We start from the raw sequence: 71,623 nt of genomic DNA, 5'->3' as shown, positions 1-71,623 counted from the left end.
CATCACCTACCAGCCTTGAATAATTCTGGATATTTCTTGCACAATCGAGGCTCAAGCTCGCAAGTCGCCTCAAGCTTGGTTTGCTGTGACAAAAAAAAAACATTCTCATTCTCCAGCATATGCCTCATCACTCTCTAAGACTTTTCCTATATCCTCGCAGGGAAAATCTCGAAGGTTAAATCTTGTTCAATCGTAATCAGCTCCATGGTTATCAATCGTTTTGGGTCACGAAATGCTTCCGCGACATAGAGAAATGAAACACCTTATGCACACATATTCATGGACTTGGGCAACCAAAGACGGTGGGTTAGCTTCTTCACCCGTACTTCTATTATGAATGGTCCAAAGTATTACCAACTAAGATTCCCTTTGATTTAAATTGATATTAAATCTTATAACATATTTTGTCGGTGACACCCTTAAGAACACCCTTAAGAGTACCTCGTCACCAACTTGAAATTCCATATCCAACTTTAGGATCAGCAAACCCCTTTTGAATGCTCTGTGCATAAACATGTGTTATATATCTAAATCTCTTATGTAGTTTGCTAAACCCAAATTGATCCCACTACTACGTTCTTGTCCATGAAACTACCTTTTAGCCCAGGGCATTCCAACAAAGTGGAGGTCTAGAAGTTTTTCAATACAAAGCCCCGTAAGGTCTCATATGTATACTAGCTGGGTATGTAAGTGTTAATATAAGAGAAGTCAACAAGTGACATCTGATACTCCTAGCAACCTTGCCAAGATAGGATGTAACACCTGAGCATCTCTTCCGGTGTTTCGATTGTACACTCTAACTAACCATTAGTTTGTGAGAGAACGCTCTACTAAGTCATAGCTGCGTTCCCAAGGACTTTTCAAGCTCTCCCCAAACTTAGACACAAACTTAGCACACGTATCAAATTTATGGTTTTAGGATCCCCAAGCAGCCTCACGGTGAAAAGTCACTTTCATAGTATATGGTGCATTATAGGAATAAAATGAGCAACTTTACTATGTCAGCCCAAGACCACCCAAATTGCATCCTTCCCTCTCCACGTACTAGATAGGTTAACAACAAAAACTGTGACAATATCATCTCAAGGCCATTCTAAAACCTATGAGGATTGCAGCTGTTCCGCTTTCCTCTTATGCTCATCCTTTACTCTCTTACAAACCTCACAACAGGACACATACTTAGCCACATCTACTTTCATTCTTGTCCACAAATAAGTTTTTTCTTTTCAGGTCCTAATATCTTGGTGTGCAACTCTCTCATTCTATCTACGTTAACGAAGTGAAGATGGATTGTGTCTCCACGGGTGTTGCACCACCAAAACAACTTAGGTTATATTTGATAGCAAGGTCATAGTCTTTTGTCAATTCTATCAATTGTATTTGTCTCCGATTCAGCTCCTATGCGAAGAGGTACCTGAAACCCTTATGGTTAGCGAACACATCAGAAGATTATCTATAAAGATAATGCCCAAAAAAAATTAAGTGCAAAGACCACAACCGCAAGTTCCAGATCTAGATAGTTTTGCAGATTTTTTTTTTTCAATTGCCTAGAAGCATAAGCAATAACCTTTGCTTGATAATCCACCCAAGTACAACTAGAGGAATACAAGATCAGACCTGGAAGCTCTCACATGGCTCAGAATGGGTGAGAACAGAAGCACTCACCCAACTATTCTTGGGTGCGGAGAATCTTTTCTAGCATTTATCACTCCACTGGAATTAACATCCTTTCGGGTTAGTTTGGTCATTGGCTTGGCGATAAAACAAAATTCCTTCAAAATCTTCCCCTAGTAACCGCATAGGTCTAAGAAACTTCATACTTCCTTACATTAGATGGTTTGTGTCGGTCTAAAAGTAGAAACCTTACTATGGTCAACCCAGATGCCATGTTGGTAAAAAAAATGACCTACAAAAGCCACTTCCGAAAAGCAAAACTAATCGCATAAAATTCATTCTTTCTTTAAGCCTCAAGCACAAACCTCAAATGACCATCATGATCTTCTTATGTTGTCAATAAGATAATAGGGTGTCTTCAAAGAACACTAACACAAAATTATCAAGGAACCTATGTAGCATCTTATCCATTGTATCCACCAAAAAGGCATAGGCTAGTCCAATAGACATAGCTCTATATTTATACTTCCCATAATTAGCGGAGAAAGCACTCCTTTCAATATTTTGTTAGCCAAACTAGAGATCGATCTTGTAGAGCACAAGTCCATTGAGGTGATCAAACAAGTCCTCTATGCAGGGCAATGAATGCGTGTTACCACATAAGAGCTCGGTGATCCAAACACTTTCCCCAAATATCATCTCTCTTGGGTGTAAACATAATCGGCACTTCACAGGGGGGAACACTACGTCAAATTCAAACCTACAGATAATATATTGTTCAGATGTTTCTTCATATTTTCTTGAATTGGTCGTGACAAACAATAAGGAGACATAGAGATAGGTCGAGTGCCAGGAGTAAGATCAAGATGGAATTCCACGTACCACTCTCAAAGCTCTTGGACCTAGACATGGTATCTTGGTGAAAAACGATTATCTTTGTCCTTGGTAAATCATGAAATGCTTATGAAGAATGTAGATGTCGCATGACCATTGAGTACTCAAAGTTATACAAATTCGGAACTAACAAACACCACTAAACCTATCTGATAATCTCATGGTGGTCTAGAAGGGCGTACTTTTGGTAAGGTACCATAAATTCAACGAATGATCATCGTCACCACCTCTCCTACGCTTGGCAGTGCCTAAGTTACAAGAGGAACATCGTGCCATTCCATGATTCAGGCTGCACAACATCCTCTCTCAACTAATTAACGGAAAAGTCACATAGTGATTCATCACTTCAATGTAGCAGGAGCGAATAATAAGGGTAACGGTATGGGGGCCAATCCATCCCGAATCCAAACTATTAACTCAGTAACTGAAATAATGAATCACGCAACACTATCACTCGGGCATCCTCACTCACATTGCAAACAGATTTCATGGGCATGAATCAAGGTTCAAGGTCGACTCCCATCGATTGTTTGCAAAGCCGCTACAAAAAAATAGAAACTATCGTAAACTCAAGCTTGCGTGTACAAAACACACTTTAGAATATCAAAATTCGCTTTATGGAAGGCTAGGAGCTTGACCTATAAAACTAAGCCTTATGGAGGATAAAGAAAGGACAAGCTTCTCCCCTACAACTCCTACTAAGGAAAAGACTTTGACAAACAAAATGATTTTCTTTTGGAAAGAATAACTAATGCCTCTAAGGAAAATAACGTTCTCACAATTATTTATACCCAGGAGTGGGAGAAGGGACACAAACTATGTCAAAGAGGAATATATGAGACAAAGATTGGTAAAAACATGAGGCGTTAACTCTGGAACAATAATAGTTTGAGATAAGGACATTTGAAGTACACGGTTGAAAATATTTCATCTGTCTTGGAGACAAAGCCTACAAGAGTGATTCCACTACTAGATGACGATCATTGAACTAAGCGAGATGCACCTCAAAGAATAGGTGAATGAGAATAAGAAAGTCAAGTGGAAATTACGGTTTACTGACCATGGATAGAGGAAAGAGCTTCTCATATTGAAATGAATCCAAATAAGTCGTCATAAAAATATTTTATCAACAGCGCTACTACTACACCAGTCAGGTTATCTAATCTAGTTTTATTCTTTTGAAAACCAATCGCCTAATCCAACTCATCTTAAAGATTACCAAACTATCCTCTCAAATTCTGTTGGCATAACCTGACACTTATATCCAAAACTTCAAGTAGCTCTAGGCAAACCAATCTTTAATATTCAATACTGGCATTACCTTGACACCAAAACCAAATTCTTCTTCAATCTCCTCATAAGTCCAACGAAGCAACAAAAATATCTAAATCTATCAATCCTATACTTTCATCACGTTATTCGCACAATTATAGAACTAGCATAAAAAAACGAACATTTCCCATCCAAGGCTGAATTTTTCAACCATGAAGGGTCTCTCTCCCCTTCTCTAGTCAACTACAAATAACAAAGGGATAATGGTAACTCAAACAAGGCATGTAAGCCTATCATGGCAAAGGTCTGCCCACAAGTCAAACAACAATCATGCATAAAAGAAGTCAACAGTAAAATCCAGGAGAAGCGCAAATGCAATGCATGACCCCAAACCCATCCTATTGTGCACCAGTGTGTCAAGTTTTATGTTGTTACATTTTAAATCAAGTTTTTAGTTTGTTTTAAAAAAATTAAAGAAAATTTTAGTTGTTAGAAAATTATCCTATTTACTATTAATCTACTCCAGAGACCTAAAGCCTAGGCTCTGATACCAACTGTAACACCCCAGATATCTACCCTATCTGGCAATGCTACACATATTTTATCAATCTTTAAAAATAAGGACAAAACTATAAAACTCAGCATAGACTCCTTTGTTTACGGTGATAACCACGATAGCATAATAAACATAAACCTCCAATATTATACATACACACTACTACGCAGATTCTGCGAGGCAAAGCTAAATCTCAATAACCAGGTTGTCTCAAAAACAACTAGCTTGGTAGGTACAACACATATGGCAGCTCATATATAAATATAAGAGAACTCGTAGGATTGAGCGTGTTAAACTAATTTATGTATAAAGTGGTGTATTGTGTGAAAGTTATGTGCCGAAACATGTGGATGTGCTACCCCCGAGGTCCCATGCATGTCGTCCTCCATGGTACCTAAAACATAGAAGCCACAAGGGTGAGTACAACGTACTCAGCAAGCACATAAAGAAATAATAAGCATTGCACAAAACACGACACCAACAATCATCCTTTAACGTTTGTCATAGCGCAATGATGCTTCTGTATGCCTACATGCTCTTTGCTTTCACTTTTCTTTGCGTATACCGGTATCGCTTGAGTGAACACCCGTCGGCATTCACTCGCTCCAACTTGTGGAGGTTGCCGACAATGTGGGACTCGTCCCAACATCGACGGTCTCAGGGTGCCTACCTCAGCAGGACACAACACTATGCACTGTCTTTAACATGCTATGCAAAATGCACGCGGAACTATACTCTTTGTTGTAATCACTTTGTCTCCACACATATAAACAATAACCAGCCACTTGAATATATAAAAGGTGCTATAAAATAAAAGTCAAGTGAGGGAATCATGCAAAGTATTATCCCATTATGAACTTGCCTCAACCGCGGGGCACCAACTGTGAATTGAAGGATTCCAAACCTTTAGTACTAGTACCTGTTATTCAAACATATATAACCCTCAATAAAAAGCATGACTCTATAACACAGCCATTCACAGAAAAACAACAACATCGTTTCTAGGTGTGAGACCCCGTTACGTAACATATGTCTAGCCCTCTCAACTAAAGTGACAGCACAAGGTACTAGAATTAAAACTCAACCAGAGAGATAAATTATATATCAGCAACAACATGATATTTATCACACATCTACTATTGACATAGCCTAGATATTAACACCTTAACTCACTCGATCTTAAGCATTCTTGTAATTCTATCCAACACAGGACAGATAACTAAACCGACCGTTGTTTGCAACTCTGTCCAATCAAAATACGCAAGTATGTTCTCAATGGAAAATCTGAAACCTAATCTATAATTTGTATTTGGACACTACCTCGAAATTATGGACCAATCAGTCCAGGTTTCAAGTCAAAGATCGAGAATATACAAGCGCTAGCTAGACCACTTCCACTCACCTGTACCCACTAACCAAAAATTCAGAAACGTGACTACGATCACGGAATCTAACAAGCCAAAACTGTAGATCAAAAACGGTAGGACATCTTGCTCCTTTTCAAGTCCAGCCACGCACGCTACTTCATATATTGCTACGAATCAAGAGGTTGTAAACAAATGGGGACTAACCATAACAGAGGTGCGGTGGTGGTGACGAACGGCTTGACGAGAGGCGTCGTCAAGAGCAGCGACACAGCCTGCAGAGGTAGCAACAACCTGACAGCAGCGACGTCGCAAGCTGAGGACGCGGCGGCGACGGCCCGAGGGCGCTAGCGCTGGTAAACTTTAGGGAAGAACTGTGACGGCGGCGCCAGACCCAACCCTAGTTTACTGGGTAGCTCAACCGCAAAACAAGTCCGGCCTCAGTTCTAAAAGCCCAGCCCAACGCACTTATTTCTTCACGTTAAATAGGGGTAAAGGATGTTTGACTAGCTTTGCAACAACAACAATACAAGGAATTGGCTAAAACTACAAACTCTCAAACAACAGGTCGTGAGCTCATGTGCTAGTACATACTATTTTCCTTTCTTTTTGTCTACTCATTTATTTTCTTCAACTTCCTATTCCCAAATCAGATTTTAAATATTCTCATGGTCCTATTTATTTTATATAAGGTTAAGTAGGCACACCAAGTTAGGTTTGGATTTTGGGGTATTACAAAGGCATAATAGAAAACAACAAAAATATGAGAGATCTTTATGAACTTTATCTTGAATTAGGACATGATGTGTTTGAAGAGAGAATTAAGAAACCCATGGAACTTTATATGCATGCTAATGGGAATGTTATTACTATGAATGCTTTGAACACCATTGTTGCTAATGCTATGGAAAATTCTAAGCTTGGGGAAGCTGGTTTTGATGAGCATGATATTTTTAGTCCCCCAAGCATTGAGGAGAAAATTTTCTTTGATGATACTTTGCCTCCTATTTATGATGATTATAATGATAGTGGTCTTTTGGTGCCACCTACTATGGAGAGTAAATTTTTTTATGATTATACTATGCCTCCTACACTTGATGAGAATAATAATGATAGCTACTTTGTTGAATTTGCTCCCACTACAATTAATAAGAATGACTATGCTTATGTGGAGAGTAATGATACTTTTATGCATGTGAATAAGAATGCTTTATGTGATAGTTACATTGTTGAATTTGTTCATGATGCCACTGAAAGTTATTATGAGAGAGGAAAATATGGTTGTAGAAGTTTTCATGTTACTAAAACACCTCTCTATATGCTGAAAATCTTGAAGTTGCGCTTGTCTAGTTTTCCTATGCTTGTTGCATTATGCATACATGACTTGTTTATTTACAAGATTCCTTTCCATAGGAGGTGGGCTAGGCTTAAATTTGTTTTGAATTTGCTTCTTGATGCTCTCTTTTGCTTCAACTCTTATTTTTTGCGAGTGCACCATTAAAACTGCTGAGCCCATCTTAATGGCTATAAAGAAAGCACTTCTTGGGAGATAACCCATGTGTTTATTTTACTTCTGCACTTTTGTTTTATATTTGAGTCTTGGAAGTTGTTACTACTGTAGCAACCTCTCCTTATCTTTATTTTATTGCATTGTTGTGCCAAGTAAAGTCTTTGATAGTAAAGTCAATACTAGATTTGGATTACTGCGCAGAAACAGATTTCTTGCTGTCACGAATTTCAATATGCCTCTCTATAGGTAACTCAGAAAAATCTGCCAATTTACGTGTGTGATCCTCAGATATGTACGCAACTTTCATTCAATTTGAGATTTTTCATATGAGCAAGTTAAGTGCCTCAAAAAAATTCGTCTTTACGGACTGTTCTGTTTTGACAGATTCTGCCTTTTATTTCACATTGCCTCTTTTGCTGTGTTGGATGGATTTCTTTGTTCCATTAACTTCCAGTAGCTTTGTGCAATGTCCAGAAGTGTTAAAAATGATTGTGTCACCTCTGAATATGTGAATTTTTGATTATGCACTAACCCTCTAATGAGTTTGTTTTGAGTTTGGTGTGGAGGAAGTTTTCAAGGGTCAAGAGAGGAGGATGATATACTATGATCAAGAAGAGTGAAGAGTCTAAGCTTGGGGATGCCCCCGTGGTTCATCCCTGCATATTTTAAGAAGACTCAAGCATCTAAGCTTGGGGATGCCCAAGGCATCCCCTTCTTCATCGACAACTTATCAGGTCACCTCTAGTGAAACTATATTTTTATTCCGTCACATCTTATGTGCTTTACTTGGAGCGTCTGTGTGTTTTTATTTTCGTTTTGTTATTTTCATTCTCTGAATAAATACATGCTTGTGTGGGAGAGAGACACGCTCCGCTGTTTCGTATGAACACATGTGTTCTTAGCTATACTTTTAATGTTCATGGCGAAGGTTGAAACTGCTTCGTTCATTGTTATATGGTTGGAAACAGAAAATGTTGCATGTGGTAAATGGTATAATGTCTTGAATAATTTGATACTTGGCAATTGTTGTGCTCATATAGATCATGTTTAAGCTCTTGCATCATGTACCTTGTACCCATTAATGAAGAACTACATAGAGCTTGTTAAAATCTGGTTTGCATGATTAGTTTCTCTAGAGTCTAGATATTTTCTGGTTAAGGTGTTTGAACAACAAGGAGACAATGTAAAGTCTTATAATACTTACAATATGTTCATATGTGAGCTTTGCTGCACCTTTTATACTTGAGTTTGCTTCAAACAACCTTGCTAGCCTAGCCTTGTATTGAGAGGAATTCTTCTCGTGCATCCAAATCTTTGAGCCAAAAACTATGCCATTTGTGTCCACCATACCTACCTACTACATGGTATTTTCTGCCATTCCAAGTAAATACTTCATGTGCTACCTTTAAATAATTCAAAAGCTATTATCTCTTATTTGTGTCAATGTTTTATAGCTCATGAGGAAGTATGTGGTGTTTATCTTTCAACCTTGTCATTTACTTCTGACGAGACTTTCACCAATGGACTAGTGGCATATCCGTTTATCCAATAATTTTGCAAAAAGAGCTGGCAATGGGGTGCCTGACCCCAATTAATTAACTTGCATTAATAATTCTCTTCACATGCTTTGCCTCGATCTATCAGTAAGCAACTTAATTTTGCAAATAAGACACTCCTCCATGGTATGTGAATGTTGGAAGGCACCCGAGGATTCGGTTAGCCATGGCTTGTGTAAGCAAAAGGTTGGGAGGAGTGTCATCAATAATGAAACTAAAATACATGTGTAAACAAAAGAGAAGAGGGATGATCTACCTTGCTTGGTAGAGATAACGTCCTTCATGGGAGCCGCTCTTGAAAGTCCGGTTGATAAGGTAGTTAGAGTACCCATTACCATTCGTTGACAACAACAAACACCTCTCAAAACTTTACTTTTATGCTCTCTATATGATTTCAAAACTTAAAAAGCTCTAGCACATGATTTAATCCCTGCTTCCCTCTGCGAAGGGCCATTCTTTTACTTTATTGTTGAGTCGGTTTACCTACTTCTTTCTATCTTAGAAGCAAACACTTGTGTCAAGCTGTGTGCATTGATTCTTACATGTTTACTTATTGCACTTGTTATATTGCTTTATGTTGACAACTATCCATGAGATATACATGTTACAAGTTGAAAGCAATTGTTGAAACTTAATCATCCTTTGTGTTGCTTCAATGCCTTTACTAAGAATCTATTGCTTTATGAGTAACTCTTATGCAAGTATTATTGATGCCTGTCTTGAAAGTACTATTCATGAAAAGTCTTTGTTATATGGTTCAGTTGTTTACTCATTGTCTTTACTATTGCTTCGAATCACTGCATTCATCTCATATGCTTTACAATAGTATTGATCAAGATTATGATAGCATGTCACTTCAGAAATTATCCTTGTTATCGTTTACCTACTCGAGGGCGAGCAGGAACTAAGCTTGGGGATGCTTGATACGTCTCAAACGTATCTATAATTTCTTATGTTCCATGCTACTTTTATGATGATACTCACATGTTTTATACACATTATATGTCATTATTATGCGTTTTCCGGAACTAACCTATTGACGAGATGCCGAAGTGTCAGTTCTCGTTTTCTGCTGTTTTTGGTTTCAGAAATCCTAGTAAGGAAATATTCTCGGAATTGGACGAAATCAACGCCCAGCATCTTATAATTCCACGAAGCTTCCAGAACACCCGAGAGGGACCAGAGGAGAGCCACAGGAGGCCCACACATGGGGCTGGCGCGGCCCAGGGGGGGCGCACCCCCCTATTGTGTGGCGGCTCCGTACCCCCTCCGACTCCGCCTCTTCACCTATTTAAAGGTCCCTGACCTAAATCTTCGAGACGAAAAAGCCACGGTACGAGAAACCTTCCAGAGCCGCCGCCATCGCGAAGCCAAGATCTGGGGGACAGAGTCTCGTTCCGGCACGCCGCCGGGACGGGGAAGTGCCCCGGAAGGCATCTCCATCGACACCACCGCCATCTTCATCACCGCTGCTTGTCTCCCATGAGGAGGGAGTAGTTCTCCATCGAGGCTAAGGGCTGTACCGGTAGCTATGTGGTTCATCTCTCTCTCCTATGTACTTTAATACAATGATCTCATGAGCTGCCTTACATGATTGAGATCCATATGATGAGCTTGTAATCTAGATGTCGTTATGCTATTCAAGTGGATTTTACTTATGTGATCTCCGGAGACTCCTTGTCCCACGTGTGTAAAGGTGACAAGTGTGTGCACCGTGTGGGTCTCTTAGGCTATATTTCACGGAATACTTATTCACCGAGTTATGATTTGAGTTGGATGTCTCTATGAAATTGTGGTGTGTTAGTACCTCCTATGAATGCTCACAAGTGACGGCGTGGGGTGTTTATTAGTACTTGGGAATACATCTTTAAGGTTTGCCTACATGATGAATTAGTGTTCGTTATCTTGCCGAGAGTAATTCGGAATAGCATAGTGAAGTGCTTATTTATATTCCTTTATGATTGCAATGTTGAGAGTGTCCACTAGTGAAAGTATGATCCCTAGGCCTTGTTTCCAAATACCGCAATCATCGCTTATTTATTGTTTTACTCGCATCTTTACTTCCCGCAATATTACTACCATCAATCGCACGTCGGCAAGCTATTTTCTCGGCGCCGTTACTACTACTCATATTCATTCATACCACTTGTATTTCACTATCTCTTCGCCGAACTAGTGCACCTATACATCCGACAAGTGTATTGGGTGTGTTGGGGACACAAGAGACTTCTTGTATCGTGATTGCAGGGTTGCTTGAGAGGGATATCTTTGACCTCTTTCTCCCTGAGTTCGATAAACCTTGGGTGATTCACTTAAGGGAAACTTGCTGCTGTTCTACAAACCTCTGCTCTTGGAGGCCCAACACTATCTACAGGAATAGAAGCGTGCGTAGACATCAGCCCCCCATGTCAGGACTAGGAAGGTGGGCCACATAGTGGGGCCCACTCCCCTCTTGCCCGTCTAGCTTTCCATCTCTTGCTTTTGACGAAAATCTTTCGTTGTATTTTACCGTGAATTGTTTGAGCTCCTTAAGGTCCCTGAAATAGAAACATAAGAAAAAAGATGTTTTTTCTGCCTCCAAAAAGTAAATACCAAAACACTAGGACTTTGGAAGAAAACCCCGTAAATCATCTAAAACTTGATAAATAGCTTCATAATCATGCACATATATATAAGCGTAAACATGATCGTATGTCATATAAATGGTGATGCAAAATGCATATATCAACTAACCATCGTCGTCTATTCAGAGGGATGGAGTTCTCTCCCCTTTTTTTTTGGCATTATCCACCTTTAAGGGCACATTTGGATGCCCGTCGCACCAACCCCTACCAAGCATGCTCTATGCAAATTTTGGTTGTTTGGCTGCCTATGCTAGGGGTCAGCCATGCCTGCGCAAAACGTGAATGGCCTTGGTCGCCCACGAGGAGTGACCTTGGTTCAGGGAAGCTCTCCTCTCCTTCTGTCCTCTATTGCTGAGGATGGAGAAGGAGGGCGGGTGCCTCTTAAATAAGCTCGGCAGAGCTCAAATTCGAGGGGATCTAAAGGTTTGTCTACTTCAAACCTGTTGTCACGGTAACTGGAGCAACGGGGTAGATGGGCTTGCCTTGGTGAAGCCTGGATCTGTCCATCAACTGAAGTGCTCTGCCGAAGTTATCCATGGTGATTGCAGCCACTCCGCGCTCGGGGTGCGTTGGCGACTCGAGCTTTTTCCTCCGGGTCCGGAGGATCTTCTATCTCGATGCTGGGCTCATTGATAGCTCTACCCTGAGTGGCCATGTCCCCTGTGGTATTGCCGTTGCCGACGGTTTTAGGTATGTGGCGAAGAAGAACTAGATTGTAAGTGTATTTTTCGGTTGGGGTCATGTTTTCCAAGAGTGGGGACTTGTCTGTAATTGTAGCTTTTTCTAGGGTCCTTCATAAATTGTGTACACACCGCTGTTTGAGCAATGTAGTTTCCAAAACCTTTGGGGTCTTTTCTGTAAGAAAGAAAGAAAAGAGTGTTTTGTTACGGTAAATCACTGGGATGGATGGATGGACCTCCACATGTTTTTGCAAGTCAATACGGTAGATGTACATGTACTGTACCGACCCAGCCCGGGCGTTGATCCATCGGCATCGCGCGTTCCTCGTGCGGGGAAAATAAATAAACGAAGAGACCGTGCCACCCACACGACACGCCGCCGTGCGATCAAGCAAAGGGTCAAACGTAGAGCGGCGCACGAGCACGGCACCGGCTGCAAAGGAGGCCGCGTGGGCGGGGCGCGCCATCCGACGGCCCTCCGGCCGCTGGCTGGGCGGCGAGGATCGGCACGGCGGCACGGCACGGGCAAGCTGCCAGGCAGGCAGGAAGGAAAGATCGAGGTGGACGACTCCGCCCGCGCGCGCGGACAAAATCTGCCGGAGAGGACGGGAGTCCAGAGAGCGCGCGACGCACGCGGGAGAACCGGGCTCCGCACGAGAAGAAACCTCTCGCGCTCTCTGTCTCTCCCCGACCCCGGCCTCGGAGCTCCCCCCCGTCGGGCGGGATGGACGCGGGGAACGGCCTGAGCAACGGCGGGGCGGCCGAGGCGGCGCCCGATGGGACGACGGTGTTCCGGGCCACTGCCCACTCGCGGCTGCGCACCACGGTCGCGCTGGCGCTCTGGCTGGGGGCCATCCACTTCAACGTCCTCCTCCTCCTCGCCGCCCTCTTCCTCCTCCCACGCCGCATCGCCGCCATGTCAGTCCACTGATCCGCTTCCCCTTCTCCTCCCCCTTGGCTCTTTGCTTCTGCTGCTGTTGTTGCCGGCTAATAGCCAGACCCATCCGCTCATCCTGGTGTTCGGTGGTGCAGGGTGCTCGCCACGCAGCTCTTCTTCATGCTCGTGCCCGTCAGCGACAAGAGCAGGATTGGCCGCAAGATCGCCAGGTTCGCTTCCCCCTGTTTCGATTCTTTCCTCGACCCCCTGCATTGATGGCTGGATCTCACATCCGGAGGACGCATCTGCTGCAGGTTCGTAAGCCAAAACGTCATCGGCCACTTCCCAGTCACTCTACATGTGGAGGACTACCAAGCCTTCGACCCCAAAAGAGCCTACGGTGAGCTTTCCGTCTCCGGATGCTTGAATCATCACAACTACTTACCCTTTTTCTGCTAAAAGAAGTCAAGTAAAAGATGCGCAGAGAGATGGTAGGCAGCCTCCCCCGGATGGATTTCTGAATCCAGCGTTCTGTTTCTTGCAGTGTTCGGCTATGAACCCCACTCTGTTCTGCCCATCGGCTTGGGCGCCCTTATTGACCTTGTTGGATTCATGCCATTGCCGAAAATAAAGGTTCTCGCAAGCAGCGCGGTGAGGACCATACCCCTGATTTCCTTCCTACTCCACAAGCACATTGTCCGCGTCAAATTGAATTCGGTCTTCAAGTAAGCTGTTAGTAGCTGTGCTCTTAACTGGTGAGCGTCTGGTTGGTGTTAGGTGTTCTACACCCCGTTCTTGAGGCAGATATGGACGTGGTTGGGTCTGGTTCCTGCGTCGAGGAAGAGCTTTTACTCCTACCTTGGTGCTGGTTACACTTGCATCATTGTGCCTGGAGGTGTGCAGGAGATACTTCACATGGATCATGATTCTGAGGTTTGCAGGGCTTTTTTTCTTGCGTGGTCAATGAGAATATTGCATTTTATCAAGTGTCACGCTAGGTGAAACCAATATATTGTTTTTACGGAATGTGATAATGATGAACACTTTTTTGCAATTGACAGGTTGTTTTTCTCAAATCAAGGAAAGGTTTTGTTAAGATAGCTATGGAGACAGGTTCTCCTTTAGTCCCCGTTTTCTGCTTCGGACAGGTAACGCCACTTCTTGCCACATGATACTACGCGATATTGTTGCTTTCATTCATGGGTGCCTAATAAATACTGATGGAAGTGGATGGTTGCAAACTTGAAGAGGCTACCTAACTTTGGAAAGAATACGCCCTAAATTCAGTGAAATTGTTTAACAGATCTTATGCTCTGAAGTTCATCTACTTTTGAATCTTTGTTTGCACCGTCAGTAAATTATTTCATGGTATTCAATCTGCTTATTTTTCGTCCTACTGTCTATTAGGGCTCTGTGTATAAGTGGTGGAGGCCAGGTGGCAAGTTAATTGTCAAGATTGCTAGAGCAATTAAGTTTACTCCGATTATCTTCTGGGGTAAATTCGGGTATGGCAGTTCATCTACATGTCATCTTTTTTCTGTACATTACCACTGATTTGAATTTTGTATATATGGAAACTAATTTGTGTTCAGCATTCTTATTGGCATTCAAGAGTTTGCATGGCCTAACTTGCACATTGTAACACAGGACCCCCATCCCTTTTGCCACACCGTTGCATCTGGTTGTTGGAAAACCAATTGAGGTTAAGAAAAATCCTCAGCCTACCTATGATGAGGTGAGAATCATTCTGGGTATTCTATCAATGATTGTTATTTTTCTAACTTCCGACCAATTTTTATTTTTTGAGCAATGTGAATGTGCCTTGCCATCAAACATAACTGGAAAATGAGAGGATATGCACCAGTCATAACCCATACGGTCATTTGTGCATTCTATGGGTTAAATCCCCTGTTAATAAACAATAAAATAATGACACTGTTGGACCCCCTCATTGGTACGCATTTTTGTTTCTCATTTTGGACTCTATCTGAACCAAAGTATTATCTGTTAATCGCTGGGGACAGTGTTTTATAAGTTTATATTGCTTCACCACTGTGAAAAAAAGTTTTGGAATAATGTATTGTTTAAGATTCTAAAGTGGAGTATGCCTTGGTTTACAGATAAATGAGGTTCATGAACAGTTTGTTGTTGCGATGCAAGAACTATTCGAAAAGTACAAGACGAAAGCCGGATATGACAAACTCAAATTAAGAGTACTATGACGGCTGTTCCATCATCCGAACATAAGCTCTTGCAAGATGTGTTCACTGAAGCTGGAGTGTGTTTCATTTCAAGAGCCATCACAATGATACAGTTGCTCCTAATATGTGAAGTTCAAGCAGCTGGATGTAAAAAATGTATATTTGTTTGCCCATAAAGCGCTCAGGAGTTTCTGTACTTTCAATTACCATATGTTGGTTTCGGTGGGGAGTAGCAGAAAGGATCAAACTTGATAACATGTAGTATATCATCTTAGCACCCCATCCCTGAGCTTAATTCAGAGTTGCCTCAGCGTGCTCTGAGTAATAACTGGGAAAATCAAGGCTGTGCCAACTTCAGGAAGAAATGCAAGTGAAAGAGAATGCTCTCGAGGGTGCAGGAGTCATTTTCTGACCTTAGGGTTTTATTTGAAATCTAAATTGAAATGCCTCACCTTCAACTTGATAAATTGACTTAGAGCATCTCTAGCAGAGCCCGTAAAAATGCGAACTAAAAAAGTGAAGTTCAGTTCACCGAACTCGTGTATTCGGATCGTAAAATGGCCGGCGCAGATCAGAACTCGTAAACTAAAATTGTAAAAAATGTCTCGTGGCATGGGAACAGGTCTGCCGGCCAAAAGAGGAGGGCGGCCTCGGTGTGCGCTCCATCGCCACCCAAAACGCGTGCCTCCTCGTCAAGCTCCTCCATCGTCTCCACTGCGCCACCGCTGAGACTTGGCCTAGGTAGGTTTGGGACTCGCAGGATGGCGCGCCCCTCAACATGTCCGGCGCGGCGACGACGCTCGGCGGAGCTCACTTATCCTTGCTGCAGCAACTGCTACCCCTCTACCGCAGCATCTCGCGTGTGTCTCTGAGAGACGGACGGAGGGTGGCCTTCTGGCTTGACTGGTGGCTTCCGGCCGGCCCCCTCGCGGTGGCTTACCCTGAGCTGTTCTCCCACTGCACCCTCCGTGGTGCCTATGTCCGTCAGGTGGTCGTGGGTGGGCTCGCCCCCATCCTGGCTCCACGGCTCTCAATTGTCGCCGCCTGTCAGAAGGAGGAGTTGGAGCGTGTCTGCGCCACTACCCACCTGTCCGACGACGTGGACATGCGCTCGCTCCCTCTCTGTGGCCGCGCCGGTGGTCGTCTCCGAACGACCTCGCTCTACCGCTTGTGCTCCTACGGAGGCGTGGTGGACGAGCACCACGACTTCCTGTGGCGCAGCTACCAGCTACGCCCCCTCCAAGGACAAATTCTTCGGTTGGTTGTTGATCAAGAGCCGGATTCAGTGCAGGGCAAACCTCCTGCGGAAGGGGATCATCGCTCTCGCCGACAGCGGCTGCCCCATCTGCCCCGCCTCATCTGAAACGGATGGTCACATCGTCTTCGGCTGCCCCTTCGCTCAAAACTTCTGGTCCGCCATTGGTGTGGCTCCTGTTCCCGCTCTTGATGCCACGGCTGTTAGCACCTGCCCCCTGCCTGCAGCTGCGCGCCCCAAGACGGCCTCGACGTTGCGCCTCCTCTGCGTGTGGCACCTGTGGAAGCACAAAAATGATGTGGTTTTCAACGGGCAGACGCCATCCCTACGCCTCGTCCTCAAAAGATGTCGTGATGACGTCGTGCTCTGGCGTGCGTGGCTGCCGCTTGCTTGCCGCGACGACGTCAATCTCTGGCTCACCTTTCTCCTCCAGGAGCGACCATAGTTCCCCCTGTGGGTGTGTGTTCTTGCTTTTTTTTTTTCTCTCTTGAGCTCTCCCCCTTGGCGTTGGGAGATGACTCCCTCTACCTCCTTGTACTGCTGCTCACCCTGGGGCCTTTGTCCGATCTTTTGATGAACTGAAGGAATAAAAAAAAAAATTCAGGTGGGAGCCTTTTGCTCCTCCCGGTGAACCCTAAAAAAAAACTGTAAAAAAAAATATTCCTAAAGATACCACTGGACCCACATGTTAGACTCTTTTTTTTCCCTTTTCTCCTTCTTCTTCTACCTCCAACCTATCTGGCCACGCACTCCTTCGACCGAGGCCCATGCCAGCCGCCCCGCCCGCTCCTACTACGCCCCGGCCTCGCCCTACTCCGGCCCCGCCCGCTCCGCCCCCGGCTCTGCCTCGCCCCGGCCACGCCGCGCCGCCCAAGCTCCGCCACGCCCCGGCCCCGCCCAGGCCCCGGCCTCGCCCCGACCGCGCCGCCTCGGCCCCGGCCTCACGCCGCCCCGACGCCCCGCCCGCGCCGCCTCGGCTCCGCCACGCCCTGGCCCGACCCCGCCCGCGCCGCCCCGCCTCGGCCATGGCCGCGCCCGTTCCGTCCCGAGCCGCAGCGAGCTCGCCCCGCCCCTTCCCGGCCACGCCCGCCACGCCCGCTTCGCCCCGAGCCGCCCCGCAGCGAGCTCACCACGCCATGCGCCGCCCCACGCCGCAGAGAGCTCGCCCCGCCCCGCGTCGCCGTGGCGAGCTCGCCGGAATTTTGTTGGATTCGGCGAATTTAGTTGGATTCTGCCGGTGGAAGCAGTTAGCTCGAGCTGAAATTTCAGCACGCCACGAGTAGGGGCTCGTGTTTAGTTCGCTCTTTCAGCCACAGGCCGAGTTGGGTTTTCGTTCTCGGCCTGAATTTTTTTTTTGTTTTGGCTCGTTTACGGTGACTGCTCTATGCCATTTTATGAACTAAACCCATAAATTGGCAGTTATTTTTCGGTTTTGCCCAGTTTACGGGCTCTGCTAGGGTGTGTTCGGTTCCAGAACCAAGTGGAATGGAATGGAACCGTTTCACACCTAGAGCCCATTCTTGTGTTCGGTTGTGGAATGGAACGGAACCGAGTGGTTTCTCGAAAGGGAATATTCTCCCCATATGCGGAATGCACTCATTCCACCGTATCGGTGGAATGTGGTGGAACGGCTGTTACTTAGCCGCTATTAGTTACAAAGCACTTCACTAATCCAACCGAAAAATAATTAGTTCTTGTTAGTTATGATTTTGAGATTAAAAAGGCCATTTGCCACTATTAATTACGATTTTCAGACAAAAGATTAAACTTTAACTTCATTGCGTTCTACTCTCCAAATTCCCCAACCGTACAAAAAATAACTTTAATTACGATTTTAAGATTAAAAAGGTCATTAGGCGCTGTTAATTATGATTTTAAGATTTAAAAGACTATTTGCCATTGTTAATTACGATTTTTAGACAAAAGTTTAGTTTAACCACATTCCGTTCTGCTCTCCAATTCCTCCAACCGAACAAAAAACAGAACCATTCCGTTCCTCCTTTTTGTCCAAACCGAACGCGGGGATGGAACCATTCCATTCCTCTTGAACGGAACCATTCCATTCCATCCCACGCTGTTCCAGAACCGAACACACCCCGAGATGCTCTTATTTGGTTACGCATTCTCGAACCCCATCCCCGGTCGGGTCACAAACTCGATCTAAGCCACCTCTAGCAAGAGTTGAACACATTGAGCTATTGAGCTTGCTCTTCCTTGGCACATGCATGTGCTTTCTATATTTTGAAATGCATCTTAGATATATTTTAAAATATAAAATATTAAAACTAAAAGTTCACATGTATATGTTCACGTGCTACGCGCCAATAAAGTTGTTTCATGAAAAATTGACTTGTCGTGTGGACGTGTATAAAAAAAACACAAAATTTGGTGCTAAAACTAAGGCTTTTGAAAGACAAGTTTTATCTTTTTTACATAGACAACAAAATATCGGTTTTTCGCGAAACTTGGTGAACATATATATATTGTGGAGATGTACATGTAGAATTTTTTGTCAATTTTTTTTAACACTTCAAAATATGTTTTTGTGGTAGAGAAAGCATATACACCTTAGAACCGAATTGAATTTCGTATTTTTTTACTCTCAATATGCTGAAAGGTGAGAATGTCTTGTGGCGAGCAGCTCTTGGGCCGCCTCCCTGCTACGGGTTGCCGCCACCGTGCCAATCTTCTTCGTCGTGGTTGTCTCCCTCCCCCCGGCACAACACCTATCCATCACATCCCACTATCATCTCTTGACAAACATTATGATTGATACAATATACACTATAAAAAAAATCTTAGCCGGTGGATTTTTTGGACGACACAAACCGTAGTTGTCTGTCAAAAATTTCTTGTCCGGCATATACTGCTTTCACGGCCACTAAATAAGAAGGTGAATAACTATGTGCCGTGATTGAGTCTGTACCAACACATACAAGTGCCATGGTTGGTATCAGGAAAGAGCGGTGCTTATTAATGTCGAGCTTGGGATGGGGGAGGCGGGCGGAGGAGTTGGCGGCGAAGGACGACGCGTTAGCGGCGGTGCTGATGGAGGCGCCAACGGAAGAGGAGGAAGCCGAGGCGGAGGAGGAGGAGACGGAGAAGGAGGAGGAGGAGGACGACGACGACGACGACGAGTTCGAGTGGTCCGACGACGACGGGCCGCACCCGGACGAGACGGCCGATCAGCAACGCACGCTCGTCGAATCCTTCGAGTCGGAGAAGAAGCTCCAGGACGACGCTCGTGCCCGCGAAGAGGCGCAGATTCGTCGCGTCGTCGAGCTCTCCCTCCAGGCGGCGCAGCTGGGGAGGGCAGACGTCGACGCGCTGCTGGAGCAGCGGCGTCTGGCCATCTCCCTACGCACGGAGAGGCGGCGCGCGCAACAAGAGGTGCGGCGGAGGAGAGGCGACGATCGGGCGGGGCCGTCGAACGTACCGCCAGGCGGTCAGTAGGCTAGGTTTAGATGAAATCTAACCGTTTTCATTCAAACTTTGTAATATATAATTAAATTTAAATAAAAACCATTATTTTCGTGCACCAATATTCATTTGGGGAAGGCGTTTGGAGGGACGCGACTGGAGAGCGACATCCTTCAAACACGGCATGAACAAAATACATCCCTCAAACGAGCTCGATCCAAAGACCGCTTGGGAACGCAACTAAAAATGCTTAAGGTTGGGGAGCGATAGAAGATGTAGGGCCCACACACACGTGGTGGCTGGGTGCGTCTGCCCGATGCTCTGCATCCAACGGCAACGCACTTGCGATGCGAGGATCCCCGGGGAGAGCAATCATTTTCCTTTCCCTACAGGAAAAAAAAAAAAAAGCCTTTTGGCCGGTGGTAGATAGGTGAAGAAGCAGCAGTTAACGTTCAGCCACTGATCTTCCCGAGCCACTCTGTCCCCCGCGCGCACACACACTCATTTTCTGACGGTCGACCGCGAACTCATTTTAAAAAACGAAAGCGGGAGTTCGTCCTCAGTCTCTCTGCTATCTCCCGCGGCGGCGCGGCGTCTCAAACTTGCCGGCGGCTACCTGAGGTTCGGCATCGGCACCGCAAGGCATGCATCTGTCCCCCTATCACATTTTCTCCACTCTCACGTCGTTTAATCGCTTCTTGCCTTTCAGCACCGACGACGCTGGCCACCTGTTCGACAGAATGTCTCCACGGAAGAAGTGCAGCAGTACGCCGCCAGCGAGCGACGTCGACCACATCAGCGCTCTCCCCGACAGTATCCTCCACCACATGCTCTCCTTCCTCCCAGCACAGGCGGTCGTGCAGACTTGCGTGCTAGCCCAGCGCTGGCGCCACCTCTGGAGGTCCACCACAGGTCTGCGCATCGTCGGCCTTGCCGAGGACGAGAAATTAAATGTCAAAGACCTCCGGAAGGTCGTGGACCATCTTCTGATCCTGCGTGAGCGCACCGATCTAGACACTGTCGAGATTAAAGCTGCTTATTTCTGTGAAGAAGACCAGCCCTATGTGAGAACATGGGTCCGTTTCGCTGTGATAAACAAAGTTCGGGCGCTCTCCCTTACTATCGATGGCTCTGTCGATCTCTGCCTAGGCAGCCTGCCTCTTGTCTCTCAGTATCTGAGAACATTAGACCTTGCAGGTGTAGTCGTGCAGGATCTTGATTTTACTAGCTGTCCAGCTTTGGAGGATCTGAAGATGAATAACTGCAACATTGGTGATTATATATCGTCCAATTTCCTGAAGCATTTGAGCATCTCTAACTGCCAGTCCGACTTGGATTGCCGGGTCCATGTTTCTACTCCAGGCCTTATCTCTCTGGAATTAGTTGGCTTGGTAGGTAGAACACCTTTTCTTGAAAACATGCCATTGCTAGAGACTGCATATGTGGATATTAACTACAACTGCGAAGATGTCTGTCTCAAATATCACTCTGGTGTTTCCTGTGGAGCTAATGATGATGAATGTGAGAATTGTATTCCTGATAATGATGATTGCAGCAGTGATTGTGTAGTTCTGGGTGGTGTCTCAGATGCAAAACACCTCAAGTTGATATCTGAAACTGGAAAGGTATGACAGCTGTCTTAAAATCCTTTTGGTATGCCGGGGGTCTTATATCAGCATCTCACATTCTCTCTAATGGCTACTTGATTTGCTTGCTTTTTGTATTTTCTTTCCAGTTCATTTTCACAAGAGACTTGAGGCACTGCCCTACATTTATCAAGTTAAGGACTTTATTGCTCAACGAGTACTGGTGTGAGGCTCCTGATTTGGATCCAGTAGCTTGCATTCTCAAAAACTCACCAGTTCTAGAGAAGCTCACTCTTCAACTTTTTTCCGAAGTATAAATCTTCTACTTGGACTATTGCTAAAATGTTAAAGTTATTGTCGATTATTTATCCATCTTGGTTAAATGTTCTTTTCTTACCGCAGGGGCCCAATCATAAAGTCGAAATGAAAGGACGCTACAGTTCAATGGAGCGACCGTCTGCAATATCAGAGCACCTTAACATAGTTGAAGTCAAGTGTAGTGTGGTTGACGAGAGAACTCTCAAAGTTTTGAAGTTCCTGTCTGCATTTAACATATGTAAGCCAACTATAACACTTTCCATGCTCCATATATTCTGAAATTAGCTTTCATATGTGGGGAAGAAAGTAAGAAAGCAAGCAGTGAAGAAGAAACTTCTGAACTATGTAGCAAGGACAGTTTATAGGGATAACAAATTATTTAGTCATGCAATTTTTTGACCACTTGTTAGGTGCCAAAAGAAAAATATATAATATAAACCATTTATTAGCTGTCAACAAATGTCATTATTGTTTCGTTCGATAGAGTATCTTCGCATGTTGATTAGCTCTTGATAATAACTCAAATGTACACAGTAATATTATAGTTTGACTCATTATGGCGTTGAACAGTTGGTTCTGATCAATAATAATTATTGTAGGCTGATTAGATTTTGCTCAGCCTTGCTCTTATGGGCTAAATTATTTAGCTCTTGGTTTGCTCATCATTCCGACACTAAATTATTCGCCATTTTTATTTTATAGACTTGCCTGGGAAGTCTTCATAGTTTACGTAACACATGTCTAGTAGTGTGTGTTGTGCTTGCTTGTTTCACATTTCGTTTACTATGAAGTAACTGATGACATTTTCTGCAATCTGGAGCAGTTCAGTTAGATGTTTTTTGTTGGATTATCAGCCACAAATGTCCGTATCAATTATAAACAAAGTTTGTGCCCAAATTCATATTAAGATAAGTTGCACTTGGTAAAGTGAATCTCCTTCATGTTTACTAAACTCTGTACTAGTATCTTCATTTTCATTGTTGTAACTGAGATTTTTTTCTCAATGCAATCAACCACTCTTATAGTGTCGTTTCATTTGTGTACAGGCTTCAGTTTCTGAGTAAGGGTGACAAGAACTGGACTGCCAGTGGATCTGCCATCGCTTGGCTATTCCAAAAATCCAAGGCTTAACCCTATATGCTGTGCCCGATGTTTTCATCTTTTTGTTTGCTTGTGCATCTGTTGCTGATTCTACTCAGAGGAACGGTGTAGAACCCGTGATGCATACGACCTATGAACTTCAGAGAGTGGAGACTGGAGACCATCTGGCTAGACTTCGCTGTACTGTATATACTGTAATTTCGGTTCATGCTTAATTTACTCAGCTCTTCGGACTCGTTAGTACTCTCTTAGCTTCGGCGCTTAACTTATTTAGTTATGGTGTGATGCGTTTATTTTGTTTCATGTGCCAAGATTTGGATATTTCGAACAGTGAAACAAGAGGTGTTGGAGCATCTCCATCGGCACGCTCAATAAAGCGTTGGCATGTTTTTGAGCCCAATAAAGTCGCTCGCAACTCTATGCCGGTCATACACGGAAGGGCCAAGTTGGAGACGCCAGCACTCCCATCCACGTAGGATTTCGCCCCACGTCCTCCTTGCTAGTCAAACAGGCCCATTCTCCACCATCTTTACCTCCACCTTCTCCTGATCCGCCTTCCACCCCTCTGAATTGCCATGGCTGTCATTGTTGCCGCCTCCCCTGTGCTTGACCTCTACCTGCCCACCTAGAAGCCACCATCAGCACCTCTGCCATCTTCCACCGTGGTTTTGCCTGCACATGCTCTACTATCTAGTTGATGGTATATATCCATAGTATGCTATATTTGTCAATACAATTGCACATCCTGCTACGGAGAAGGAATCTTATTTTGCGACATGCCAGAAAGCACGTCGCAAGGATGACGAGTGGGCTTTTGGTGTACTCCAGCAGCGTTTTGCCATTGTTCGGTACCTGCTCTCACATGGTCGAAGTCTTATACGTGGGAGGTGATGAACGCTTGTGTGATCATGCACAACATAATCATTGAGAGTGAGCGCGACACGGCAGTGGATGATGACCATCTATTTGATTTTAATGACCTCTTGTTGAGGTTGAGCAGGTACCGACCTTTGCCGCTTTCCACAGATACACTAAAAAAATGGGAGATGCATGTGTTTATGCTCAACTACATAATGATTTAGTTTAGCATTTATGTGTGCCGAGAAAAAAAGCCGCATGAACATGTTGCATTGCAATTTATTTGAATTCTTGTATGAATAATCTAATTTATATGTTTGAATTATTTGTGTGAAATAATCTGTGTGTTTGAACACTGTAAAATTATTTTAATTAAAACAATAATTAAAGCAATTTACAGTGTAGGCAAAATGTTATAATTTGGTGAAAAAGAAAAAGTAGTTTTTTGGGGACCGGCCGTATGGGACGCGCCGACGTGGGACGTGGGACGACATTTTCTAAACTAAGTAGGTCTTGCTGGTGCGTCCCGTACAGCTATACCGGCGCTGGCAGCTACTATATGCATGAGACAAGCCGGGTGGAGGTAAGTTCCATTGGACTAGATATCATCGGTTTGCTGCTTGTTCGATGTTTCGACTAGTTGCCTAGCAGAGAAAGGTGAAAACGAGATGTAGTTCCGAACGTATGTTGGGAAAGGGCGATACCATGTAGTTGCTACTTCGACGAAAAGTGTTTTGGCTCTTGGGCACCCGTGCTCCTGTTGTTTAAGAAAATATGGAAAATTCAAAATTTTCCATAAGTGCCCATGAGCACTGGTGTCCATGAGCCAAAAATCTCTGTCCTGATTTAAGATGTTACATGCATAAATATTTGGTGGTCAGAAAACCTATCATATCTTAGTGACATAATATGAATATACATGATTATAAGCAATCAGAGATGAAAGTGACTAAATGATTAAAGAGACACCCCAGCCAGTGCTTATAGGGACTAGAAAAGCAAGAAATTGGAACAATTGTCTGGTTCATAAATCAAACAAACATACTGTTTTCAGGTACAATGTAGAATACTACAAAGACATTTTTTAGAGCTTTTACTGAATACCTAGTTCACTCATTATACATGAGTGCACAACTCAACGTCACCAAGTTTGTGAATCCAGTGATGCTACACCACATCACTGGATTCTCAGCAGATGGTTTTATTTTAAATACAACAAGATTCTTCACGGAGCTGCCAAAGCTCAGAGCAATGTAGAAGTAAATTAGAACTTCCAGGACATGGCATTTTTATAATAACAGTTCTGGAACCGTTACCAAGTGTACAATGGGTAAGAATGCTTCTTGATCTTACTACCAGTCGCTTAGTAATGCAGAGAAGCTCTAATTACCAGTTGGGATACACAGGCAGGACTCTCTCCAAGACTCCACCACCCTTTGGGTAAACTGAACATCCTGCGTAAGTTCACCATAGATCCATAATTTGGTTATCAGTAGGTCTAGTGCAAACTTCCAGGATAGTACGACTACAGACTACTGCTCGTGCAAGACTCAGAACTTGTGACACTAAACCACACTAACTTGGTGATCTTCAGATGGATAGTCATCTGAGTGCCATCACGACTAATCCAAGGGGATTAGTCAACCTTACAGGGTTGCTGGACTCCATTCCAGCATCCATTACATCTCCATGACTTGTCAGATGCAGAATCAATACTTTTGTATCTGCTGCTTCACGCTCCATCAATATCACAGTCCCACCAGGACAGGATTTGAACCAAGCCAAACTGACAAGAGCAACCGTTACTCTTGGGATATTGCCCCATCCATCGGGACACGTCATGATCTCCGGGTACATATGTCGATCATGGTAAGGACAGCCTGCAGAGTTTCATCCCAAAAACCATAATCAACGAGTAGTAATCAAATTGCAGGAACAGAACCAGTATCAACAAACGAACAAAAGCGAACATATGCTGGCTCAAATGGGCCTAGTTAGGAGACCATTATACATGTGCATTTAAGCACTATATCGTGAATGCTAGGATGATTTCTCGATATGATACATACCTTATGAATACAAGGATGATTTTTGCGAGGTAAGAACAAGTGCTGCAAATGCAGCAGCACTGCTCTTTTAGTCCTGCTGCAAACTAAAGTTACCTGGTAGGAACAAAAAACTCCAGCGTCAGTTACAGCTAGACAGTCAACAAGCAAAAAGATAACAGTGACCCAGAGAAAGCAAACCTCAAGGTATAAATGTTTGGGGGCATAGTTCAGCTTGCTCTTTGGTCTGAACCACTAGCTTGTGTAAACTGCGGTGAGTGGGCTGGAACGACTAAGTGTGGATGGGATGGAACCGGTGCTGCTACAAAAGCCAAGTAACACATAATTATTCGTAAGATAAAAACAATTAAATAGAAAGCCGCAAAAGGTTTAGGAAGAAAGATGGGAAATTGTGTTTATGTTATCATAATAGTTTAGTTTGAAAGAATATGTTGCTTATTGAATGCAATTGGAATCTAACAGACCCAGGTGAGAATCTCAACTAAACCACAAGCACCTTTAGCTTGTGATGTAAAACCGTGACGATCTTCCCACGCTGAGAATTCTTATGTGCTTTCAACTTACCTGGAGGAATGGATGTAATGCAATTATGGCAAAGTACACTACAGCAAAGAACTAATTGTTGCTTCCCTCCTATCCAAATTACTTGTCGCAGATTTAGGCAAAATGTTGCCAAAAATCTGTATAGGTTCATTGAAGCTACGAAAAGTAATTTGGGTAGGAGGGAGTAGTTCTTTTCTCATTTGTCCTGTTGATAGTTAGACTTAAAATATGTAAAACAACATACAGTGGAGCATGTGTAAATACTTATGACCATAAATGACACAAAATATAAGCACCTGCCCTGCAAATATGAACAAAACTATAACCAAGCTAAATGGAGCTTGTGATGCTTAACAGAGCATGCAACACTACATGGAAACAAAACTATAACACAAAATATAAGCACCTGCCCAGCAAATATGAACAAAACTATAACCAAGCTAAATGGAGCTTGTGATGCTTAACAGAGCATGCAACACTGCATGGGAACCTAGAAACTGTCAGGATGCACACTTACTGAACACATGTGATAAACTATATCGAGCATTACTTGAAAGGATACTGAACACATGTGATAAACTATATCGAGTTTTACTTGAAAGGATTTTCTTTACAAGAAGAAAAGGGCTAACATGTATTGGAAAATGGGAGCTGGAGAAAGCTTACCTACTAAAAAGGGAGCCTGAATGGTGGAATGATGTGTTGGAGATGAATTATTGAAGTTTGACCCAGTGAGATAAACAAATTGATTTCCTGGCATACTGTAACCATGCATCGTCGGATAACCACTGAACCCACCAGAAATCGATGGGCTCAATTGGCTAAATGGCTGGTTAGCAGTATTAGCCGCAGTTGAGGCTCCATAAACTGGAACAAATTGCTGACCAACATATGGGTTTAATGTACCCTGCAAAGAGACATTTTCCAGAATATGTTAATGCCTTGTATGACATACATTCCACGAGAATATTTAAGTAACATTTTCACACTTTAACCTGTGGATAGATGTACTCGGTCCCATATGTGGAGTAACTGCAAAATAAGAGAAAAATGAACTGAATTCACTTCTCATTGGCTTTGAACAGTGATATTTTGCTCCATAAACACAAATGAATTTGATGATTTGATCATTTCCAATGGAAGGGGGAAAAGGAGTGGGATCATTATGTTACAGGGGGGAAAGCATATGAACAACCTACACAAAGTGGGCAAAACAAATGCATCCAGTCATACTTCTGTGCTCATGTGATAGATGGTGAAAGAGGGAAGTGGAAGAAAAATATAGAAAATATGTCGTGGGGTGTGGTGACATTGTATTTTGATGGTTCACACATGTTTCTCAACCAAGAACCTTGGTAGTTAAAAAATGCAAGATTTTTCTTTGACTTTTTGGAAATGCAAGTGTTAACGGAATATAAAACATGCACAGGTTCATCTGAAACTATGTGACGAAGATGCCTAGAAACAACTTTAAAGTCCTGACCAGACAATCTAGGGACTAGATGATTTTTTTTTAGCGAAATAGGGCCTCGCCCTGGTTCCAAATATATTGAAACCAGCCACAAACACAACACAATATTCAGGACGATCATACGTCCTCGCACCACTCACCCACTTATCTTACAGAACCCCATACTTAGGACATAACAGTTCTAAACCCCAACATCAGGGGGGAAACCAGCCCAAACTTTGAAGTCATGCATTTTACACACAAACACATTGAACCACCAAAACAAAGCATCATCCAAGCTCATGGGCGATCCAAGACCTGAAAACCAGCGCCGTCACCCACCAGGATTAGATCATTCGCCTCCAGCGTCCTCCTCAGATCCTCAGCAGTGATCAGCATCGGCCCAAATCCCCTTGTGGTGTTCATGTCACAGACCTCCAAAGTTGACCTGGCTCTCTTCTGAGGAGTCAACCAGGCTCCGGCCACAACAGCAGCGGTGGCCTCCGAGCTGAAACCTCCACCTTGTTCAACAATGTCGTCAGTTCTCCTCTTCCTTCCTCCTTCAGGAGGATTTTCCATTGAGCACAGCTGCAGACCAAGTGTTTCCACAAACCCTGCATGCCAATCTATTGAGAACGGTTGAAAACAAAGTCATTTCTGGTAATCCAGATAGCTCTCAACACAGCAGCAAAAATCATATTAATATTGCTATTCTTTTTGTTAACCCAGAGAGAAGAAATGTCATGCATACTTAAGATTTCAATATTAAGATCCATAGCAATAACAATATCTCTCCAGAGTTTTGCTGCTACCACACACTCAAAGAAAAGATGTTGACAAGACTCAACTTCATTACAAAACACACAAGTTAAGTCATCAACACTCTGTCTTTTAACCAAATTATCTCTAGTGAGTAACTTGTTATGAAAAAGTAACCAAAGAAAGAAATGAATTTTTGGGGGCACTTTGAGTTTCCAGACACAGTGAATATTGACAGGCATAATCCCAAAAACATTAATAACAGCATACATAGATTTCACAATGTATGAGCCATTAGCCTCCCACATCCAAATCATACTATCTTTTGTACCATCAAAGGCAATAGTTTGAGCAATCTGCTGAATTTCAAGCCATTGCAACATCAATCTATGGTCAAAACATCTCCTAAAAGTCACTTTCAAGGTAGACCCATCCTAAAGATCAGCAATGGATTTATTATGTTCATTCACTAGGAAATAAATCTCACAGTATTGAATGGCCAGGGAACAAGAACCAAACCAGTGATCCTCCCAGAACTTAATGTTCCTACCATTCCCAATCTTCCATTGATAACCCATCTTAGCAGCTTTAGCGGCCCACATAACCCCTTTCAAAAAGGGAGATGCACCATTTAAAGAGCAAGAAAAAATATTAGGATTATCCAAATTATATTTAGTATCCACAATTTGTTTCCACATTTTATCCTCATTTAACTGATATCTTTTAATCCAAGAGGCTAGCAGGCACATGTTCATCTCTGCTAAATCGGGAATGCCCAAGCCTCCATACTCTTTCTTCCTAGTCACTAACCCCCAGTTGGCTAGATGATACTTATGGTGCCCCTCATAATTGTCCCATAAGCAGTGAGCCATTTGGGAATTAATAAGGGCAATGGTCCATTTTGGGAACTTAATCACACTAAGGAGATAGAGAGGGATACTGGCCAAAACACTTCTCACCAGCTCTAATTTAGCAGCATGATTAAGAAGCTTCCCTCTCCAGCCACCAGCTCTGTTAAGGATTTTATCCACAACAGATTGAATATCCTCCTTCCTAAGTTTACTGTGGTGAAGAGGAACCCCTAGATAGTTCATAGGGAAAACTCCCAGCTTACAACTCAAAGATTGAGCAATAAGTTGAGCATCCTCTTCATCCACATTAATAGGGACAAGGTCACATTTATGGAAATTTATTCTCATCCCAGACATGTGCTCAAAACAAGCTAGGATACACTTCAAATTTATGGCAGTTTGAATATTATTTTCTAGAAAGAGGAGGGTATCATCAGCATATTGCATACTAATGACCCCACCTCCTCCTAGATTTTGCATGAGCCCAGCAATTTGTGTGTCACCAGCAGCTTTATATAGCACCTTGGTGAAGACATCAGCCATAAAATTAAAGAGGATTGGTGAGATGGGATCTCCCTGTCTCACACCTCTGCTGGTGAGGAAAAACTGATTACAGTCATTGATTCTAACACCAACAGAGCCCTTGTGTAAAAGGCCCTCAATAATTGACATCCATCTTGGACTAAAACCCCTCATCTATCAACCCTATCATATGCTTTTTCATAATCAAGTTTAAAAATAAAGCCAGAATGCCCATTATGAACTGCATCATGAATGACTTCATGAGCAGATACTACACTCTCAAGAATGTACCTCCCTTTAATAAAAGCTGTTTGGTTAGGAGAAATAAGTTCCTCACTAACCACACCCAGCCTGTTAGTAGCACACTTAGAAAAAAAATTAAAACTGCAATTGGTTAAGGCTATAGGTCTGAACTTCTGCATAGTTACAGCATCAGTTTCCTTTGGAATTAGAGTAAAGAGAGAAAAATTCAATCTATAAAGATCAAGTTTACCTTCATTCTAATCCTTAACCATTGCCATGAAATCAGCTCTAGTGAGCTCCCAGAAATGCTGATAAAACAAAAAAGAAAACCCATCAGGGGCCAGGAGCACCTTCAGCATAAGAGCCAAAGATAGCATCCTTAACTTCTTTCTCAGAAAAATCAGCACTAAGCATATTATTGTGTTCTTGAAACACCAAATCCTCAGGGTCCCAAAAATCATCCATCAAGTCAATATCAAGGCAAGTTTCCTTACAAAACAGGTTTTTGTAGTAATCAACAGCAATATCTAACATACCTTTGTTGTCCTCAACCATCCCAGCCTCCCCTTTCAATTGAAATATCTGGTTCTTCCTCCTCCTCTGGTTTGCTACAGCATGAAAGTAAGCAGTATTACGATCACCTTCTAAAATATATCTCTCTCTAGCTCTTTGTCTAGCTTTAATCTCTTCATTACCCCAAACTTTAGTCAACTCATCAGAAATACATTTCATCCTTTTTTTGGAATTTGGAGATAAGCTTTGAGTTTCAGAGATAATATCAAGGAGATCATATTCAGCCACTAAACCTTGCTTAAGTTTCCTATGGGCAGATTCAATGTTAGCTGACCAACCCTTCAAATCTTTTCTAGTGTTTCTCATCTTAAATTTCCATCTATCAAGAGAATTCTTGTGATGGAAAGGAATATGCCAGAATTTAGCAACCACATCATCAAAACCCTCAATTTTAAGCCACCATTTTCAAACATAAACTGCTTATTATGGGGATTTTTCAGAGCACCAGTGTCCACAATCAGGGGAGTATGGTCACTACCTACTCTGGGTTTTGAAGTTAGGCTACTAGCAGGGAATAAGGCATCCCAACAAGTAGACACAAAAACTCTGTCTAGCAAGGCCATGACCAAGTTATCTTGGTTATTGGCCCAAGAGAATTGTCTACTAGGGTTCTTAAGCTCCATCAGATTGAATTTATTAATCCAATCATTAAACAAATTTGCCCAATGCTGGTTTATGTTGCCAGTATTCTTTTCACATTTTTCTCTAATGAGATTGAAGTCACCACCCACTAAAGTGGGGCCACTCCAACAAGCCATGACATTATGTAGTTCATTAATAAAATCTAATTTATGCTCATCATAAGCAGAACCATATACAGCAATGACTCTCCACACAATATTATCTCTCTTGGCCTTAATTTGCACAGAGACACAGTAAGATAAGATATCCCATTTAACTATATCAAAGACCTCATTATTAACACCAACAAGGATACCTCCAGCAATCTTCATAGCTGGCAACCAATTCCAGGAGAATTTTCCCCTGGATCAATTTGTTGCAGTTGTGAACTAGAGAAATCCTCTTTTTTAGATTCAGAGAAACAAATAATATCAGGGCATGTTTCTCTAATGAGATCATGCACTCTAGTAATTTTATCAGGCCTATTCAAGCCTCTAGAATTCCATATTAGAGCTACTACCATTTTTAAAGATCAATTTTCTTCTACCTTTTTTCCTACTACGGACTAATGTCCAGGGTTCATCATCATCAGGCACATCACTAACGTAATCATCCTGATCAGATGGAACCTCAACTTTATCTTCCATGCCTACTTTCAATTCCTCCACCGAGAGACTAATGTCATTAGGAAGAAAGCTAGCAGGATTAGATTGGTGAAAATCATCAAATCTTTTTAATTCAACCTCTTTAATTTTATCAATGACAACATCAGTATTTTTTGTTTTAAGGCCCAGGCTAATGCCAGCATGTCTAGAATTATCACCCAGAGTATGGTTATCAAGGGCAGCAAAAGAATTGGAATAACCATGTATATTAGTACCTTTAGGAATTTCCATATTCTTTGCCTTCTTGAGATCTTGTGCTTTTTCAATAGCAGTTTTATCATCTCTTGATATTCTAGAACTCATCCTAGTAGCTTGCATAGGCCCCCATTGCTTCTTCTCCTTCCACACCTTGGTAGGCATAGAAGGTTCACAAACATTGGGCAGCACACCCTCCTCAACTCTTTTGGCCCCTTCAATATCTTCATCTTCCTCATCCTCAAAGTGTTGTAGCAGGTTTTTCCCAATGTTCTCTTCAGCACTCCTTAGCACCAGAGCACTCTCCGTAGGGATAAGAGGCTCTTTGCCAAAGACTCTGGCTTGAACAGATGACTCCAGAGCCAATTGAGTAGCAGACCTAGGACCACTTCTCCCACCAGAGAAAGAAGGATCAGTCTCCATCTTGTTGTTATTCCCACCAGAAGTTCTCTTGTCAAAAGCCTTGAAGTCATCTCCAATATCAGCATCATCATCAACCTTGTCCCCTTCATTACTCTGACCAGGGTCTTCATCATCATCCCCATCTACCTCAATAGTTTCACCATCACCCTCTACCAAGAAGTTAATGAGGAAGAAACATTGTTCCATCTCAAAGAGTTTGTTTGATGGGATTTTTGATTTGTCCCTCACAGCCACCTTAACTCTGACCTCTTTATAGAAGCTTCTGAAGATGCCTTGCCAATCAATGTTGACTAGCACACCAAGTGCAGTGGATACTTGACATATAGTCTTCCATGTCAGCCACTTGGCTGGGATGCCAATGATCTTGACCCATACCTCCTGAAACTCCTCAAAAGGCTCTGCTTCCCCCTCCCAGTTCTCAAAATAGATCACTACACCCTCTTTTTTGAGATTGATGGAAGGGTACTCCACCAGTTCCTTGATCCTCTTGCTTGGGGGAAACCTCACCAGGAACTTCTTAGGCCCAATTTGTCTGATCTGCCAAAACCAGTTAACCTTCCACATGTCATTGAAGCTCTTCTCCAGTTCCTCAGCAGAAATCTCACTCTCTTTGACCACCACAATCCCAACATTGTCCATATTCAACCATTGGACTGCCTCAGGTCCTTCTACCTCCACATGGAAGAAACCTAGGCCAGGGTTTGCACTACCCCAATACTGAGCAGTGGGTAGGAGAGAATACCACATCAGACAATTATCCATGTGATGACCTGTCTTGCTGCAAATGAAGCATCTCTTCACCCTAGTACAGAGACCAACATAATGACCCAGCTCACCACAATTGTAGCATGTAACATTCTTGAATTTGATATCAAGAGCAGGACCAGGTCCACTTGGTGCTGACAGCTGCATCAAATTTCCTGCTCTCTCCCCACTGTTTTTTGTACCATCAGAGGTAGCCCCTTTCCGAACCTTCTTCTTGTTCTTGTTATTCCATGAGACTTGCTGCTGTTGTGAAGGAACCAGACTGGCGCTGCTACCTTGACTGTTGGATTGAGGGAGATTAGGGGTAATCCCCAGTGGCATCATCATCATCGGATTGAAACCAGAAGGGGGAAACTGCTGGCTGCCAAAGAATTGCTGCCACTGGCCCATCGGCACATTCCACATGTTGGGATTCATCATGGGAAACATACCTTGATTAGCAGCACCCATCTGTTGCCCCATATTCTGAATGAATTCCGACTTGATCTGGACCGGGTTTGAAGCACCGCCAAGGGATGATGATGCTTTTGTTGCAGCAGCAACTGGCGGGGCACGGCCACCACTATGACCACGGCCACCCCCAGCTCCTCCCCCTCTTCCTGCACCTTGATACGTCTCCGACGTATCGATAATTTCTTATGTTCCATGCCATATTATTGATGATACCTACATGTTTTATGCACACTTTATGTCATATTCGTGCAGTTTCTGGAACTAACCTATTAACAAGATGCCGAAGTGCCAGTTCCTGTTTTCTGCTGTTTTTGGTTTCAGAAATCCGAGTAACGAAATATTCTCGGAATCGGACGAAATCAAGACCCAGGTTCCTATTTTCACCGGAAGCATCCGGAACACCCGGGAAGGACCGGAGGGGGCACCGGGCCCCCGGACCATAGGCCGGCGCGGCCCGGGCCCCGGCCGCGCCGCCATATGGTGTGGCCACCCCTTCGACCCTCCTCGCGCCGCCTCTTCGCCTATATAAAGCCTCCGTCGCGAAAACCCCGATAAGAAGAACCACGATACGGAAAACCTTCCGGAGCCGCCGCCATCGCGAAGCCAAGATCCGGGGGACAGGAGTCTCCGTTCCGGCACCCTGCCGGAGCGGGGAAGTGCCCCCGGAAGGCTTCTCCATCGACACCGCTGCCATCTCCACCTCCATCTTCATCACCGCCGTTGCTCCCATGAGGAGGGAGTAGTTCTCCATCGAGGCTCGGGGCTGTACCGGTAGCTATGTGGTTAATCTCTCTCCTATGTGCTTCAATACAATATTCTCATGAGCTGCCTTACATGATTGAGATTCATATGATGATGCTTGTAATCTAGATGTCATTATGCTAGTCAAGTGAGTTTTACTTATGTGATCTCCGGAGACTCCTTGTCCCACGTGTGTAAAGGTGACAAGTGTGTGCACCGTGTGGGTCTCTTAGGCTATATTTCACGGAATACTTATTCACCGTTGAATGGCATAGTGAGGTGCTTATTTATATCTCTTTATGATTGCAATGTGTTTGTATCACAATTTATCTATGTGCTACTCTAGCAATGTTATTAAAGTAGTTTTATTCCTCCTGCATGTGTGCAAAGGTGACGAGTGTGTGCACCGTGTTAGTACTTGGTTTATGCTATGATCATGATCTCTTGTAGATTGCGAAGTTAACTATTGCTATGATAATATTGATGTGATCTATTCCTCCTACATATGCATGAAGGTGACGAGTGTGCATGCTATGCTAGTACTTGGTTTAGTCTTTTGATCTATCTTACACTAAAGGTTACTAAAATATGAGCATTATTGTGGAGCTTGTTAACTCCGGCATTGAGGGTTCGTGTAATCCTACGCAATGTGTTCATCATCCAACAAGAGTGTAGAGTATGCATTTACCTATTCTGTTATGTGGTCAATGTTGAGAGTGTCCACTAGTGAAAGTCTAATCCCTAGGCCTTGTTCCTAAATATCGCTATCGTTGCTTGTTTACTCGTTTTATTGCGTTACTATCGTTGCGTTACTACTCGCTTGTTTATCGTCCCGGGCAAAGCACTGTTCGGTGCCGTTGCTACTACTTATTCATACCACATGTATTTCACTATCTCTTCGCCGAACTAGTGCACCTATTAGGTGTGTTGGGGACACAAGAGACTTCTTGCTTTGTGGTTGCGGGGTTGCATGAGAGGGATATCTTTGACCTCTTCCTCCCTGAGTTCGATAAACCTTGGGTGATCCACTTAAGGGAAACTTGCTGCTGTTCTACAAACCTCTGCTCTTGGAGGCCCAACACTGTCTACAAGAATAGAAGCTCCCGTAGACATCAAGCACTTTTCTGGCGCCGTTGTCGGGGAGGAAAGGTAAAAGGCTCTCATACTACGGTCCCGTGTAAAGTATTTTTTCGGCGCCGTTGTGTGTGTGCTCGAAGCTATTTCCTTTAGATCCTGCAATTGCATCTTTTTGTTTCTTGTTTACACTAGTTTGGCATAATGTACAAGAGTGAGCTTCTTATTCTATTTCCTGATTTAAAACATGGATTGTTTGATGCGAAAATTAAAAAACCTATGAAATCTTATTTGCATGCTGGTAGTAATATTAGTATGAACGCTTTGAACACCATTGTTGATAATGATATAGAAAGCTCTAAGCTTGGGGAAGAGGTGTTTGAAAATCCTTTAGCTACTGGTCATTATGTTCTTGATACATCTCCTTCTAATAACAATGATGGTGTGGACACAGATAAACCGACTGTGGAAGATAACTATTCTGTTTCCTATGATGACACTCGTGCCCCCGATCTCCGATGATTATTATAAAGAATGCTATGATATAGGTTCTAACTATCCTTATGAAACTTGTCATAGTCATGATTGGATTACCAAAAACAATTCCCTTAATATGCAATTTGTTTACCATGTTCAAATTCTTGATAATAATCTTACTCCAATTACTATTAATGAGAATAACTTTTCTTATGCCAAATTTAATGATACTTCTATGCATATGAACCATGATAAGAATGTTTTAAGTGATGGGTATATTGTGGATTTCATCAATGATGCTACTGAAAGTTATTATGAGAGAGGGAAATATGGTTATATGCATTTCAATAATATTAAGTTTCCCCTCTTTATGTTGAGAATCTTGAAGTTACTCGTGTTTTATCCTCTTATGCTTGTCACTTTGTTCTTCATGAATTCATTTGTGTACAAGATTCCTATGCATAGGAAGCATGTTAGGCTTAAATTTGTTTTGAATTTGCCTCTTGATGCTCTCTTTTGTTTCAAATACTATTTCTTGCAAGTGCATCATTAAAACTGCTGAGCTCATCTTAACGGCTATAAAGAAAGAACTTCTTGGGAGATAACCCATGTGTTATTTTGCTACAGTACTTTGTTTTATATTTGTGTCTTGGAAGTTGTTTACTACTGTAGCAACCTCTTCTTATCTTAGTTTTGTGTTTTGTTGTGCCAAGTAAAGTCTTTGATAGTAAAGTAAGTACTAGATTTGGATTACTGCGCAGAAACAGATTTCTTTGCTGTCACGAATCTGGGTCTAATTCTCTGCAGGTAACTCAGAAAATTAAGCCAATTTACGTGCATGATCCTCAGATATGTACGCAACTTTCATTCAATTTGAGCATTTTCATTTGAGCAAGTCTGGTGGCCTAATAAAATCCATCTTTACGGACTGTTCTGTTTTGACAGATTCTGCCTTTTATTTCGCATTGCCTCTTTTGCTATGTTGGATGAATTTCTTTGATCCATTAATGTCCAGTAGCTTTATGCAATGTCCAGAAGTGTTAAGAATGATTGTGTCACCTCTGAACATGTGAATTTTTATTATGCACTAACCCTCTAATGAGTTGTTTCGAGTTTGGTGTGGAGGAAGTTTTCAAGGGTCAAGAGAGGAGGATGATATACTATGATCAAGGAGAGTGAAAGCTCTAAGCTTGGGGATGCCCCGGTGGTTCACCCCTGCATATTCTAAGAAGACTCAAGCGTCTAAGCTTGGGGATGCCCAAGGCATCCCCTTCTTCATCGACAACATTATCGGGTTCCTCCCCTGAAACTATATTTTTATTCGGCCACATCTTATGTACTTTACTTGGAGCGTCTCGTGTGCTTTTATTTTCGTTTTGTTATTTTCATTCTCTGAATAAATTCATGCTTGTGTGGGAGAGAGACACGCTCCGTTGGTTCATATGAACACATGTGTTCTTAGCTTTTAATTTTCATGGCGAAGTTTCTTCTTCGTTAATTTGTTATATGGTTGGAATTGGAAAATGATACATGTAGTAAATTGCTATAATGTCTTGGATAATGTGATACTTGGCAATTGTTGTGCTCATGTTTAAGCTCTTGCATCATATGCTTTGCACCTATTAATGAAGAAATACATAGAGCTTGCTAAAATTTGGTTTGCATAATTGGTCTCTCTAAAGTCTAGATAATTTCTAGTATTGAGTTTTGAACAACAAGGAAGACGGTGTAGAGTCTTATAATGTTTACAATATGTCTTTTATGTGAGTTTTGCTGCACCGGTTCATCCTTGTGTTTGTTTCAAATAACCTTGCTAGCCTAAGCCTTGTATCGAGAGGGAATACTTCTCATGCATCAAAAATACTTGAGCCAATAACTATGCCATTTGTGTCCACCATACCTACCTACTACATGGTATTTCTCCGCCATTCCAAAGTAAATTGCTTGAGTGCTACCTTTAAATAATTCAAAATTTATCACCTCTGATTTGTGTCAATGTTTTATAGCTCATGAGGAAGTATGTGGTGTTTTATCTTTCGATCTTCTCATTTACTTCTGACAGACTTTCACAATGGACTAGTGGCACATCCGCTTATCCAATAATTTTGCAAAAAGAGCTGGCAATGGGGTTCCCAGCCCCGATTAATTAACTTGCATTAATAATTCTCTTCACATGTTTTGCTCTCGATTCATCGGTAAGCAACTTAATTTTGCAAATAGACACTCCTTCATGGTATGTGATTGTTGGAAGGCACCCGAGGATTCGGTTAGCCATGGCTTGTGTAAGCAAAAGGTTGGGAGGAGTGTCATCCATAAATAAAGAAAAACTAAACTAAAGTACATGTGTAAACAAAAGAGAAGAGGGATGATCTACCTTGCTGGTAGAGATAACGTCCTTCATGGGAGCCGCTCTTGAAAGTCTGGTTGATGAGGTAGTTAGAGTGCCCACTACCATTCGTTGACAACAACAAACACCTCTCAAAATTTTACTTTTATTGCTCTCTTTATGTTTTCAAAATAAAAGCTCTAGCACAAATATAGCAATCGATGCTTTCCTCTTTGAAGGACCATTCTTTTTTACTTTTATGTTGAGTCAGTTCACCTATCTCTCTCCACCTCAAGAAGCAAACACTTGTGTGAACTGTGTATTGATTCCTACATACTTGCATATTGCACTTGTTATATTACTCTATGATTGACAATTATCCATGAGATATACATGTTACAAGTTGAAAGCAATTGCTGAAACTTTATCTTCCATTGTGTTGCTTCAATATCTTTACTTTAAATTATTGCTTTATGAGCTAACTCTTATGCAAGACTTATTGATACCTGTCTTGAAAGTGCTATTCATGAAAAGTCATTGCTTTATGATTCAGTTGTTTACTCATGTCATTACCATTGTTTTGATCGCTGCATTCATTACATATGTTTACAATATGATCAAGTTTATGATGGCATGTCACTTCAGAAATTATCTTTGTTATCGTTTTACTCGCTTCGGGACGAGCGTAACTAAGCTTGGGGATGCTTGATACGTCTCCGACGTATCGATAATTTCTTATGTTCCATGCCATATTATTGATGATACCTACATGTTTTATGCACACTTTATGTCATATTCGTGCATTTTCTCGGAACTAACCTATTAACAAGATGCCGAAGTGCCAGCTTCTGTTTTCTGCTGTTTTGGTTTCGAAATCCTAGTAACGAAATATTCTCGAATCGGACGAAATCAAGACCCAGGTTCCTATTTTCACCGGAAGCATCCAGAACACCCGGGAAGGACCGAGAGGGGGCATCGGGCCCCCGGACCATAGGCCGGCGCGGCCCAGGCCCCGGCCGCGCCGCCATATGGTGTGGCCACCCCTTCGACCCTCCTGCGCCGCCTCTTCGCCTATATAAAGCCTCCGTCGCGAAAACCCTGATAAGAAGAACCACGATACGGAAAACCTTCCAGAGCCGCCGCCATCGCGAAGCCAAGATCTGGGGGATAGGAGTCTCTGTTCCGGCACCCTGCCGGAGCGGGGAAGTGCCCCCGGAAGGCTTCTCCATCGACACCGCTGCCATCTCCACCTCCATCTTCATCACCGCTGCTGCTCCCATGAGGAGGGAGTAGTTCTCCATCGAGGCTCGGGGCTGTACCGGTAGCTATGTGGTTAATCTCTCTCCTATGTGCTTCAATACAATATTCTCATGAGCTGCCTTACATGATTGAGATTCATATGATGATGCTTGTAATCTAGATGTCATTATGCTAGTCAAGTGAGTTTTACTTATGTGATCTCCGGAGACTCCTTGTCCCACGTGTGTAAAGGTGACAATGTGTGCACCGTGTGGGTCTCTTAGGCTATATTTCACGGAATACTTATTCACTGTTGAATGGCATAGTGAGGTGCTTATTTATATCTCTTTATGATTGCAATGTGTTTGTATCACAATTTATCTATGTGCTACTCTAGCAATGTTATTAAAGTAGTTTTATTCCTCCCGCATGTGTGCAAAGGTGACAAGTGTGTGCACCGTGTTAGTACTTGGTTTATGCTATGATCATGATCTCTTGTAGATTGCGAAGTTAACTATTGCTATGATAATATTGATGTGATCTATTCCTCCTACATATGCATGAAGGTGACAGTGTGCATGATATGCTAGTACTTGGTTTAGTCTTTTGATCTATCTTACACTAAAGGTTACTAAAATATGAGCATTATTGTGGAGCTTGTTAACTCCGGCATTGAGGGTTCGTGTAATCCTACGCAATGTGTTCATCATCCAACAAGAGTGTAGAGTATGCATTTACCTATTCTGTTATGTGATCAATGTTGAGAGTGTCCACTAGTGAAAGTCTAATCCCTAGGCCTTGTTCCTAAATATCGCTATCGCTGCTTGTTTCCTGTTTTACTGCGTTACTACCGTTGCGTTACTACCGCTTGTTTATCGTCCTGGGCAAAGCACCGTTCAGTGCCGTTGCTACTACTTATTCATACCACCTGTATTTCACTATCTCTTCGCCGAACTAGTGCACCTATTAGGTGTATTGGGGACACAAGAGACTTCTTGCTTTGTGGTTGCAGTGGTTGCATGAGAGGGATATCTTTGACCTCTTCCTCCCTGAGTTCGATAAACCTTGGGTGATCCACTTAAGGGAAACTTGTTGCTGTTCTACAAACCTCTGCTCTTGGAGGCCCAACACTGTCTACAAGAATAGAAGCTCCCGTAGACATCACACCTCGACCACCTCCCGCCATCCTGGCAATCTCTGTGTAGGTTCTCCTCCCAGCTTCAGTACCCCACAACTTCGAGAACTTGATGGTCGTCGGTTTGGGTAAGAAACCCGCGCCGACGGGGTGGCAATCAGCTGGAGTGAAGGATCTGGCTTGGACCCGATCTCTCCTGACCCAGACTAATGTCTGAGAGCCAGGCAGAGCCCTAGATCCACCCAAGTAAACTTTGTCTGGAACGGGCGGAGTCGCCACAGTCTTATCCACAATAGAAGGCGTATTTCTGAAACCCACCACCACATCAACGGCTAGATTTGGATCTGCGAATGATCGACGGATATCAGATGATGACAGCACAACACTGTCGTGCTGCGAGGATTGCTTCTGGAAGCTTCTCGAAGCCCCCCCAAATCTCTCGAGCCGCCCCTTGCCGGAGACGGGTTACCTTGTCGGATCCTCTCCACCCGCTGCCGCAACTCCGCTGATCTCCTAGCACCCACAGCACCATCAGAGCCAGCTCCATCGCCGCACCAAGCATAGGATCTCCGAGGCATCCCCCGAGCCAGGACGCTCACGGCGTCCAGTTCTCCAGGTCTTCCAACCCCTGCTCCGCTATGAGCCGCTTCGGATCTTCGGGATCCTTGAGCTTGATCATTGCTAGCGCCGCGGCAACCTATTCCTCGAGCCCCTGCCCCGAGATCTGCGGGCGCCAGCCCTTCGCCATTTGCTCGATTGCCCACTCGAAGGCGAGGCTGATCTGGAGGATCAGCAATTTCCGCCGTAGTAACGCCTGCTTCCTCTCCTCCGCCATTGCCGCTTCCCTCTCCTTCCGCCTCGACTCTTCCCCCATCTTCACCTCCTCGGTGAATGATGGGAAGCCCGCTGACCACTTTGGGATGGACATGCTTCTCTGCCGGGCGCGCCGGCGAATACCAGTGGCGGCGGGAGGTCGGGGTGGTGGAGGGAGCGGCGGTGGCGCGAGTTCGCCTGAAAATCGCCAGATCGCCTATCGCCTATCGCCTAGATGAAAATTTTGAACATAGCCGTCTTATATGCCAGTTTAATATGCCAGTGAGATTGTTTACAACATGTGTTTTAACTTTTAAGAAAATTGTATCATCTGTAAAGTCAATGAGTCATATACATCAGACAGATCATCTTACCTGTATTATGGAACCGGTGTGAATCCCTGGTAGTACCCAAATGGAAGTGGCCGATGCTGACCGTACCCCCCTACATAAACACCCCTTGGACGGGAACACCAAAGTAGGAGCCAGCTGATCTGGGCCGCCCTGTAGTGAGTGCACGTTTTCAGACAACATGCGTACAGAAAGAACAGTAATGTTACCGCATGAGCAACCTAGGTATGAAAGCCCTGGCCCTTTGCCTTCCCTGGTTGAATTGTTGATTTACTTTGCACAGGACAGGATAGGGGTTAACTGAATTACAGAGTAAGCTAGACATCCACATGCTCTCACATAAAACTCGCACAAATGAAATTTATTTTGATCGTTCCTTTTGGATTATTAAGCTGAAGTCTATAATCGGATCTGTGAACCACATGTACCCATAAATTTGCAGAGTTACCGATGACCACAGTCCAAAGCTTGTAAAGGAAAAAACTTAATTGTGAATGATGACAAAAACATATTTAATTAAAAATTCCCTTTACACAAACACAATAAAGTTCTCATTAATTAATCAATAGAAGCACACATGTAATAATTCCAGTAAAATCAAATGTAAAACAAGAATGAATGAAAACCTTAGTAAAAAGTATATAAAGAAAACATATAGTACATACAAAACCATGAAGTTATTCTGGTCGGTTTCCAAGCACCAGGAGCCATGATGACCAGGCATGCATCACCATAGTCTCAATTTCGTTGCATGAAGGTCGCTAGTTGATAAGGCGACAATTCTTTCTGATCTCCCCATTAGCGCTGGTCTTCACCCCGATGCCGCCCATCTTCCTCATGGCTTGCTTGAACTTTGCCTCCCACAAATAAGGCTTCAAATTTTGTTTCACCAAATACTTTGTCTTGGACGACTCGAGTGCGGCATCTGATGTAAACAACACTTCATGGTTGAGAACATTCTTGTAGTAACGATTGTCCAGGGTATTAGGGGTATAGATATCCTGATCCACCGTAGAGCTACCGCTCTTGCACTTTCTTGTCACAGATTTGGCATACCTAGAGTTCATGGCCTTTGGGTCTGAGGCGTTGCGCGGGAGACGGTCACCAAAGGACGAGCAGTGGGAGATTCCAACAGTGTGCGCACCAGATAGGGTGACCATCTCGTCAAGGTTGAGCCCCTTTGCTGCAAACATAGCCTCGAGCAACGTGACATCGGCGAAAGGAGGGGGTAGGTTGAAGAGGGTCTCGTTCGCAGAAGAGATGCGCCCATCGTAGCGGCCGGCCGGCATTTCAAAGTATACCTTCTTATTACTGAGGAAGTAGGTGGCGTCACGTCCAGCATAGGCGACAATGTCCGCGCAAGAGACGACACCCTTGCACTTGGCCTCGAGCTTAGTCTTGATCTTATCGATTACTTCGAACCCGCGAAGGCTGCCTATGTTAGGGAGGCCGAACTTCTCCGTCTGTTCATTGGCCTGGGTCTTGTCAAGGAGAACCGATGCATCGCAACCCTGAAACGAGGATATATGAATTCATCGTGTCAAATAGTAAACATCAACGCTAGCTACATTCAGGAATGTTTCCTAGGTTAGAAGTGATAGATGGTGTGAGTATTTATGTACCTGGACAAAGCAGTCGTGGAAGAAGAGACGGATGAGTCCGGCGCCGATGCCGCGGTTGCGTTTGATCTCCGCCTGCACAACATCTCGCACGATCTTTTCTGCTCCTTTGCATGTCTTGTAGTAGTAAGCGTAGCTGAGTGCCGGAGCAGCAGGAGGAGTGCTCTTTGCAGGCACTGACGACGGATAGGGATATCCGTAGCTCGCTTGGCATGTGCAGGCCAAGCAACCAAGCAAAGCTAGCAGCAAAGCCAATGCGGCAAGCTTATCATTAGCCATAATTCTTATGTTGCTCTGAAAGACTACTACTGGAACCAGCCCAAGAGACTGTTGGAGGGAAACGATCGATGGGTGAAGAAAACTTAGTGTGTTGCATGCCTACTTATAGGCCTAAGCTGACCTTCAGAACATGCACGGATTGTGGTTCATCCGAAAATAAAAATTCTTTGTTGGTGGGTTGTATGTAGTTTGTTTGAGTCAAGCTGGAACATGGCGAGCACAATCTCACACACAACTCATTCGAGAAAAGAAAAGTCCCACATACAAGCTCAAATGATTGACATTGGCCTTTACTCTTTGTGTGGTTCTTCTACGGAGTAGTTGCTAGCCCGTGCATTTGATGACTAGGTGTCTTCTAATTTCTTTCTATCTAACAAACATAGTCGGATGAGAAAAAAATTGTGAAAATAGTATTCTAAAAGTTATGTGGAAACAAGTGGTACAAACAGCTAAGATGGAACTATAGGACAGAATAATGCAAAAGCATTTTCTTGAAACAGAACCGTAGCTGGATCCTAGAAAAGGTTGGCAGCATAACTTGGTTGTGTAAATTGATTCATGCTGAGGCAGTATTACAATTAGCGCATTGTTGAAACGAAAGCATCACTTGGCCCAGATCAGAGAAGAGGAAAACACACCACATTAACTGAGGCTGCTGCGTCCCTGGAATCACTGGTCTTTGTCTCCATCCAGCAAGTGCAAATCTCCTAAATTAGTCTGACCAAAGTACCCACAACCAGCTACGGCCACCAACCCGGTTAAGGCAGGATAATCATTGTGTGTCCACTGTCAGCTCAAACAACTCGAACCAAATTCTGTGTCCAGCTGGCTAGTTAAATGAAGAGGAGTCGTTGGAGACCTATACGGCATGAACCAGTCGTTGGAGACCTATACCCCATTCCTGCAAAACAGGGAACTCTTTACCAACTCTCCCTCCTCCATCCTTGCTCTCATGCATGTTCTCAAAGAAACCTAGCATTTGAACACTAATTACGTGGACCCTCTTTATTAGTAGACAACAACCGATAAATCTTCATACATAGTAATTGTATGTGGAAATAAAATATCACATACAAACAAGACATATGATCATTAGTGTGATAATTTGAAATAGCAAAACAAAAATTTGTTCACAAAGTTAAGACGATTTAAGATGTTACATGCATAAATATTTGGTGGTCATAAAACCTATCATATCTTCTTAGTACATAATATGAATATACATGATTATAAATAATTAAAGAGAAACCCCAGCCAGTGCTTACAGGTACCAAAAAAGCAAGAAATTGGAGGTTTGGAATAATTATCTTGTTCATAAATAAAAAGAACATACTGTTCTCAGGTACAATGTAGAACACAACAGACATTTTTTAGAACTTTCAGTGAATCCCTAGTTCACTCAATATACATGACTGCACAACCCAACGTCGCCAAGTTTGCGAATCCACGGTGATGCCACACCACATCACTGGATTCTCAGCAGACGGTTTTATTTTAAATACAACAAGACTCTTCTTGGAGCTGCCAAAGCTCAGAGCAATGTAGAAGTAAATTAGAACTCCCAGAACATGGTAAATGTACAATAACAGTTCTGGAACCATTACCAACTGTACAACGGGTAAGAATGCCTTTTGATCTTACTACCAGTCGCTTAGTAACGCAGAGAAGCTCCAATTACCAGTTGGGATACACAGGCAGGACTGTCTCCAAGACTCCACCACCCTTTGGGTAAACTGATCATCCTGCGTAAGCTCACAATAGATCCATAATTTGGCTATCAGTAGGTCTAGTGCGAACTTCCAGGATAGATCATGACAACGACAACAGACTAACACAAGACTTCTGCTTGTGCAAGACTCAGGACTTGTGACACTAAACCACTCTAACTTGATGATTCTTCAGATGGATAGTCATCTGAGTGCCATCACGACTAATCCAAGGGGATTAGTCAACCTTACAGGGTTGCTGGACTCCATTCCAGCATCCATTATACTCCATGACCTGTCAGATACAGAATCAATACTTCTGTATCTGGTGCTTCACGCTCCATCAATGATCAGACAGGATTTGAACCAAGCCAAACTGACAAGAGCAACCGTTACTCTTGGGATATTGCCCCATCCATCGGGACACGTCATGATCTCCAGGTACATATGTCGATCATGGTAAGGACAGCCTGCAGAGTTTCATCCCAAAAATCATAATCAACAAGTAGTAACAAATTGCAGGAACAGAACCAGTATCAACAAACGAACAAAAACAAACATATGTTTGCTCAAATGGAACCAGTTAGGAGACCATTATCCATGTGCATTTAAGCACTTTATCATGAATGCTAGGATGATTTTTCGATATGATACATACCTTATGAATACAAGGATGATTTTTGCAAGGTAAGAACAAGTGCTGCAAATGCAGCAGCACTGCTCTTTTAGTCCTGCTGCAAACTAAAGTTACCTGGTAGGAACAAAAAAAAACTCCAGCGTCAGTTACAGCTAGACAGTCAACAAGCAAAAAGATAACAGTGACCCAGAGAAAACAAACCTCAAGGTATAAATGTTTGGGGGCACGGTTCAGCTTGCTCTTTGGTCTGAACCACTAGCTTGTGTAAACTGTGGTGAGTGGGCTGGAACGACTAAGTGTGGATGGGAGGGAACCGGTGCTGCTCGAAAAGCCAAGTAACACATAATTATTCGTAAGATAAAAAAAATTAAATAGAAAGCCGCAAAAGGTTTAGGAAGAAAGATGGAAAATTGTGTTTATGTTATCATAATAGTTTAGTTTGAAAGAATATGTTGCTTATTGAATGCAATTGGAATCTAACAGACCCAGGTGAGAATCTCAACTAGATCACCAAGCACCAACTGCACATCAGATTGTCAAAAAGAAGTTTCAAGAAGCTGATGCAATATGCTAGACAGATACAACTTCAATAACACATTTGACAGTTGAAATCTATTTATAACGTAGTTGCATCAGTGAAAACTTCAGTGAAAAAGTATATAGATGGAACTTGTGATGCTTATGTGCTTTCAACTTACCTGGAGGAATGGATGTAATTCAATTACACTACAGCAAAGAACTAATTGTTGCTTCCCTAAAATACTTAAATACTCCCTCCGATCCAAATTACTTGTCGCAGATTTAGGCAAAATGTTGCCTAAAATCTGTATAGGTTCATTGACGCTGCGAAAAGTAACTTGGGGGGGAGTAGTTCTTTTCTCATTTGTCATGTTGATAGTTGGTCTTAAAATATGTAAAACAACATACAGTGGAGCATGTGTAAATACTTATGGCCATAAATGACACAAAATATAACCACCTGCCCCGCAAATATGAACAATATCCAAGCTAAATGGAACTTGTGATGCTTAACAGAGCATGCAACACTGCATGGGAACCTAGAAACTGTCAGGATGCACACTTACTGAACACATGTGATAAACTATATCGAGTTTTACTTGAAAGGATTTTCTTTACAAGAAAAAAGGGCTAACATGTACTTGAAAATGGGATCTGGAGAAAGCTTACCTACTAAAAAGGGAGCCTGAATGGTGGGACGATGTGTTGGAGATGAATTATTAAAGTTTGACCCAGTGAGATGAACAAACTGATTTCCTGGCATAGTGTAACCATGCATCGTCGGATAACCACTGAACCCACCAGAAATTGATGGGCTCAATTGGCTAAATGGCTGGTTAGCAGTATTAGCCGCCGCAGTTGAGACTCCATAAACTGGAACAAATTGCTGACCAACATATGGGTTTAATGTACCCTGCAAAAGAGACATTTTCCAGAATATGTTAATGCCTTGTATGACATACATTCCACAAGAATATTTAAGTTTAATATTTTCACACTTTAACCTGTGGATAGATGTACTCAGTCCCATATGTGGAGTAACTGCAAAATAAGAGAAAAATGAACTGAATGCACTTCTCATTGGCTTTGAACAGTGATATTTTGCTCCACGACACAAATGAATTAGATGATTTGATCATTTCCAATGGAAGGGGGGAAAGGAGTGGGATCATTATGTTACAGGGAGGAAAGCATATGAACAAACCTACACAAAGTGGGCAAAGCAAATGCATCCAGTCATACTTCTGTGCTCATGTGATAGATGGCGAAAGAGGGGAGTGGAAGAAAAATAGAGAAAATATGTCCTGGGGTGTGGTGACATTGTAATTTGATGGTTCACATATGTTTCTCAACCAAGAACCTTGGTAGTTAAAAATGCAAGATTCTTTTTTTATTTTTTGGAAATGCAAGTGTTAACGGATATAAGACATGCACAAGTTCATCTGAAACTATGTGACGAAGATGCCTAAAAACACCTTGAAAGTCGTGACCAGACAATCTAGGAACTAGATGAAAATTTTCAACATAGTCATCTTATATGACAGTTTAATATACCACTGAGATTGTTTAAAACTTGTGTTTTAACTTTGAAGAAAGTTGTCTCATCTGTAAAGTCAGTGAGCCATACATCAGACAGATCATCTTACCTGTATTGTGGAACCGGCGAGAATCCCTGGTAGTACCCAAATGGAAGTGGCCTGTGCTGACCGTAACCCCCTACATAAACGCCCCTTGGAACGGGAACACCAAAGTAGGAGCCAGCTGATCTTGGCCGCCCTACATAGAGTGCACGTTTTCAGACCACATGCGTACAGAAATAAGGCTATTATTACCGCATTAGCAACCTAGGTATGAAAGCCCTAGTTCTTTGCATTCCCTAGTTGAATTGTTGATTTACTTTGCACAGGATAGGGGTTAACTGAATTCCAGAGTAAGCAACTAAGCATCACGGACTGATGTTACAACTTCTGTTAGGAGAGAGGCGTGGTAGAACTGTTTTAGGAGTACTTGGTTTGCACAGGGTAGCACCAGTATACAACAACCTTGCTAGATTACCTTGCTTATAAGGAGTATACTAGAAGAGAATATAATACCAAGAGGCGTGGAGGGCTGGGCGCGACCTAGCGACGCCAGGTTACAGTTGGCCCGCCTGCCGTCGATCACAGGCGACGGGTCCTCGCAGGCCTTGGTTGCAGACTCGGGATCGCGGAACGTCACCTGGGGAGACGACCATGTAATAGCTCAGTAAACCAACACCGCTACAGCGCGTCCACAAAAGGCCAACACGAAGATGCAGGCGAAATAGAGGAGGAAGATGAGAGGGCACTGACGAAGCCGTATCCCTTGGAGCGGCCGGAGTGGCGGTCGGAGATTACGACGGCCTCGAGGATTTCCCCGAAGGGCTCGTAGAAGCGGCGGAGCCTCTCGCTGGTGGTCTCCCAGGCGAGGCCCCCCACGAAGAGCTTGGTGTGGGTGGTGTCCCCGAAGGGCGAGGCGGTGAGGTGCAGCCCCGAGCTGGAGCTCGACGCCGACGCCGAGCCGGACGCCGACCCCGCGTGCTGCTGCTGCTGCTGCTGCAGAGCCATCTGGCAAGGAGCGGGGAGCAGGAGGCGGGGATCCTGGGCGGGGATCGGAGGGGGGCTTGGCTCGCGGCGACCCCGCTGCCTCTGGGTGGCGGCGCGAATGGATTGGGGCGGCGGCGGCGGGGGTGGGGAGAATCGGGGGCGGAGTGGAAGGAAAAGGTGGGGGGACGACAATCGAGGGGAAAGAGAAGAGGATTGTGATTGGGGCGGCGGGTTTTGGGTCCGGTTGGCGCCTCCACCTACGGGGACCACAAGGGGACAAAAGATCAGCCAACGACTCGACTTTTCGAATCGGTTGATTGCGAAATTCGCGTGTTTGGTTTCTCCAAAACTCGTATTCTCGAATCCACCGAGTCAAATTTTGTGTGTTTGGTTGGCAAAAATTTTTGACGTTGCGCCGCATGTTCCTTAAAGCCGCAAAAAAAGTCGGCTCGATAGGCAAGCTCGATTCGTCCGTTTGTGGTGAGATAGGCGATGGCGAGCGCAATGTGGGAACACGGCTGCACGTGTGGAGGAGAAAAGCGAGAGACGGCGCGACGCATCGAGAACGCGTGAATCACGTCACCACCCACTCTCCCCTCTCACTCGGCCGTTCTCACCCGCCCTCTCCCCTCCTTTCTCTCTCATCTCCCCACCTGCAGTTGAACTACCGCCGGTAGATCCAAAACCACCGCGGCAAGGAAGGAAGAGCGGACAATCGAAGCTTTCATCGAGCAAGAGTTCATCGACGCCAACCCGGATGCGTTCTTCCCCGGTTCAAGACCTTCTCAGCGAGGTTCATCAATAGCGGTATTTTTCCCAAGCAATCCCCACAAGGGATCGAATTTTCATTATCGGGAGATAACGAAAATACATCGTCAGCCGTTTTTGTTGGTTTTTATATGTACAAACACAAAAGCATCGACCCGAACCAAACCAACTTAATAGTTTTAACTAAAGAAGCCACCAAACACACGCTCACGGATGGAGCAACCGCCAACAGCACACACAGAGCTGGACTCTATGATCAAAAGCGCGACAAACTAAGTTTTATGCACATTGACAACGGGGTAGAGAAAAACTCAGGTTTGCATGTCATCATTATCAGCAGCAGCATCATTCTGTGCATCTGTCTCCATTGCATCTCCACCTTGCTCGATCAACAACTGGGGCCAGCCACCGTTGCTTTCCACTAACATTATTCACTCCAGCACCCAGGGCCAGATTGAGTAGAGCGTCCGTGCCTTGCTGGAGCTGTGCAGCTTTAGACTCAGAATGGGTACCTGCCCAATATTTCATAAAGGAAGTGGCAAGATATATAAGATCATCAGGATTTTTAAGGAATTTTCGCTCAAAAATCGAACTGTTACGTGTTTTCCAAATCGCCCAGCAAATGGCTGCTATGCCGGCGATTTGGACGTTGCGACTTGCATGGGAATACTGTGGCATCCACCATAAGAATTGAGCAAAAGATCCAGGACGGGTGGAGGCACCCACAGCCATCCCCACCAGGCTCCAAACATATTTAACTGCAGGGCAAGAGAAAAAAAGATGCAAAATGATTTCATTTGTAAAGCAAATCTTCAATAGCGGTATGTCTCGAATCCACGCTCAACTGGTTGTATATATATAGATCTGTTTGTGGTATAGTAGTTCTAAGCTTATCTTTGGCAGGCAAGATATATTTGTAGTGTTAGGATTTATTGCTTGTTCATATGGTAGATTTTCCTTGTTTTTCTGCTTCTAGCATGAACATATGCTTTCTAATAAGCAGATCTATGTTCAGATACATTATTCATGGTTATATTTTGCTCGAGTGGCCCAAATGTAGTTTCTAGGAAGTATGGGTGCTAGATTTGGGGTTTTTATTGTTTATGTCGATGATTAAATTGTAGCACAGCGACATGAGGGGATGTTTCTCCCGAACCTAGTGGTGTAATCAAGGACCCCTATTTGATCATGGCAACGGTTCAGTAGGATCATTTCTTACCTCTGTATATGCTATGTTTTATGATGTTAATTGTTATTTATGCTTCTGATGTTCATTGCTATCGTATTAGGCTAATGATTAAACTCCAAGGCGCATGGAAGCAATGACACATTTTCCCCTTGATCCTTAGTTGTGCTCACTTTTGCCCACGTCAAAAACTCAGCTCACTTTTCCGTCGAGTTAGGTCTAAAACTCAATGTATTGTTGGATAGTGACTGCCATTATATTTCGAGGAACATTGATTTCTTCTTATTTGGAGCTTGGATGCTCAAGTTATTGGATTTTCGGTTCCAGCTTTTTTTTTTTTGCCTGTTTCACGTCTAGGAGGGCAAAATTGAGCAAAACTAAAAATCACTAGCATGAAAACTAATTTCCCATTGTGTTCTCTTAGAAGTCGTTTGGTATCCATCATTTGGGTCTGGAATCCTGGAATTCATTTTGGAATTTCATAGGTGGGCTGTTTGGTTGCTACAGAATTGGGCCATCATTTCATTTAGGAAATCCGGCAAAATGACGCCACGGGTAAACACGATTCCGAGCTGAGACCTGTCATTCGCGTTTCTCTTGTCCCCCGTCTACATCGCCGCCGCCTCCTTCCCTGATGTCCGCCTCGCCGCCTCCTCCCCTGTCCGCGTCGCCGCCTCCTCCTCCATCCACCTCGCAGGATCCTCCTCCTTCTACATCGCCACCTCCCTCCCTGATCCCATCCGCCGCGCCCGCCTCCATCTAGTGTTGCCGCCTCTCCAGATCAAGATCCAGCCGGACGTCACCTCGTCGTGGAAGCTCGTGCGGCCGTGTTTTCTCTCCGGCTCCCCGTCGACCTCCAGGTAACCTCCCCTCCTGTCTGATCTCTTCTTCTCCCACTCTCTCCTTTTCTTCTTTGATTTAATCTTTTATTTTAACCTAGCAGCCACAACATCCGTTTCCCAATCGTGGTGCCCCTCAGCTTCAACCGAGCAACCGCCAAACTCCAAATCCCCATCTCTCTCCCATGCTACAGGCTCAATTTGATCTTTGTTGATCATTGTGAAGTCTTCCATGTACATATCCAAGGTACCCTCTCCTCTCCAGGTTACCGAAGTAAGGTTGTTTCTCTAATGGTTGGTGAATTGTGTGTCTGCTTCATGGTATGACTTACTTAGCCCTCGACTCTCTGCACCATGTAGTTAAATAATACAGTGTTGCAACACTAGATGGTCAATTACTATAGTGCCAAAAAGTCAGAGACAACCGTAGAAGACAAACATTATTATCAGTGAAGGAATGACATACATGTGCCCTGTTTGGGCGTATCTTGTTTAGATGCTTTCCGCCAAGTTTGTGGATATACTTCTTTGTGTGGTGTTTTTTCTATCCAAGTACATTGCCTTGATGTATATATTATTTGTGTTGTGTTTTTATTTCCAAGTACATTGTCTTGATGTACATAGGAGAAAGAAATAATTCTTTGTGTGTTTTTATTAAACCATCAGCAAGTGGTGAATTGAATAAACACAGTAGAATGTCAGGATAGAATAGGCTAAGTCAAGCAAAGTCAAGTATCTACCGCTGCTTCTAAGTCAAGCAACACGGCAGAATGTCAGGATAGGCTACCAGTAGCAAGTAGCAATTGAATAAGCACAGTAGAATGTCAGGATAGGATAGGCTAGCAGCAGCTAGTTTGATCATCTCACGAGTAGTGTAAATAAGGTCCTTTTGTATCAATTTCAACACACATGTTCCCACGTGTGTGCATGTACTGGTGTTTAACTTGTTAATCGGTTTTTTTTACTGCATGTTAATATATTGTTACTTGTTGTTAAACCAGGCCTGAAGTTTATAGTTTGGTGCAGCACTATATTTTCTAAATGATGGTGCGGCTTAACTTGGTTTATTTTTACACTCAACTAGTTCTGTACTATACTTATTGTAGATGACTGATCTACCACTAGAGTTATATCATGATAAGAGGGAGAAAAGGAAGCGGGAAGCAACTGGGTTCTTTATGACTGTAGTTGCAGTAGCTCAACATATGTATTGTAGGAGAAAGATAGTTGAGCTTGGTGACTTCAGTGAGGAATAGGCTGAGACTAGAATTAGGAGGCAGATGCTTAGGAATATTTACCTGGGTCCAAATCTATATTGCTATGATACTTTGAGGTTTACCAAAAGGTCCTTCTTTGACCTATGTGCCATGTTAAGTGAAAGGGTTGGACTGAAAGACACCTTTCATGTGACCGTTGAAGAGGCTGTGACGATTGTATTGCTTGTACTTGGCCATGGTATGAAGTTTAGGTTGATCCGTAGCACCTATAGTTTGACACTTAAGCCAATTAGTAGACATTTCAATGAGGTGTTAGGAGCCATTCTTTCTTTATCCCATGAAATCATCAAGTTGCCGGACCCTGCTTGGAGCCTTAGATTACACACATGTTGATGTCTGTGTTCCGCTACGCAAGCAAGGTAGATATAGGAATAGGAAGAATGCCATAACAACAAATATGTTGGGCATCTGTGACCGAAACATGAAGTTTGTTTATGTGTTGGCTGGCTGGAAAGGTTCAGCATCAGATGGTAGAGTGCTGAGAGATGCAATGGATAGAGATGACTCTTTCAAAGTTCCAAATGGTAACTCCTATCTTAGTATGATACAACTTTTGACTAGATATTTGCATTTGTCAACTAAAATCTAATGTGGCCTATTTTCATAAACCTTAGGAAAATACTACCTAGTAGATAATGGATACACGTATGGTCCAGGCTTCTTTGCTCCATTTAGGAATACAAGGTATCACTTGAAAGAGTGGGCTGCCAATGGAAATAATCTAGAAACTCCACAAGAGCTCTATAACATGCGGCATGCAATTGCTAGGAACGTAATTGAGAGGATTTGGGATCTTATAAAGATGAGATGGGCTACTCTAAGGGCTAGTTCATTTTTTGGAATAAAAAATCAGGTACCATCTATTTTTTTTAATTCGAACCATTTGCTGGAACCTTTTGAGTTTTGTGTATTAACATGCCATACTAACTTAATGGCAGATTCGAGTAGTCAATGCTTGTTGCATATTGCATAACTTCCTAGCTGATAGGCAAAGAGATATGGATGATGTGATGTTGCAAGCAGTAATCAGCTAAATAATGTTTTTCATTGATGTGGATGAACCTGACATGATTACCCACATTGAGGTGACGAATGAGTGGAACAACAGGAGATTGACCCTAGCTAATCAGATGTGGGCTGATTATCAAGCTAGGCATGGACAAGCTTGAGTTTGCTTGAATGTTGTACATATTTTATTTTTGGTATGTTTCATATATGTCCAGTTTGTTACACTCTAGTATATACATACACTTGCCACTAACTCAGTGTAATGTTTATGTACATATAGGGATGGATTCGAGCAATGCTCCCACTAAGAAAGGTAGAAGTTACCACAAGTGGATAGATGCAATGGACAAAGCTTTGTTGGATGTGTTTGTGGAATACTTCAACAAAGGCGATCGAGCTCAAAATGGGTGGAAACCCCATGTATACACAACTGCAGTTAACAAAGTGATGGAGAAATGCCATGTCAAGCTTACCAAGGACAACATCATTTCTAGGAGCAAAACTTTTGACAAGCATTATGTCATCGTCAACAATATGCTTAGTCAGAGTGGACTTGGTTGGGATGATGACAAGAACATGATATATGTTGAAGATGACGTTTTGAACAATTATGCCAAGGTAATCTATATATCACTTCCTTATTTGCTGCATTTGAATCATTACCTTCTCAAGCAAAGCTGCCTTTAAATTTGTATAGCATTTCAGTAGTGGTTGACTGGTATTAACCTATGTGCCATGTTACATTCTTTTTTGGCACCTCATTAGATCTGTTAACCAACTCTCTCCATGCTCTTGATTGTATTATAATGCGAGCATCATTCCATGACAGATGATAGTTGAACCACACAGAAGTTTATGCTACTGGTGTTCTGACTTCTTACTAACATAGCTTTTTGTCATGAGCATTAGTTGGCTGGATGCTTTTTGTCCCTGAGCATCATTGGATATTGTGTTTGATTAGACTTGATCCCTGACAGAGATGATTAGTTTGCAATGATTTTTGAGTGTACTCTAGCATATTCACTGGTTATCCTATTATTTGTGTTTGACCATACATTGTCATTCATATTCACTGCTTATCCTATTATTTGCGGGCCAACAAAGATGCAACCTCATATAGGTACAAGGTCATCAAGTATTGGAACATGATCAGTACACTTTACAACAGAGACCGTGCTACGGGCGAGGGTGCAAGGACAACAAATGAAGCGCAACTGAAATGGAGGAGGAGCAACCAATAAAGATGCCAACTCCTCAACAGGATGACGAAGATCGTCCAAATAAGAGGTATCGATCCGATGACTCAATTGCAACAATGCTTGGAGATAAATTAGACAATTTTACTGATGTGTTCAAAGCCGATGCTCCTGAGCCACCACCAAAGCCAGCAAGTCCGGAAGAAATATGGGCTCTCCTTGGTGGAATACCAGATCTAGAGGATAATCAACTGTTGGCAATATATGATGTTCTAGTTGCCGATGATCGCAAGTTCAAGTCTCTGTTGGCACTACCTGAGAGGATGAAGAAGAAGTGGGTTCTGAAGCAAATAAACACATGATTGAGATACTCCTTTGTGATGTAGCAGTCTACCATTTGCAACTTATTTAACTTATTTAAACTCTGGAACTTGTATTTATTAAGTTGATGCATTTATGTTTTATGGACTAGCTAGAACTTTGGAACTTGGATGATAGGTGGATTATGATCTATGTTTCAGTATTTAAGGTAACAAAAATTATGAGAAATACTTGTTGCAATCATGTGATGCATGCGCTTTTATTTTAGTCCATGGAAGCCATTTACAAATTCAATATTGAATTCTACTGTCATTTTCAATTCCTGTGGCAACCAAACAAGTGTCTATTTCTGGAATTACAATGTAAATGAAATGAATATATGTATTCATTTCAAAATGCTACAAATGAAATAAAAATTTGGCTTCCAAATGGGTCTGTTTGGATGTTTGCACTGGGGCTACATATTGGACATTCGGATGGTCTGAGCACCGAATACCAAGATGTTGGGGCTGTTTGGTTGGTTTAGGTATTCAACCTGTGCATTCGGGGCCGAATATTGAGCTGCTGACTTTTTGGCTGCACAGCACGTCCCCGAATCTCCTGGGTTGGAGCTCGACATTCGCGTGCATTCGGGGCCGAAACGTTTTCTCTCATCTCTCTGACTTCTGTAATACTCCTTCTTTCCCACGAGCAGCGCATCTGCGTAGGTAACACGAACACCACGGCTGGCCTCCCCCTCCTCTATCTCGCTAGGCTCGGCGCCACCACCCCTCCGCTGCCCCCTTCCCGACGGCCCTCTGACCGTGCAGACTCCTTCTCCTTCTCAGTCTCTAATTTCCCCTTTACTTCGTGCGGATCACCCCGTTTTTTTGGGTCATGGTGGCACGGGTGACCGCCGCTGCAGTCGTTCTGCTGCAAGTGGAGGACGCTGATGGGATCCATGGCGTCATCCCTTTTCTAGTGTGCTGGCGCTGTCTTGCCCTCCCATCATCCGGTTCTCCATCCTCTCTCTTAATCTCTCTCTCTCTCTCTCATGTCTAGCGGCACGGCCAACAACCAAGAGAAGCTGTCGACCATATGGATTCGGTCAAGCCTCGGTAGAAAAGAAGCTAGATTGGTGAAGATCCGGTGGAGAAGAGTATGAATTTGGGTGCTGCTAGCCTGCTTCTATTTTGGATACGGAATTTGCAAGGAAGAGTCATTGTTCAGTTCACTATTTAGTGTAAGAAACACGCTCATTAGATGAATCTAACCATTCAGGTGTGCCACTTCATTTTCCATATATTTCTTTTGATTATGATAGAATAAACACTACAAGAAAAGTTGCCATGGCCGACGAAGTTGAAGTCGCGCCGTGGTTGCTGGTGTACCATGGCCGACGATTTTTGGTCCCTCCGTGGTGCATGTCAAAACTTTTTTTTCTCGTTTTTGAGGCCACCTAGCCCGACGAAAGCGGCCAAAACGTCGCGTATGGTGGCCCGGGACGTGGTGCATCTCGAAATCTCGGGTTCGCCGGCCGAGTCAACGCAAATCCGCACCGCCGAGGGATGTAGGGCCCGGATGGCAGCCTCTCCGGCATTGTTTTTTTCTCGATCGCGCTATCTCGTTCAACGTTCTCCGATCGAGCCGTTTACGATGCGGGATCATGGGTCCCGCATGTCATCCTCTATGAACCAAAATTCTTTCTATTCTTGGATTTTTTTGACCCCCGATTTCCGGCTACTTCCTTTTTCTTTTGATCCCTTGCCGCCTTGGAAACGTTGAGACCGCTGGCTGCTAAATGGGACCCGCATGTCATCCTCTATGTGCAATCAACTTTCTTTTCTTGGAGTTTTTTTGGCACCTCAAATTTGGTCACTTGCCTTTTTCTTTCGATCCCCGCCGCCTCTCAAACGGTGATACCGCTGCTGCTAACTCGGGACCCGCATGTCATCCTCTATGCACTATAAAACTTTCTTTTCTTGAATTATTTTTGGCACCTCATATTTGGTCACTTACCTTTTTCTTTCGATCCCCTGCCGCCTCTCAAACGGTGATACCGCTGCTGCTAAATGGGACCCGCATGTCATCCTCTATGTACTATAAAACTTTCTTTTCTTGGAGTTTTTTTGGCACCTCAAATTTGGTCACTTGCCTTTTTCTTTCGATCTCCTGCCGCTTCTCAAACGGTGATACCGCTGCTGCTAACTGGGACCCGCATGTCATCCTCTATGTACTATAAAACTTTCTTTTCTTGAATTATTTTTGGCAAATCATATTTGGCCACTTACCTTTTTCTTTCGATCTCATGCCACGTTTGAAACGTTGAGGAACCTGCAGGCTCATGGGACCCGCATGTCATCCTCTATGTACTATAAAAGTTCATTTTCTTGGTTTTTTTTCACCCTCCGATTTTTGGCAATTTCTTTTTTCTTTTGATCCCCTGCCGCCTCTCAAACGGTGATACCGCTGCTGCTAAATCGGACCCGCATGTCATCCTCTATGTACTATAAAACTTTCTTTTCTTGAATTATTTTTGGCTGCTCATATTTTTTCACTTGCCTTTTTCTTTCGATCCCCGCCGCCTCTCAAACGGTGATACCGCTGCTGCTAAATGGGACCCGCATGTCATCCTCTATGTACTATAAAACTTTCTTTTCTTGAATTATTTTTGGCTCCTGATATTTTTTCACTTGCCTTTTTCTTTCGATCTCATGCCACGTTTGAAACGTTGAGAGACCTGCTGGCTCATGGGACCCGCATGTCATCCTCTATGTGCTATAAAAGTTTCCTTTGTTGGATTTTTTTTCACCCTCCGATTTTTGGCTTGCCTTTTTCTTTTGATCCCCTGCCCCCTTTGAAACGTTGAGTAATCTGTTGGCTCAAGGGACCCGCATGTCATCCTCTATGTCCATCAACTTTCTTTTCTTGGATTTTTTTTCACCCCCTAATTACTAGCTACTTTCTTTTTCTTTTGATCTCAAGCCGCATTACAAACATTGAGACCGCTGCTGCAAAATGGGACCCACATGTCATCCTCTATGTACAATAAATCTTGGATTATTTTTGGCTCCTGATATTTGGTCACTTGCCTTTTTCTTTCGATCTCATGCCACCTTTGAAACGTTGAGTAAGCTGCTGGCTCATGGGTCCCGCATGTCATCCTCTACGAACAATAAAAGTTGCCTTTCTTGGAGTTATTTTTGACCCCTAATTTATGGCTATTTGCCTTTTTCTTTTGATCCCCTGCCCCCTTTGAAACGATGAGGACGCTGTTGGCAGGTCGGTCCCACATGTCATCCTCTATGAACAATAAAAGTTTCCTTCGGTGGATTTATTTTTGACCCCTAATTAATTTCTGGCTATTTCCTTTTTTTCTTTTGATCCCCTGCCGCCTTGGAATTGTTGAGAATGTTGCTGCCTCATTTTTCTTTTGGTCCTGTGCCGCCTTGGAAACGTTGAGACCGCTGCTACAAAATGGGACCCGCATGTCATCCTCTATGTACAATAAAGTTTCTTTTCTTGGATTATTTTTGGCTCCTGATATTATGTCACTTGGCTTTTTCTTTCGATCTCGTGCCGACTTTGAAACGTTGAGGATGCTGCTGGCTCATGGGTCCCGCATGTCATCCTCTCAGAACGATAAATGTTTTCTTTTCTTGTATTTTTTTACCAACTGATTTTTGTCTTTTTTTTATTTTCGATCCCCTGCCGCCTTTGAAACGTTGACGACGCTGCTGGCTCATGGGTCCCCGATGTCAGCCTCCCCGTACAAGAAACATGTGATATTTTATTTTGCAGACAATAAACGTTGTATTTCGCTTTGAGCTATTGCAAACGGATAAATTAAATCTTTATATCTACATAAACAAACTTATATGTTGAATCTCCTTGTTTTTTGTTTTTGCGAAGCATAGGACTTTCCTGTTTTTTTTTTGAGAAAAATTCGACCTTTCTTGTTTTGGAGTGGGCTGAAATTGTACGAGTCAAAAGGCCCAGCAGGATAGTTCGAAGGCCCAGATGTCCAGATACAGTCCAATTGAAATCTTTCTTTTCTTGGATTTTTTTTCACACCCTGATTTCTGGCTACTTCATTTTTCTTTCGGTCCTGTGCCGCCTTGGAAGCGTTGAGACCGCTGCTATAAAATGGGACCCGCATGTCATCCTCTATGTACAATAAAGTTTCTTTTCTTGGATTATTTTTGGCTCCCGATATTATGTCACTTGCCTTTTTCTTTCAATCTCATGCCGACTTTGAAACGTTGAGGAAGCTGCTGGCTCATGGGTCCCGCATGTCATCCTCTATGAACAATAAAAGTTTCCTTTGTTGGATTTATTTTTTTCCCCTAATTTCCGGCTATTTGCCTTTTTCTTTTGATCCCCTCGCCCCCTTTGAAACGATGACGACGCATCCGGCAAGTCGGTCCCACATGTCATCCTCTATGAACAATAAAAGTTTCCTTTGATGGATTTATTTTTGACCCTAATTAATTTACGGCTATTTCCTTTTTTTCTTTTGATCCCCGCCGCCTTGAAATAGTTGAGGATGCTGCTGCCTCATGGGTCCCGCATGTCATCCTCTCGGAAAGGTAAATGTTTCTTTTCTTGAATTTGTTTACCAACTGATTTTTGGCTTATTTTTTCTTTCGATCTCCTGCCACCTTTAAAACGTTGACGACGCTGCTGGCTCATGGGTCCCCAATGTCAGCCTCCCCATACCGCAAATCCTCTTTCTGCAAAGGTTGTATTTCTAGATAGATAAGGTGGATTCGAATCTGCCATGGTTCGAGCAGCTCGGGTAAGCCTTCTTGCACCGATTAATGGAAGTAGTGTATAGCAAGGTCAAGACATGTGGCTCGGTGTAATGAATCTATTTGAATCATGTTGTGGGTTCAATCTGATAGTTCTCTACAAGGTCAGCCAAAATAGAAATTAAGTTTTTTTCTAAAACGGAAATGCAAATTAAGATGAACACAAACATTAGTTATCATAATAGCTGATCATACATACATACTTGCTAAGAGCAAAAGCTTGCCGTAGTTTTACCACCCATATAATTAATTAGCAGTTCGGATAAGATAACCTTATATAAGTATAACTACAAATGCATTTGCTAAGGGCTCATGGGGCAACGAGAACTAGACAACCGCGAACTTTATGACCAGCATGTCACAGCGGCATCGAAAGATCTTGACCTTCAACTTTGATCCAATGCGAAGTTTGGCACCGTCAATGAACTTTTTCCACACTGGAAGTAACAGCCAAGCGGCCATCCGTGGGACCGACGGAGTACCGTCCCTCCACGGTGAGACCTTCACTCTCCATGACGAGGGAAATCTTGCCCCTTCGGCCAGCATTGAGATCCTTGGCGATACTTTTAGGCAATTTCTGATTCAAAGCAAGAGATACCACCAAAAATTAGTCAATGGCACCAATGCACTGAACCATGTGAGACTTTGAGCAGAGAAGACATCAAGATAAGAGCAGTTATGTTGTCATATACTCACGAACATAGCCTTCAGATGCGTCCCGGTCACCACACGGGTGGCCACAGCAATGAGCCGAGACCTCGGTGATCTGGCTGGGGCAGGTGCAGGAGCCTGGGCTGGTACACGAGCTGGTGCTGATGCAGGAGACTCGCCGGGCGAGTGCGATGAACGGTGCCTCTAGAGGAACCGGTGCCGATGCGAGAGACTCGTTGGGCAGGTGCAGTGAACGGTGCAGCTAGAGGAACCAGGTGCTGATGCAGGAGCCTGCTGGGCAGGTGTAGTATATGGGGCCTCTACAGGAACCAATGCTGATGTAGGGGACTGCTGGGTAGATGCGATAAACGGAGCTGGTACGGGAACCGGTGCCGATGCGGGAGAGTGGGAAGCCGGTGCCGGTGCCGGTGTGGTTGCCCTTTGTGACATCCGCTCATGTTCCATCGGGGATCCGCAGCTTTGATCATGTTAAACCCAGCAAGCTAGAACAGAGGGAATGGTTTAGAACAAGCTGCTCGGAACGAGTTATCAAAAGATATGAGTAGAAAAAAGTTACATATTATATATTTGGAAGTGTCTCCAACTCGTAAGCGATTACGTATATCCGCCCGTTTGAGTTTCTGATCCTCAGCTCGTCGCCCTTCTTCAGACCGTAGTCAAAAGCAAACTTTCTCCAATCATGTCCATACAAATACGTGATGGCATGCGTCTTGTAGACATACACCTCATAGACCGTGTAGGTGTTCATCAATTTGCCATTGCCATGCATAGTGAAAGACCCTTCATGCGGACACATCTGGTTAATCATAGGACGAAGTTCACAAGGTACGATCCGCATGTGAAAATTGATACAAATGTAAGAAGCGAGGAAGACTAAAAACAAGACTTTACTATATGCCAATTCATGCTAAACCACCGAGAATACATACCTGTAACTCTGTGAAGGAGCTACTAGAAAGGTAGATAGAGCCATAGGAGGTGTTATATGCGGGGTATGTACATGGGCCCGCCATATTCCCGCAAGCTCGGCATCGGGATGGTGAAGGAAACATGGGAGGTACTACTGGTGCGTAGCGCTGAATGTAAGTGGAAGAATTAGGTTGTGTAAAGTGCATAGTTCGGAGCAATGCAAATGTTGACAAGCGAGTGCATAACACTATGTTACAAACCGAACAGATGAAAAATTAGTGTATGATGAATATAAGCATGCTAATTTGGTGTTTCCGAATTCCAAAAAGCATTAGACAGAGCCGGTGATAATATCGGACATAAATCATGGCATGTATATGTGGCTTAAGAAAATATACCCGAACCCTTGGATGGTTACGGCCCGGCTGGTCCTTGGACTTGAGCTTATATAAGCATCCGGAAGGTGGGGCTGACGAGTAACTTGGTGGCAGCCTCTGCAGATGCCTCATCGGCAGCGGCTTGCAATCCTTTTGACCAATGAAGGGTTAGCGGTTTCGATCGCATGTGAAAATTGAAGAGCAACAGACATCAGCAGTGATATATAAAATGAATCTATGAGACACTGATGCATATAGTGCTGGATGTAAGTGTAAGAACAGGTGTGTGTGTTTCTGAACTATTGGTAAGCATTAGACAAAGCCGGCAATAAAACGGACAAAAATCAAATCATGTATGAGGATTAAGAAAATATACCTGCTTATCGAAAAGGGTACCACCCAGCTGGCCCGTGGACTTGTGCTTGAGGAGGTTTTCAGAAGATGGTGGCGGCACCATCGTCTTCCGAGCAGCCTCATCAGGATCATTTTTTATCCATTTGAGTAGAGGCACAGAAGTTTCATCCTGCATATGAATAGCAACAGAACTCATCATTGATATTTAATAAATCTATGAGATAGACTGATGCAAATAGTGCGGGTGTAAGTGGAAGAATAGGGTTGTGCATAGAGAACAGTTGACAACAATGCAAATGATTACAAAAGAAGCCAATGGAAATCAACAGTTTATATACTTGATGAGACAGACTGAAAAGTGAAAAATTAGTGTATGATGATTGTAAGCAAACGCAGTGTTTCGAACTTTTGGTAAGCATTAGACAAAGCCAACGAGTAATTAAACGAGTAATAATGAAATCATGTATGTGGATTAAGAAAATATACCAGATTCATTAAAAGGTCACCACCCGAGCTGGCCCATGGCCTCGTGCTTGTAGAGGTTTTCGGAAGATGGTGCCGGCACCATCGTCCTCACAGCAGCCTCATTAGCCTCATTTTGCATCCACTTGAGTAAAGGCGCAGCAGTTTCAGCCTGCATAAGAATGGGAACAGATCTCAGCAGTGATATTGAATGACTCTGAGACAGACTGATGCATATAGTGCTGGATGTAAGTGGAAGGGTATGGCCGTGTATGGACAACAGTTCACAACAATGCAAGGGTGTGTTCGGTTCTGAAACAGCGTGGAATGGAATGGAATGGTTCCATTTCAGAGGAATGGAATGGTTAAATTTTTGTTCGGTTGGGATAAATGGAGAGGAGAAGAGATCGAGGTTAAACTAACCATTTGTCTCAAAATTGTAATTAACAATTGCAAATGACATTTTAATCTCAAAGTCGTAATTAACAGCGCCTAATGGTGCTCTTTTAATCTAAAAATCGTAATTAACATCATTTTTTGTTGGGTTAGGGGAACTGGAGTAGATGAACATTACTCTATGATGATTGTAAGCAAACGAATTTGGTGTTTCTAAACTTTTGGCTTCGAGATCTTATGGGTTTCAACTCTAGCCTACCCCAACTTGTTTGGGACTGGAAAGGCTGGGTTGTTGTTGTTGTTGTTGTAAACTTTTGGCAAGCATAGAAAAAACCGACAATAAACAGAGAAAAATCAAGGCATGTTTTGTGGATTAAGAAAATATACCATATTCATTAAAAGATCACCACCCAGCTGGCGCGTGGCCTTGTGCTTGTAGAGGCATTTAGAAGATGGGGCGGCATCAACATACTGGCAGCCTGATCAGCCGCAGTTTTGATCTTCCTTTTGAGTAAAGGCCCTAAAGTTTCAGTCTGCATATGAATAGCAAAACAAAAGGCAGACCTCAGCAGTGATATTGAATTACTGTATGAGATAGACTGATGCATATAGTGGATGCTCTTAGCCTTTTGCAGCGTGAACACTAGCTATGGATAGACAAAAAACTAGTTAACTCAGCTTTGTCTAGATATGAATGTACTACCACCATCCAAAAGCTTAAGCCTTATTTATTTTTGAGAAATCAAAACAAGCAAAGTTTGACCAAAATTTTAGAACATTCTATCAACAAATATAATACTGTGTAGATACCGTAGGAAAATATATTTTATTATCTATTTAATGATATTAATTTTGTATTTTGCATGTTACTGATTTTTGGTAAAAGCTTAGTCAAACATGGTATAGTTTGACTTTCTAAAAATAATATAAGCCCAAAGCTTTGGGATGGAGGCAGTAGTATCTAGAGCTAAAACACATCTAGATACATCCGTATCTACAGATAGTTGAGTCAATTAATTTGGATCCGAGGGAGTATCAGATTCAGACTACATCATGGTAAGTTGGTTAAAAAAAATTACCCCTGGGCGGTCCCTGCCCAGCTCGGCAATGGCATTTCGCTTCTTGTGCTGCAGATCGGGCCATGCTCCTGCAGCAGGTGGGGCGCTATTCTCGTTCCCCATAGCCTCAGCACGGAACCTGGAGGTACCAACCTGATACAGAGAATATAGAGCATGGTGTCACAGAGGCTTTACGCACAAACAACTGAAGACATGTGCTACTTTAAGCATATTCCAGAACGGGAACAGATTGAGGATGCGGAGAGACACTTAAAAGGTAAAGAGTGGATAAGCAAACGGAGTACCGCTTCGCGGGGCCGGGGACGCAGCTCGGGCTCGGCTAACTGCCCACATGCGTGGTGGCCTTACGCTCCATTGCCCCCACCGCCGAGGTCTTACCTTTCCTGTACAAGCTGACAAAAGATAGAGTGAGGATCAGCAGAAACTACAAAGGTTGCAAATGTCGACAAATAAAGGAAGAACACCCCAATCCAAGCAAAGGTAGCCCCCGCCCCCCACCCCCATCAATCACTCCCAGCTCGAGGGTGACCAGAAAGACGCCCCTTCGCCCAGAATAGAAAAGAGATGCGCAAGATATCGAGGAGAGGAAAAAAGAACCGATCTCGAGAAAGGAAAGAACATTACTAGTCCTACCTAATCCGCTTGGTCTAGATGCAGCTTGCCCCTCCAAGCTGGATGCCTGGACGGTGGAGGCGAAAGGAGGGGATCGAGCTAGCGGCTTGCATCCGTCGGCAATCGGCACTCGATCGGGAGAGAAGGGGTGCTACATAAAGGGGAGGGGTAACATATTTTATTACACAGTGAACTTACTGATGTGACTAGTCATTACATGTCTCACTGAAACTAGGGCCCATAGCGTGGCACCCCAAATTCACTTGAAGCTGCCCGGCGGGACGCATTGGCGCGTCAAGAAACCCCCGAATTGTAGCGGGGAAATGAAACATTTCACAAAAATTCGAAATTCAAGCACACCGCCACGCGCCAAGCACGCGGCTGTTCCTTCCTCTTCCTCGGTTCCTCCTCCCCTATCCGAAAAAACCCCAAATCCCAAGCTCAAACCAAAAAAAAAAACAAATCCCCTGGCCGCCATGCATGTCCTCGTTAACCCGCTGGAGATCGTTCCCGGACGATGCGGACCCCCCGCCCTGAGATCCAGAATTCCGTCCACCTCGAGGCACTGCGTGCTGTCTCGCAGCAGCGGCTTGAGGGCGCTGAAGAGGAAGTTCCGTCGGAAAGTGCTCATGGCAACCGTGCAAGCTCACCGGCGTGCTGCATCCCGAGAGGAACTGGTCAAAGCTTTGCTATTCGCCACACACAAAAAATTGCGGGCCAAGATCTGGTCAAAGCTTCGTCGATGGCTTGCCGCGAGAGGCTTGGAGTCCGGAGTCAATAAACTAGCTGCTCGAGGATCAAGGAAGTTTACGGATTCATATTAACCGACTCAAGTTTGTTAGTCTAGTTAACAAATGCATCTAGATACATCCATATCTAGACAGAATTGAGTCAATTAATATGAATCAGAGGGGAGTACCTGAAAGTGTTTCATGCTACCAACTAATGCGCCGGCGGGAATCGTCGTAGAAGTAATTGTGCTACTACTCATACGATGAACCGATTGTGTGGGTGTCGAATTTTGCAACGCGATCATCCACTGAATGCTTAATCTAGCGCCAAAGGCGTACAAATCATAACATACTACAAGCACCAGAACATAAGAGTACGAATCATAAAGTAGCTCAACATTTTGCATCGTGGCTGGGTGGTCCCGAGACTACCGGGACGCCCCGCGATGATCTCCGGGTGTGCATCCTCTTCAACGCAAAGCCGTGTACTCGGTCCACGGCCTCCTTCTGTAGGCTGGATAATCTCGGGTGCAGGACCTTCGTCTATGAGAGGCTCGTCATCAGTACCATCCACAGGTGCATCAGGGCTGGCTGGTCTTGAGACTACCCGGACGCCCCTGATGATCTCCGGGCGTGCATCCACTTCAACGCAAAGCTGTGTACTCGGTCCACGGCCTCCTTCTGTAGGCTGGATAATCTCAGGTGCAGGACCTTCGTCTATGAAAGGCTCGTCATCAGCACCATCCACAGGTGCATCAAACTGAGATTCATCTTCAAATCTCCCATCAAACTGAGAGACCTCTTCAACTCTATGCTTCTGCAATTAGTACATCAACCGATTAGACAAACATCTAAGGGATGCAACCTCGAACAAATGCCGTTTTACATATTTACCTTCTCATCCGGCACAAGACATGTCCCGGAGCTGAAACCCGTTTCCTGAAGCAAGCGCTTTTTCTCTCCTTCCCGTCCATCCATCCGCAACAAGTTAAATTTGAGTACGTAACCTTGCACAAGCAATGCAAACTATTGATTGAAACAGCGGCAACATCAATATAAATAATTAACTACATATGCCAAGCACACATACGAGTGTGAGCAAGATCTCGCTTCTCCCGCTAAAGGATCATTATATGGTTCACCATGCTAAACCCGCCTAACATATGTGCGGTCCATCCCAAAAATGTGTAAATGATCTCGCCACTACAGGGGTGAGGCCTCTTCTCACCATTCATACATGTGCAGCGCGGGCAATACACGTCCAGGTCGTGACCTTCATGAGCTCTAATAAACCCCATAAAGGGTTGAACACCATTTATATATGAAGGGGAACATAAGTGTCCATGCAAGTATCCAAGTTCTCGTCCATCTCGTTTAATTATGAGATACAGTGGTTGGTGATTAATTTAAGGCGAAGTAGGAAATGTATATCAATCGAGTACAAAACTATACTACATGATTATGCATTTCAGCAATCATGTCGAGTACAAAACAAAAAATGCCCATCGACATTTTAGCAAACAGATCGTGTACAAAACTCTGCCATGGCATTTCAGCAAATTAACGGATCGAGTGCAGAACTGACTCTATATGCCCACGCAAATGAACAAATTGATCGATGACAAATCGAGCGGAAAACTATAAAGTGCCAATTAGTTCGAGCATACCGACGAATTTTTTTAGCAGCATCAAGAAAATATAAATCGTTAGGCCGTCTTGCCCGATACATGATTGAGCTAGAGATAGCAGCCCTACCGTGGATCAACTTGACCGCCGGTGCGTCTCGAGAAGAACGACGGGGAGGGGAAGCTTCTTCTTCGCACGGACGGGACGGGGAGGGGAAGCTCTTCGCACGGACGGGGATAAGTTGTGTAGGGGTGGGTGGGGGGTCATGCGGCCGGGCCGCCGGGGTGATAATTAAATGGCGTTTAATGGAGTTGCGTGTGTAATTTGCCGTGCACAAGGTTGAGGAATAGGCGGTTCCCTTTGCCGCGCGCACAATTCAAACTATCCCGCCCATGTAGTTGAAATTCGCCATATTTTCGTTAAATCGACATAAAGTCATGTGAGTGGGGGAAAATTAGCAAAGTTGCTTGAAAAATAGTAAAACTCTGGAATTATCCTTTAAATATGTTCTACTTCGTGTGGAAATCGGGGTGTGGAAGCATGTTGAGTTGTTTTATTTGTACTTTCTTCATTAAAACTCCCATTTTATGCACTTTGGATGGAAAGAAATCATTTGTACATAAATTTTGACAACGCCATTTGCAAACACTAATTGTTTTACATGCCAAGATGCACCCATCCACCAAATATATATGGGGCAAAAGTTTATCACAATCTAGCAGATATGCACAATTAGTGAGGGACCCCTTTTGATTTTGTGCAATTTCCACTAATTAGGTAGAGAGAAGGGGTTAATTAATTAGGCCATGTTAGGGGTTATGTGTTTTAGATTAGGTTGTGTGGATTCAAATACAACTTCTTTATTTGTGTGCTATGATTAATCAAAACTAGATTGATCGACTGCGCACACATTATTAGAGGCGCATGCCTTTGCGCACAAAGTGCATGTGTGTGTTGTTGGCCACCAATTAACGAGAGAGAGAGAGAGAGAGAGAGAGAGAGAGACAGAGAGAGAGGTAGAGAGAGATCTACATACGAGAGAGCGATTGAAATCCCCAAATTAAACACATATATATACATGCATGGCACATTTAATTTAATTAGAGGACCGCGAGCTAAGGCACCACTGGCCTGCTTGATGCACAATTAAGTGTCATTGGCCTATATATATAGGGTTTAATTAGGGTTTAGGGTTTAGGGTTAGGAGGTTAGGATTTAGGGTCTAGGATCTAGGGTCTAGGGTCTAGGGTTTAATGTTTATGGTGTTTAGGGGTTTAGGGATTAGGGATTAGGGTTTATTTAGGGTTTAAGGTTTATGGATCATCGATCGAGTGCGCACACACACATTATTAGAGGCACACGCGCCTTTGCGCATAAAGTGTATGTGTATATGTGTGTGTTTTTTTGGGCAACAACGATATATAGATGATCGAGAGAGAGAGAGAGATTGAAATTCCCAAGAATATGTTCAAATATATATTAAAATATATGCACTAATGCATGCATGGTAGGCCATGCATGCACACTAATTATATATATATATATTATGAGGAAACTTAATCAAATGTGTTTTCATTCGAGAGAACTTGTCAAAATTCAAGTTAATTAATTTATCATCGATAATTATATAATTAATTAATGAATCTCATGGAGATGTTATACAACATATGATCGATATAGGCCATGTCGTATATATTAATTGGTGTTAATCTACCGTTTAATTTGCTAGCTAGCTGCTATATATATAGATCGAGCATGTTTTTATTAGATCGGGTTATAGCTAGCTAGTATAGTTTAGGGTTATGTGTTTTAATGAACTAGGGTTTGATTAGCTAGGGGTTAGTTATATATATGGTTTAGGGTTAATGCATGGCACATTTAATTTAACTAGAGGACCGCGAGCTAGGCACCCCTGGCCTCGCTTGATGCACAATTAAGTGTCGTTGGCCTATATATAGGGTTTAATTAGGGTTTAGGGTTAGCTAGGGTTTAGGGTTTAGGGTTTAGTGTTTAGGGTGTTTAGCTAGCTAGGGTCTAGGGTTTAGTTTAGGGTGTTTAGGGTCTAGGGTTTAGGGTTTAATTAATTAGTGTTTAGGGTGTTTAGGGTTTAGGGTTTAGGGTTTAGTGTTTACGGTGTTTAGGGTCTAGCTAGGATTTAGGGTTTAGTGTTTAGGGTGTTTAGGGTCTAGGGTTTAGTGTTTAGGGTGTTTAGGGTTTAGGGGAGTTTTAGGGTTGTTTAAGGTTATTTAGGGTTCATCGATCGAGTGCGCACACACATTATTAGAGGCACCCCGCGCCTTTGCGCATAAAGTGCATGCGTATATATGTATGTGTGTGTTTTTTGCCACCAACAACGATATATAGATGATCGAGAGAGAGAGAGATTGAAATCCCCTAGAATATGTTCAAATATATATTAAAATTGATATAGGCCATGTATATTTTAATTGGTGTTAATCTACGGTTTGCTAGCTAGCTGCTATATATAGAGCATGTTTTTATTAGATCGGGTTATAGCTAGCTAGTACAGCTTTAGGGTTATGTGTTTTAATTAAGTAGGGTTGATTATCTAGGGTTAGTTACATATATATGGTTTAGGGTTAATGCGCGCATGGCACATTTAATTTAATTAGAGGACCGCGAGGCACCCCCTGGCCTGCTCGATGCACAATTAAGTGTCGTTGGCCTATACATAGGGTTTAATTAGGGTTTTAGGGTTAGCTAGGGTTTAGGGTTTAGGGTTAGGGTTAGGGTTTAGGGTCTAGGGTTTAGGGTTTAGGGTTAGCTAGGGTTTAGGGTTAGGGTTAGGGCTAGGGTTTAGGGTTTAGGGTTTAGGGTTTAGTGTTTAGGGTGTTTAGGGTTTAGGGATTATGGATTAGGGATTATTAGGGATTAGGGATTTAAGGTTTTAGGGGTTGTTTAAGGTTTAGGGATCATCGATCGAGTGCGCACACACATTATTAGAGGCACCCGCGCGCGCCTTTAATTACGCATAAAGTGCATGCGTATATATGTGTGTTTTTTGGGCCACCAATAACGATATATAGATGATCGAGAGAGAGAGATCGAGATTGAAATCCCCAAGAATATATATGTTCAAATATACATTAAAATATATGCACGAATGCATTGTAGGCCATGCATGCACACTAATTATATATATATTATGAGGCAACTTAATCAAATGTGTTTTCATTCGAGAGAACTTGTCAAAATTCAAGTTAATTAATTTATCACGATAATTATATAATTAATTAATGAATCTCAGTGGATATGTTATACAACATGATCGATATAGGCCATGTATATTTTAATTGGTGTTAATCTACTGGTTTGCTAGCTAGCTCGCTACATATAGAGCATGTTTTTATTAGATCGGGTTATAGCTAGCTAGTATAGTTTAGGGTTATGTGTTTTAATTAAGTAGGGTTGATTAGCTAGCTAGGGTTAGTTACATATATATGGTTTAGGGTTAATGCATGGCACATTTAATTTAATTAGAGGACCGCGAGGCACCCCCGGCCTGCTTCGATGCACAATTAAGTGTCGTTGGCCTATACATAGGGTTTAATTAGGGTTTTAGGGTTAGCTAGGGTTTAGGGTTAGGGTTAGGGTTAGGGTTTAGGGTCTAGGGTTTAGGGTTTAGGGTTAGCTAAGGTTTAGGGTTAGGGTTAGGGTTAGGGTTAGGGTTAGGGTTGGGGTTAGGGTTAGGGTTAGGGTTAGGGT

General features: G+C 43.3%; 4 protein-coding genes and 1 pseudogene across 4 annotated transcripts; 2 read left to right on the top strand and 3 right to left on the bottom strand.

Annotated features, from left to right (window-relative positions):
* The first annotated feature begins 12,607 nt into the window (after window positions 1-12,607).
* Window positions 12,608-15,532, top strand: LOC124692989 (diacylglycerol O-acyltransferase 2D-like). The gene is made up of 9 exons (XM_047226425.1): window positions 12,608-12,988; window positions 13,103-13,177; window positions 13,262-13,347; window positions 13,492-13,598; window positions 13,725-13,880; window positions 14,009-14,095; window positions 14,355-14,452; window positions 14,595-14,682; window positions 15,068-15,532. Exons 1-9 carry the CDS (start codon window positions 12,795-12,797, stop codon window positions 15,167-15,169), a joined length of 993 nt encoding a protein of 330 aa, XP_047082381.1. The 5' UTR covers window positions 12,608-12,794; the 3' UTR covers window positions 15,170-15,532.
* Window positions 15,533-20,467: 4,935 nt separating this feature from the next.
* LOC124690569 (F-box/FBD/LRR-repeat protein At5g56420-like) lies at window positions 20,468-23,063 on the top strand. Its single transcript, XM_047223939.1, has 4 exons — window positions 20,468-21,448; window positions 21,559-21,720; window positions 21,812-21,965; window positions 22,774-23,063. The coding sequence occupies exons 1-4, from the start codon at window positions 20,468-20,470 to the stop codon at window positions 22,785-22,787; spliced, it is 1,311 nt and encodes a 436-aa protein (XP_047079895.1). The 3' UTR covers window positions 22,788-23,063.
* Window positions 23,064-25,457: 2,394 nt separating this feature from the next.
* LOC124690568 lies at window positions 25,458-42,301 on the bottom strand (annotated as a pseudogene).
* A 430-nt stretch (window positions 42,302-42,731) lies between these two features.
* LOC124692987 (peroxidase 2-like) lies at window positions 42,732-43,868 on the bottom strand. Its single transcript, XM_047226423.1, has 2 exons — window positions 43,593-43,868; window positions 42,732-43,481 (listed from the first exon to the last, which is right to left on the bottom strand). Exons 1-2 carry the CDS (start codon window positions 43,866-43,868, stop codon window positions 42,732-42,734), a joined length of 1,026 nt encoding a protein of 341 aa, XP_047082379.1.
* Window positions 43,869-45,161: 1,293 nt separating this feature from the next.
* Window positions 45,162-49,315, bottom strand: LOC124692988 (RNA-binding protein 24-like). Its single transcript, XM_047226424.1, has 8 exons — window positions 49,061-49,315; window positions 48,824-48,947; window positions 48,377-48,506; window positions 47,735-47,771; window positions 47,400-47,643; window positions 46,413-46,530; window positions 46,233-46,325; window positions 45,162-46,044 (listed from the first exon to the last, which is right to left on the bottom strand). Exons 1-6 carry the CDS (start codon window positions 49,313-49,315, stop codon window positions 46,442-46,444), a joined length of 879 nt encoding a protein of 292 aa, XP_047082380.1. The 3' UTR covers window positions 45,162-46,044; window positions 46,233-46,325; window positions 46,413-46,441.
* Between the last annotated feature and the right edge of the window lie 22,308 nt (window positions 49,316-71,623).

This window comes from Lolium rigidum, chromosome 2 (assembly GCF_022539505.1).
Source record: "Lolium rigidum isolate FL_2022 chromosome 2, APGP_CSIRO_Lrig_0.1, whole genome shotgun sequence".
Taxonomy (NCBI): domain Eukaryota; kingdom Viridiplantae; phylum Streptophyta; class Magnoliopsida; order Poales; family Poaceae; genus Lolium; species Lolium rigidum.
This window is presented reverse-complemented; position numbering and strand designations above follow the sequence as displayed.

What these genes read in the sequence shown, in the direction of transcription:
- LOC124692988 (XM_047226424.1), bottom strand. Translation starts at nt 49,315, where the DNA reads ATGGCTCTGCAGCAGCAGCAGCAGCAGCACGCGGGGTCGGCGTCCGGC. An exon ending in GCTCCAAGGGATACGGCTTC is followed by an intron (nt 48,948 to 49,060) that starts GTCAGTGCCCTC and finishes TCGTCTCCCCAG; the next exon opens with GTGACGTTCCGCGATCCCGA. An exon ending in TCAGGCTCCCTTTTTAGTAG is followed by an intron (nt 46,531 to 47,399) that starts GTAAGCTTTCTC and finishes CTTTTCGAGCAG; the next exon opens with CACCGGTTCCCTCCCATCCA.
- LOC124690569 (XM_047223939.1), top strand. Translation starts at nt 20,468, where the DNA reads ATGCATCTGTCCCCCTATCACATTTTCTCCACTCTCACGTCGTTTAAT. An exon ending in TGATATCTGAAACTGGAAAG is followed by an intron (nt 21,449 to 21,558) that starts GTATGACAGCTG and finishes TTTTCTTTCCAG; the next exon opens with TTCATTTTCACAAGAGACTT. An exon ending in CTCTTCAACTTTTTTCCGAA is followed by an intron (nt 21,721 to 21,811) that starts GTATAAATCTTC and finishes TTCTTACCGCAG; the next exon opens with GGGCCCAATCATAAAGTCGA.
- LOC124692989 (XM_047226425.1), top strand. Translation starts at nt 12,795, where the DNA reads ATGGACGCGGGGAACGGCCTGAGCAACGGCGGGGCGGCCGAGGCGGCG. An exon ending in ATTGGCCGCAAGATCGCCAG is followed by an intron (nt 13,178 to 13,261) that starts GTTCGCTTCCCC and finishes CATCTGCTGCAG; the next exon opens with GTTCGTAAGCCAAAACGTCA. An exon ending in CGACCCCAAAAGAGCCTACG is followed by an intron (nt 13,348 to 13,491) that starts GTGAGCTTTCCG and finishes TGTTTCTTGCAG; the next exon opens with TGTTCGGCTATGAACCCCAC.
- LOC124692987 (XM_047226423.1), bottom strand. Translation starts at nt 43,868, where the DNA reads ATGGCTAATGATAAGCTTGCCGCATTGGCTTTGCTGCTAGCTTTGCTT. An exon ending in TCCACGACTGCTTTGTCCAG is followed by an intron (nt 43,482 to 43,592) that starts GTACATAAATAC and finishes TCCTCGTTTCAG; the next exon opens with GGTTGCGATGCATCGGTTCT.